We start from the raw sequence: 70,121 nt of genomic DNA on the forward strand, positions 1-70,121 counted from the left end.
CAATTTCTAAATTAATTTTCAGCAAAATATGTCCAATGAAAAACATGTTTTTTTCATATCATCATGATGATTTTTTTTATATCATCATGTTTTTTTTTCAACAACGCAACAGTATTTACATTATTTACAGAATATATACATCTAAAAAAAAACAAGCACGTAAGTAGGGGGGAGTCACATGTAAAAGGCCACAAGGTCATACATGGCTGCAATAAAAAAATCAAAGCAAGTATACAAACAACGTTTATGAAAAAAATTGTTTTGAGTGAACTTTGCCCACAACGTGACTCTCCAGTTTGAACAGATTATTTTGAGATTATTCGATTGAATAATAATACTCTCTAGACGGAAAATATGAATTTGTTTTTTAACCATGTTTTTATTGATTAATATGTGGATATTTGCATTTGTACAGCTATTTATATAAAAGAACAGGTAAATAAAAAAATTATATACAATATGTTTTTTTAATGAACTTTGGTCACAACGTGACTCTCCAGTTGTAGTTTATTTTGTTGTTTTTTATAATGCTTTTATGACAGCGGATTGTTTTTTGCTTCCGAATGGAAACTCTGTAATAGTCCAAATTGAACTTTGGGATATTTTTCATTTTATCGATCCAGTATGATCCAAAAATGCAGTTTTTAGACCTCATCCGTACGTGTGTCCACGTGTGCACGTATGTAATAAAGTTTTTCATCAATTGTTCGCTAATGAATGGATAGAATTTAATCTTTTTTTTCAAATATAGGTATTGTGGAGCCCTATCAATCGCCACCAATTAAAATTTAATTCATCGATTAATTTTTTTAATTTTTTAATTTTTTCGACAAACGGTTTTCCCACGATAACTAAAAAAAATGTTCTGGATTGATTGAATGATGGCTTAAAAAATTTATTTGGATGTCCTTTTGACCGATTTCGAAGATGAAGGCGATAGCTACAATCGTTATTTTGATTTATTTAAAAATTTACAAAAATTTTGTATTTTTTGAAAAATAAAATGGTTGTTTTAATGACATTAAATCGAAGTGAAAAGATGATTACGATAGCTATATTGGTTGATTTGATTTTTATGATGATTGTTGAAAATTTCGAATTTTTCATGAATTTCCCTGAAGGTGAGCTTTCTGATGATCTCTTCAAATGTGATGATTCGAATTCATTCAAGTATGTATAAATAAAATTTTTCTGTCAACATTTTATCGAAGCGTTGAGGGGGGATATAGAACTAAAAAAAACAATCGGTTGTACAGAAGAAAGGGATAATACGGATAATGATGATGACAACATTCAACTAAGTTGAACATATCTGACAAAATCAGTTGAAAAAAATCTTTTTCAATTTAATAAAATGTCATAAATAATTAATTATACATATAATGGGATTCGGTTATTTTTTTATGTCTGGGTACATGAAATAAAATTGGTCTATTCACTTCCTTTGGAATAGATCAATCTTACCAAAAGAGTGAAATATTGCGGTTTATGTTTCCACAAGGAGCTCTACCCAAAGCTAGAATGAAACATATTTGTTTTCGTTTAACCATGCTTTTATTCAAGAGTACAAAAATTATTTACATTTATTAACGGCTATTTACATAAAAAACGGGTATATAAAAAAATAACGATTTTATATCTGTGATTTTTAATAAACAATTGTCACTCAGTGACGCTTAAGATTTAAACTGTTCATCTTTATGTTCTAATGTTTCCACAACAATGTATTTTTTATTTCTGCTCTGTTTAAGGGCAATTTGTCACTTTTATTCTTACATTTTTAGGCGCTAAAAAAAAGAAAAGAGGGTTTGTTTTTTTATATCTATTTTGTGAGGGAAAAAACGCTCTAGTAATTACAATTGAAAAGAAGAAATGAATAGGTTTTTTCTATTTTTATGTCCAGAATTTTTATCTTTTAAATTTATATCAATTATAGATGTGGTGCTATGTATTATATGAGCATATTTTTTATTATTAATTTTGGATACTGAGTTATTTGTTCAGCTCTTTTTTTCAATTCCGTAGCGAAGCGGTAAACCGGTTTAAGTACAGTAGACTCCCGTTAGAATCACTCTCGTTATAGTCGCATTTCCCCTCATCGATTTTTCGGCCCGCGAGCGCTCCCCCCACTCCATTACCTACGAAAGCCTTTAAATGAATGCTCCTGTTTTTCCTGGAGGAGTCATTGTTCTTGAATTCTCGGAAATTCGCAAAATAAAATACTGAAAATATGAATTTACGATGGGTAGACATTTAGTCTGCTCCTGATCGTTACGGAGAGAGGTTACACTTTTATTGTGGTAAAATAAGTTAAAATTTGATTAGTTAGTTGATCGAGTGAAAATTTAAATGAATTGAAAAATGAATCCGCATGACAATAATTAATTATTATTAATAATTAATCAATTTTTATTTTTATTGGTCATTATAATATCATAATTGTTATGATAATTATTATTATATTTTCATTTTTTCATCAATAAAATAAAATAAAAATTCAGTATTTTTATTTTATCAATGTCGATTCTGAAAAATGACGCCCGGAGTGAGCGCGTGGTGGTGGAAGGTGAATACAGTCGCATTCCCCGAATTCACTTCCCCAACAGCCCCTTGAGTGTGACTCTAACGGGAGGTAGCTCTACCCTTCGGCCGAGCTACGCTGAACTTTTGGATATTTTCAGTTTTAAAATTTTCAACTTAATTTCATGGAAAAAATTTGAAAAAATTCATACCCAGTCAGTATTATCTAGATTAAATTTCGCAAAATATTGATATTTTTTCAAACATTTCCCTCTTATAAATAAATAATAAAACTTGTTTGCAAAACGGTGGATTATTTTTATGAGGTGTCAAAAAAATTCTTGATTTTTTCACATCTAATGAATAAAAATTCAGATTTCAATCTTTGATTACAAGGGAAATGTTGATTTTCACATAAGACACTTCTTCAAAACAAGACAAGATTCACAAAACAATAATTAAATTGAGAAAAACATTAGAATTCCGAATCTAATCGAGTTTTCTGCAATTTTTTTGCAGTTTTCAATAATCTTTGAATTATATGAACTTTTAGAATTGTATTTTCTCCTGCAATTATTATTTTTTCTTGATGAAACTATTTCATTGACTCAACAATTCAATGATTGAGTCGATAAAGTAGTTTCACAGTTAAAAATTAATAATTGAAGGAGAAAACAATTCTAAAAGTTGATATGGACACAAGAGTTCCGTTTCCCCTCCCCATTTAGACTATTGATTAATTTTTAATGAATATCTCTGAACCTAAGGGAGCTACCAAATTTTTCATCATAACCTTTTTTGTAGAGCGAACTGAGAGCTACAAAAAAGGTTATAATGAAAATTTCACTATTTCTCTTAGATTTAGAGATATTTCTCGAAAACTCGGGGAAGAGCTAATCGACTTCAACCGGTTTACCGCTTCGCTACTGAATTTATTGCTAATAAATTCAGAATATTATGCAGGGAGTTGATTATTGGTGAAAAATAATCTATTGAGTAAGGATTGGCGAATGCAGTTAGACAATGTGTGCACGATCACGTGGCCCAGAGTAACAATCAAAGAATTTACCTGAAGATGTCGACACTGAAATTTGCTGTGCTATGACACCAACACAATAGCCCGTCACGTGTGTACGCAAATAAATACATGGACACGGGTTGAAAATCGTCTTGACGATGATACTGTCATTGCCGAGTGAGCGAATGAGTGATTAATGTGAAAATTACCTCGCTTACTCGTTTTATTCCTTCGAAAAAAATGAAAAAGTTGATAGTCAATGTGAACTGAGTTGAAAAATTTCAAGTGGTTCGTGCGGATTACCTGGACTCGGAGTGATACTGCCAGGAAGTGATACAGGTGTTTTTCTCATGGATTTTCATGCATTCCACCGAGAAAAATATGATCGGAGCGAGTACACTTGGAGTCAGCGGCCTTGCACGTCGTAAAGATGATCCGAAAAACGTGAGTTTGGATTTTTTTCGTATCCTCTTTCATCGATTTCGGGTTTCTTTATTGGATTATTGATCACAAGTGATTCGAGGCAAATGAGATATGAAAATAGGTTAATCGATGGTGCAGGAAAATCTGGTGAAGGCAAATTTCACTTGCCTGAGATTTTTTTTTGGGATTCGGGGAATATTTTAGTTTTTTGTGATGAAATATTGTCATTGAGAACGCTCCACAGATTTATTTCAGATTTAATTTAATTTAATTTTATTTATTTATGTTTAATTTCAAAGCTATTCCTGTTATTTACCTGATATTATCGTTTTATTGTTGTGTTTACAAAATATTTTAGCTTTTCGTGATCAAATATTGTCATTGAGAACGCTCCACAGATTTATTGGAGATTTAATTTAATTTTATTTTATTTATTCATGTTTAATTTCAAAGCTATTTCTGTTATTTACCTGATATTATCGTTTTATTGTTGTGTTTACAAAATATTTTAGCTTTTCGTGATCAAATATTGTCATTGGGAACGCTGCACAGATTTATTTTAGATTTAACTTCATTTTATTTTATTTATTTATGTTTAATTTCAAAGTTATTTCTGTTATTTATCTGAGCTTATACTCTTATCGTTGTGTTTACAAAGTATTTCATCTTTTTGGTAAGATATATTGGCATTGGAAACATTCTACAGATTTATTTCAGATTTAATTTCATTTTATTTGCATTATTCATGTTTAACTCCGAAGTTGTTTCTGTTATTCATCTAAATTTATGGTTTCATCGTTGTGTTTCTAAAATATTTAATCTTTTTGGGATGAAATATTGTCATTGAAACCATTCCACAGATTTATTCTGGATTCAAGGCCCGGATGTACTATCTTTCGGACGTTATCTCGATGTTTTTTTAAATCTTTCGTCATCTGAGTTGTCATCTGTCAATTGAGTCCTGAGAGTTTTGAAAAATTATGAATGAATAACAAAAAAAAGTAGAAGAAATTCTTAATTTTTTCAAAGAGCATTTTTAATTTGTATTCAGAATAAGTTGAATAACAAGAAATTGAAAAATGTATCTGATTTTCGGTGACAAATGGCGGCCTGTCACCCAATATCATGCAGGGGGAAGAATGATTTCGTAAATCTTTTCCCACACTGCACCGAGACATTTATTACGGAAAAGGCTCTTTGAAAAAAGTTGCAATATTTTTGAGAATTTTATAATCACACTTTTATCACATAAAAATGGCAGATGACTACATACCACTGTTTTGAAAATTGAGATACCTAGCTGTCACTTCCCATGAGGAGTTAGTGTTTTGTTATCCACCATGGAAAATGACAGCTAATAGATAATTTACCACAGCGAATCAGATATTTGTAATTTCCACTTTTCTCAGCTCATTCTGAATCTCAATTAAAAACGCTCTTTGAAAAAGTTCAGAATTTTTTCTATTTTTTTAATCATTCTATCATAATTTTTGGGAATTTCTACATGATGTACCACTCAATTGACAATTTTGGATTACGAAAGATAAAAAAAATCCAGATAACATTCGAAAGATAGTACACCCGGGCCTTAATTCTGTTCTATTTTCTTTATCTATGTTTAATTTCAAATTAATTTCTATTATCTCCACGAATCAATAAAAATCCCACGTTTTTGTTACAAAATAAAAAAATTGAACAATAAATTCATAAAATGTCCATTGTATAACGATAATGGTTTTTATTCTTTCAGAGTCGCATTATTAACTCGTGAATGATTCCAAGGTCTACATGCTCCTAAAGTATAGATAATAAAGAGAATAAAACTGAAGATGCCGCACGTGACAAGAAAGTGGGAATTATTTCCCGGAAGAAATAGATTCTGCTGTGACGGAAGAATCATGATGGCACCACAAACTGGTGTATTCTACATAACTGTATGCCTGATTGCTGGAACGAGTGCATTATTTTTTGCATTTGAGTGAGAATTTATATTTGAATCACATCCATTAGTGGAACATTTGTCCTCAAAATCAATGGCAGCGTAACGAGTAGTTGTAGATGTATCTCATGTACTTTCTTCTATTTTCAGCTGTCCATATCTCTCGATACACATAACACCAGCTATACCAGTCATTGGTGGTTTGCTTTTTATATTTGTAATGTCAGCATTGCTCAGAACGAGTTTCAGTGATCCTGGAGTTATTCCCAGGGCTACGCCTGATGAGGCTGCCTACATAGAGAAACAAATAGGTACTTATTCCTCTATAAAAAATCCTCTGTAAAACAAGTACGAAATTGCTCTCATATTGCATATGAGGTGTTCCACGCTAAATGAGTCAACCGCTGACCCTTACCCTCTTGGAAATTAATGGCGATTTTTTCTACGATTGGGGGGGTTGAAAAACTATCTCTCAATTTTTTCCGATTTTTTTGGCAGTCCAGCTCAGAGATATGATTTTTTTTACATTTTTCCGTTTTTTTCCAATAACTCGAATTCTATTCGTCTGATTTTGATTTATTAAGCATCAAAATTTTCTATTTTTTACCGCCTATACGAGCATTTCCGGTAATTTTTTTTGTTCGATTCCCAGATGCTCATAATAACCAATTTTCGAAATAAAAAGTTGAAGAAGTTGAATTTTGCAAATTACGTCACTTTTGATTTGTTCCATTTTTTTCATTAATTCTTATAATCAAAACTAGTATTTTGAGCTGTCATTCAAGTTGGGCATCCTCCTGGATCTATTTTATTTTTAATTTTTTCTTTTGGAAATTTCGTAAATTTGGTCAAAACACCCCAAAACGATTTCGTGAGGGACAAAATATTTTTTGATAAACTCTCTTTTTTTAACTCTCCCCTGCATGAGATATTTTCATTCTGAAAAGGCACCGTCTCGTGTGAATCATCCATCTCTTGAGCCAAATATTTCATTTTGTCGAAGGTAGAGCAATTATTCATTAATTGACTATTTTTTCCATTTTTTTTTCAGAAGTGCCAAACAACGGCAATTCACCTACTTATAGACCGCCACCGAGAACAAAAGAGATCCTTGTCAAAGGACAATTAGTGAAATTGAAGTATTGCTTTACATGTAAGATATTTAGGCCACCGCGAGCGTCACATTGCAGCCTCTGCGACAATTGTGTTGGTATGTAGAATATATTTTGTTGATAAATTTTGAGATAGTCTTTCAGTCCCCGTCGTCAGCATTTTCTTGACGAAATTACCTATTACGCACGATGAAGTCCTTTCATTTTTTGACATTTGGTGTTTTTACATTCTAATTAGACAATTTACATTCTACAGTGTAAATTAAATTCTACTAAATTGTAATGTCATTCAAACTTGTAAATGTTCAATTTGTCGTGCGAAATGCGACATGTGTGACGCAAGTATGGGCAATTGATGAATTTGGTTTGATGATTTCCTTCAATTCCACATACTCAAATTATACCTGTTGACTCTTCGAATTTTGAAATAATCCATCCGGGCGTAAGGATATATAATAAATCTGTTACGATTCCGAACCAATGATTTTTATGATGGAAAATTGATTTTTTATCAATTATTTGTAGAAAATTCTTATAATTTTCGAAAATTGCTATTTTAAAATTATTTCATCTTCCCGCAAAAGAAAACTTTCTAATGTTTTGTTCGATGTTTAAAATGTTTTCTAACGATTCAACATCGAGATTCAAATGCAGACCCGCAAAGTTTAAATTAGCTATTTCTATGGTGGAAAATTCAGTAGCGAAGCCGTAAACCGGTTTAAGTCGATTTGGACTATTTGCCAGTTTTCAATAAATATCTCATAATCTAGGGCAGATGGCAAAACTTATGACATGACCTTTTCTATAACACTCAATTCGCTCGACAAAAAAGGTCATTACGAAAATTTCGTTATTTCCCTTAGATTCGGAGATATTCCTCAAAAACTCAGATGAAAGCCAAGTCGACTTGAACCGTGTTACCGCCTCGCTACTGAATTGATTGCTCATAAATTATTTATACAGAATACGTAATGTTCAAAAATTGTAATTTTTAAATTATTTCATCAATCTTCCACCAAAAGCAAATTTTCTTATTTTTTCCCGATTTTTAAAATGTTTTCTAACGATTCAACATCGAGATTCAAATGTAGACCTGCCAAGTTTAAATTAGCTAATTCTATGGTGGAAAATTCAGTAGCGAAGCCGTAAACCGGTTTAAGTCGATTTTGACTATTTGCCAGTTTTCAATAAATGTCTCATAATCTAGGGCAGATGGCAAAACTTTTGACATGACCTTTTCTATGATACTCAATTCGCTCAACAAAAAAGGTAATTACGAAAATTTTGTTATCTCCCTCAGATTCGGAGATATTCCTCAAAAACTCAGATGAGAGCCAAGTCGACTTGAACCGTGTTACCGCCTCGTTACTGAATTGATTGCTCATAAATTATTTATACAGAATACGTAATGTTCAAAAATTGCAATTTTTAAATTATTTCATCAATCTTCCACCAAAAACAAATTTTCTCATTTTTTCCCGATTTTAAAAATGTTTTCTAACGATTCAACATCGAGATTCAAATTCAGATCTGCAAGGTTAAATAATAAAACCATTGTAAAATGTCCGAAAAATTAGCGTCAAATGTGTCTCAAATGAAAGCTGTAATGTTCGACTACAAAAGTAGAGAAGCATTTCACTCGAGGAAAAATCGCCAAATTACTTGGATATCCTTAAGGGGAGACTACTGTGAGTTTTAAAAGTCGTGGGTTATTATTAGAGTAAGACTTTTCATACGTTGAAGATTGATTATATAGATCTGAAAACGAGTAATTAGTGCAAAAAAAATTTTTTTTATTGTTCGTTTGCCCGAAAACGTTTAAAATGCTAAAAACAGTCCAGGGCCTCCAATTTTTGAGCTACAAAAGATTTTTTTTTTTTCAAAATTTTCGGAAAAATGTGTGGAACAACAATTACAAGCCAGTTTTTTGGAATTCGACTCCTACACAGCTGATTTCGTTTTTTTTTCATATAAAAAAATTCACTATTTGTGTAAAAAAATACAAAAAAAGCAAATTTAGCCATGTAAGAGGAGAATTTAAAAAAACTAGCTCGTAACTGTTATTCCACATATTTTTCCGCAAATTTTGAAAAAAAAAAATCATTCGTAGCTCAAAAATTGGAGGCCCTGGACTGTTTTTGGCATTTTAAGCGTTTTCGGGCAAACGAACAATAAAAAACTTATTTTTGCACTAATTATTCGTTTTCAGATTTATATAATCAATCTTCAACGGTTGAAAAGTCTCGCTCCAATAACCCACGACTTTTAAAACTCACAGTAGTCTCCCCTCAACGCAAAACATGAAATGTGTCGAAAAATAGAGGCTCTCTGTATTGCGTAACAGGTCATTTCGTCGAGAAAATGCTATGAATTTTAATGCTAATAATGGAATGGTAATTCAGAGGGATTCGACCATCACTGCCCGTGGGTAGGCAACTGCGTGGGTCGGAGAAACTACAGGTATTTTTATGCATTTATCGTATCCCTGGCATTTCTCTGCGTCTTCATCTTTGCCTGTGCAATTACCCACCTCATTATGCGTGAGTAATTTAATCAACGAGTGTGAGAATTATTCTCTCGAGTTTCATCGTTAACTGATACTGTTTCGCTCTCTTTCCTCAGTTACTAGGGATGAGACTCCATTCTTGGAGGCTGTGAAGTTGTCTCCAGGGAGTGTAATCGTCGGGGTAGTCTGTTTCTTCTCAGTCTGGAGTATTCTAGGTCTAGCTGGGTTCCACACGTACCTCACAACGAGCAATCAAACGACCAATGAAGACGTAAATATCGTTGGATAAACAGTTGCTCAATAAACCTTTAAAACCTTTTGAACTTGTGACATTTATCTCTCTTTCTTTTTTCAGATAAAGGGGTCGTTTTCGAGCAAACGAGAACAGGAGAGTTTTAATCCTTACAGTCAAGGAAACATATGTGAAAACTGCTTCTATGTTCTCTGCGGGCCCGCTCCACCCAGTCTCATCGGTAATTTTGTTTTTTTTATCTCATTTTTTTTTTATTCTCATTTTTTTTTCTTTATCTCATTTTTTCCTATTCAAATATTCACATGCAATCACAATTTTAATTTGTATACTGAGGGGAAAACACGATCTACACCGAGAAGACGAGAGTTTTTTTCGAAGTACGTGTTTACTTGTATCAAAAAATTCGTGGCTCGAAAATTACAAAGCGCACAATATTTCACACCAAGAAAAAAAATCTTAAACCAAAGAATTTTATACTTGTCGGAACGATGAGGGCAATTGGTTTATATCGAGAAAACGAGCACTCGAATCAATTCAAGTGATTTTTGCATTAAAACATTTTAGAACAGGCTAAAAAACTATTGAATGAATTAATTCAGTAACGAAGTGGTAAAACGGTTCAAGTCGACTTATCTCTTAGTTCAGTTTGTGAAGAATATCTCCAAATCTAAAGGAGATAATGAAAATTTTGTAATAACCTTTTTTCTAGAGCAAATTGAGTGCTAAAAAAAAGTCTTGACAAAAATTCAGCCATCTCCCTTAGATTCCGAGATATTCACTAAAAACTTGCCAATTGCCAAAATCGACTTAAACCGCTTTACCACTTCGCTATTGAATTTAAATTTACTTGGTTTGAAAATTGGAGGATTATATCAAGTTTTCTAAAAAAAAATCTCTAAAAGAAATTCGTGAAGAAAATTGACGTTTTCTAGAAATTGCTAAAAAATTTGTTCTCTAAAAATTCGCAAAAAAAATCGGTTATTCTAAAAATTCTCAGCTTTCCGAGTAAAATCAATTCCTCGTTTTTATGTAGGGTAAACAAGTCAATTTCTAGACGGGGGTTCAACTTGCATTGAATATTCCGTAAAGAAAATGAAACTTGTACTGATTATTTCACGTTTCAATAATATTACTTTTGTATAATCACGTGATTAATTATTTTTTCTATTGACCAACATTTAATAGATAAAAAAAATATGGCCCAGCCGTCCGGAAATTAGGGGTTTCACCTGCATTCAACTATTTCTTAATTTAATTATTCTTCGTTTTGTTATTTTAATTTCAAATAATTTTTTTCTGCCAGCATATCCCCATTGAGGTGATTCATTTATTTTAAATCCTACCACGAACCTCGAATTTTCCTTAACCGCCCAACAATGGGCGTGTTCCCTCTATATAAATGTTTCAAAAAGCTGAAAATTTTTTTTATTGTTGGAATATCTCGGGGAAAGCTAGGGCGGACAGCTAATAAGTAATATATATCTGCGCAGAGAATCTGAAATGTAATTTAATAGATTATATTCAATCTTTGCGATGGTAAACTGTAATTAATCTTGAAATTTTGTTGAACCATTACGTTGTACTTTTTCACGTAACTCGTGATAATTATTCTGAAAGACTTCATAAATATTTTCCATCGATTACAGATCGAAGAGGCGTAGTAACACCTGGTTACAGAGCGGAACATGAAAGAGTCGGTGAAGACTACGTAATTGCTAATAATAAAGCCTATGGGACTGTGAAAATAATTCAACCACAGGTAAAATTTCCAAGTTAATTATTCAGAATAAGTGGATAATCGCATTGTTCATACCTGAGCATAGCCATTATTGCTGATAAATAAGCAATGTTATTCGGAATTAATTAAACTCGGATTCTAGTATATTTTCCCCTTCAATAATGGAAATTACTCTTAAGGATATTTCAGTATTTTGGCCATTTTTTCTCCAGTGAAATGCTTTTTTACTTTTGTAGTCGAGCATCACAGTTTTAATTTAAACCACATTTGACTCTAAATTTCCGGACATTTTACAAGGATTTTATTATTTTAATTTTGCAGGTCTGAATTTGACTTTCAGAAAAAAATAGAAAGTTTACTTTTGGAGAAATATTGATGAAATAATTAACAAATAGATCAAATAATTTTTGAAAATTACAAGTATTTTCTATAAGGAATTTATAAACAATCAATTTTCCATCATAAAAATAATTTGTTCGGAATTGTAAACAAATTTATTCACATTTAGAATTTTACCAAAAATCGATTTCATGCCTAAAAAATAAGGTTTTCGAAAGTTTAAACAATTTCAATTGTTTATTTATAAACAACGAATGTTTGAAAAATAGTAATTATGTGCAAAATGGAATTTGAATGACGCTGAATATTCATGATTTTTTGCAAAATTTTCAGAGGCAAATTAAATTGACAAATTTGATGATTGAAATTGTAAATGATCGGACATTTTACAATGATTTTATTATTTAACCTTTGCGAGTCTGAATTGGAATCTCGATATTGAACCGTTAGAAAATATTTTAAAAATCTGAAAAAAATAGAAAGTTTACTTTTGGAGAAAGATTGATGAAATAATTAACAAATAGTAATTTTTGAAAATTACAAGTATTACAATTTTTCACCATAAAAATAATTTGTTCAGAATTGTCAACAAATTTATTCACATTCAGAATTTTACCAGAAATCGATTTCATGCCTAAAAAATAAGGTTTCCGAAAATTTCAACAACTTCAATTGTTTATTTATAAACAGCGAATGTTTGAAAAATAGTAATTATGTGCAAAATGGAATTTGAATGACGCTGAATATTCATGATTTTTTGCAAAATTTTCTCAGGCGAATTAAATTGACAAATTTGATGATTGAAAATGGTTGAATCTGTAATGGGGGCTTTTACAAACTGTAAAAAACACTTGGATATCCTTAAGCCTTCTGAAAGTCTCAATCTGAGACTATGGAAGATCTGTTGTGAGACTTCGGAAAGTCTCAGTGTGAGACTTTCAAAAGTCTCAAAATAAAACTAGTTATTAATAAATCTGAAATAATAAATAAATTTCAGGTAAATGGAAACAGCATTCCACCGATGGACACCGAGCTGAGTGGTTCAATGAATAATCTCGTATCCGGACGTCGTTCTCCGCGAATAGAATCCCTGAACGGTGAGTTGATACTTGTAAGCCAGACGCAGCGTCTGCCCACGGAGATTCCCAATTATCACCAATACCCAAACAACGACACGTACATTCCAAAGTATCCGCGAAGAGTGACTCAGGATCGTGTGCCCTCAGTTCTCTACTACGAATCCCAAAGATTCAACACCACTTCCAGCGAAGGGCACAATTACAATTACCAAAAATATCCGCAAAGGTGTCGCGATGAGTTTCAACGCACCTCCGATAATAATTTGATCCACGATCAATACGCGATTGAACGTAAATACGGAGTTGATTTGAGGAAATATCCGCGTGGATATTCGGCGGATTTATTGAGGCACAAAGACGAGGAGTACAGAAATCATCCGGACCTGCAGAAATTTCCCCAGCGGTATTTCGATGACTCGAATAGGCCCTCGTATTCACCACAATCCATCAAGTACAATAATTTAAGGTGCAATCAGCATGGATTTAAATATCCCATTGCGAAGAACATTTTACCAAGTCGTATTCTTGGCTCGGGGGGCATTCCCATTATTGGGCAGGCAGCTATCGGGCTTGTTGTCAATAAATTTGGATCAGCACCGTTGAACCATGAAATGTCCTTCGCTGATAATTCTTTGTGTTCGGGGGAGGGTATTGAGGATGATATCAATCGAAGGTTTATCGTCGGTTCCATGAGTGATAACGATTGACAATGTTTTTTTATTTTTAATACTACGCGATTAGTCGATGACTCGAGTATTTATTGCGTTGCTTTTATATCGTTCAGTGTTTCAGATCAATCAAAATCGAATTATTAAGAAAAATCGTTTGAAGTTGCCACGAAAAAAAAAATGGAATGATTTTTCTTCAGTAATCAGATTTTGCAGATCGAAATTCTTGAAAGAAATAATTTAAACTCACCTGGGGAAAAAAGATTTTTCGTTTTTTGAGGAAAGATAGATAAAAAGTATTGTTTTTGGAACGTTTTTCCTTCAGTAATCAAAATTTTGTAAATTTGGGATTTAAAAAAATATTTTATCAAGTTTTTTATTCTTAATATTTCTCAATTGGTCGATGACTCGATTATTTGTTGCGTTGCCTTGATATCATTCACCGTTTCAGATAATTCAAAATCAAATACTTGAAAAGAAGTAATTTAAAATTACCTGGGCAAAAAAGATTCTTTGTTTTATGAGGAAAAATAGATAAAAAATCATTTAAACTCACTCTGAAAAAAAATTAATTCTTTGAGACAAAATAGACAAAAAGGATCGTTTTTGGAACGATTTTTTTTCAGGAATCAGATTTTGTAGATCGGAATTTTGTAAATTTTCCATTTCAAAATAATATTTTCCCAGGTCGTATTCTTGGTTCGGGGGGCATTCTCATTATTGGAAAAGCAGCTATCGGACTTGAAAAAAAATCAATTAAACTCGACTCGGTGAAAAATTTTTTTAGTTTTTCCAGGGAAAACAGATAAAAGTTTTGTTTTTGGACCAATTGTTCTTCAGGAATCAGATTTTTTAGAAGTGAATTGTGTAAATTTCTCATTTCAAAAAATATTCGGGCTAATTGTCAATAAATTTGGATCAGCACCGTTGAACCACGAAATGTCCTTCGCTGATAATTCCTCATGTCCAAGAGAGTGTATTGAGGATGATAATAATCGGGGGTTTCTTGTCGGATTGATTAGTCATAACGATTGACAATCTTTTTTTTATCCTCAATATTACGCAATTATTCGTTGACTCGATTATTTATATAATTGCTTTTATCCGATTCTCACGTTAGATAATTCAAAATGAAATTATTTTAAAAAATTATTTGAATTCATGCCGAAGTAGTTTTGTCATCATTATTTCATCTCACTCAGAATTTTTGTGTAATTACGAAAATCCATGCATTACTATTAAATAAGTTCAAATTTTCACACGTTAAATCTAAAACACCTCAAAATAGAAAATCCACAAGTTGATGGGTCATTAAAACGGCGTTTCTTTGTTTATAATTACGACCTATTGTCGAGGGCTCAAGCTCGCGCTATTCGGTAAGTCCATCATCACTTGCATTTTTCATGCACATTTTTTATTAAAAAATATAAACATAATTTTTATTGAATTTTTTTATTAAGTATATGAGGAAGATGGTGATTGTTTTGTTTCTGTGTGGGTGGTTCTTGTGACAACTGGATTTTTGCTCTAACCACCAAGCGTTTGAAATCAAATTTTAATCAAAATAATTAATCAATATTTTTTATCCAATGGATCCGGTGTTGATTGGCAATTGATCCATTCCAGCACGACTCCAAGGGCTTTGTCATGAGCTTCTTGATTTTTGTAACTAATCCACAGGAGTTTGGTTTGCCATTCTTTCACTACCGACATTTATTACCTTTTTATGTGAATTTTAAATATTAATTTTGGGAATACTGGCAGTAATTGAGAAAAAGAAAAGGAACTATGAATACAGCTGGAACAAAAAACCTTCGAAATTCTCAATGAATCATTTCAGAAAATTTAATTGCTTTTTCGGACATATTCCAATACAGATACAGCATTCTCGTGGCGAAATTATGACACACTATTTTTTGACCTACGTCATGTTTTGAATTGCAACTTTGTCTGCAGAAATTTTGATCCTCACCCTTTAATTCCGTAGTGCAGCGGTAAAACGGTTCAAGTCAATTTTGACTGTTGGTTAATTTTCAATGAATATCTCGGAATTTTTATGGGAGGTAGCAATGTTTTTGTTAATTTTTGATTATAGAACGATTACAAAAATTTCGCTACAGAAACAAAAAGAGAGGACCCAGCAGAGGTACCAACTGCACATCCCTTCCTCCGACAATCCTTGAAGCCAATAGTATGAGGAATAATTCAGTAGCGAGGCGGTAAACCGGGTCAAGTCGACTTAGCTCTTCGCTGAGTTTTCGAGGAATATCTCCGAATCTAAGAGAAATAGCGAAATTTTCATTACAACATTTTTTCTAGAGCGAATTGAGAGCTACAAGAAAGGTTATTACAAAAAAATTGCTATCTCTCTTAGATTCCGAGATATTCATCAAAAAATGGCCAAGTCAAAATCGACGTAACCCGGTTTACCGCTTCGCTACTGATTTAGTGTCATTAAGTTTTCAAAGTGTAAATATTTTTGATATTAACTTTTGTAAAATTGTATATTTCGATATACGAGTGAGACGGAATTTTCAGCTCACGAAAACGCACTTTTCGACACGAGGTGAAAGCCGCAGTGTCAAAATAGTATATTTCGATACGAGTGCGGAAAAGTGTTTTTTTGACTCGCCGGAGGTTTATAGCACGAGCCGAAGGGAGTGATACAATCTTTCGAGCCAAAAAACACTTTTTTCATTGTTCGTTTGCCCGAAAACGCTTAAAATGCTAAAAATAGTCCAGGGCCTCCAATTTTTGAGCTACAAAAGATTGTTTTTTTTTCAAAATTTTCGGAAAAATGTGTGGAACAACAATTACGAGCTATTGTTTTGGAATTCGACTCCTACACAGCTGATTTCGGTTTTTTTTCATACAAAAAAATTCACTATTTGTGTAAAAAAATCCAAAAAAAGCAAATTTAGCCATGTAAGAGGTGAATTGAAAAAAAATAGCTCGTAATTGTTATTCCACATATTTTTCTGAAAATTTTGAAAAAACAAAATCATTCGTGGCTCAAAAATTGGAGGTCCTGGACTGTTTTTGCCATTTTAAGCGTTTTCGAGCAAACGAACAATAAAAAAATTTTTTTTGCACTAATTATTCGTTTTTAGATCTATATAATCGATCTTCAACGTATGAAAAGTCTCACTCCAATAACCCACGACTTTTCTGTAGATAAAGAAATCCTAATGCAGAACATGAAATGAAGGGACTCCATAATTTGTCGTAAATCATTTTGTCGAGAGAATGCAGTGTCGGTGCTGAGGTATAGCTAATTTTTTCAACTCTATAGCACTGATTTTTCTTCTAGGCAGTACGACAAATAGCGTGAGCCACCTCGTAACCAACGAAGTTCCACTGGCCTCATTCAAAATACCCCCAATTGACATTGATGAGATAGCCCCATTGCCTTCAAGGCAATCTGGGATCATGTCCTCAGCGAGCGCCAACACTGTATCACCAATGACAGCAGTAACACCACTGTCTGCCTCTCGACTGAGGCTACTTCAAGACACAACTATGATTGAATCTGCCCTGGATCTAGATTCACTCGAGGACTCTAGTGTCGGTCGCGGTAGTCAAATGGGCCTCATAAAAATGGGAGTTGTTTAGAACAAATGAATATTGATTAAGGAGAGACATTTTTTCTAGATAGAGCGAAATTTTTTGAGTTCATGGATGGTAATTCAATAATAGGAGCAGATCCACGTCAAATTAGCAGGACAAGAAAGTTGGTGCTGGGGATTTTCGTCTCAAGTTTTTTCTGAAAAGATGGGGATTAGATAAAAATTTTGAAAAATGAACCATTGAAAAATATGGATAATTGAGGGAGTTATGATTTTTTTTTATTGCTAGTTTAGGTACAAAAAAAATTGTTTTCCAAATTGGCCCCAATTTCTCGGTGGGGTTTCAAGCTATCAAATCGCCCTTTCGCAAACTCAGAGAACGTGAAAAACACTTCATAATGAGAGGTCATACATAACATTATCTTCAGTTTGACGGGGTTTATACGAAAGAAGGTTTTTTTATCGTTAATTACTCAAAGTTCGGCGGTTATTAATTTTTTCATTGAGACAAGTATTGGAAATAACCGAAAATCGCTATTATTCATGCAATTATCGCCCAAATAAGTGAATATTCAATTAAATATTAGCAAATGGTGGAGGTTAGACTCATTATATCTTCTATTATTCATCTTCAGGATGATTTTTTGAGCGAAAAATTATTATTTCTCTAATTATACAATGGAAATACATTTTTCAAAGAGCTTTCATTTGTTGGTAATCGAGAATTTAATTTAATTGACTCATTCTTAATTATTCAATTGAGTATTCACTCATTTGGGGAATAGTTGCATGAATAATAGCGATTTTCGGTCATTTTCAATACTTGTCCCACTGAAAAAAATTATAACCGCCGAACTACGGCGGAAGATAAACTCTAATTGGCGACAAAGTTCCTCTCATTTTATTGACAATTTTTGGTGAAAATTTCAGATGAAAAAAAATTAGCTTTTTTTGTAATTAACGATTAAAAAACGTCAAACTGAAGATAATGCTATGTACAATGTCTCATTTTGAAGGGTTTTCCGCATTCTTTAAGTGTGCCAAAGGGCGATTTGATGGCTTGAAACCCCGCAGAAATATTGAGGCCAATTTGGAAAACAATTTTTTTTTTAAAAAAACTAGCCATTTTCAAAAAAATCATAACTCCCTCAATTATCAATATTTTTCAATTTTTTCTCTTTCAAAATTTTTGTCTAATCGCCATCTTTTCCGCAAAAAATGAGACAAAAATTCCCAGGCGTGGATCTGCTTGTAATTCAGTTGCGAAGTGGTAAAACAGGTCAAGTCGATTTTAACTATTGGTTAGTTTTCAGTGAATATCTCGGGATCCAAAACAGATAGCAAAATTTTTGTAATAACCTTTCTTGTAGAGCGTATTAAGATCTCCAAAAAAGGTTTCTGTGAAATTATCGCCATCTCCCTCAGCTAAGAACTAAGTCGAGTTGAATCGTTTTTCCGCTTTGCTCCTGACTTCACTAATGGGAAAACTCAAATGCGCGGAGAATGGAATGCAATGAATAGGTACAAGTTAGATAATTGTATTATTTTTTTATGGAAAACTTGTTGAATGATGTTATCGAACAATTAGGCACAATTGTAAAGACATTATTGTGATTACGTTCCTTGTGCCTTGCCATTAATTTTAATTTCACGCTGTCGCAAATTTTTACATTGATGGTCTGCGGTATTAATGAGCCATTGGAGCAATTTAATTTTCTTCTTTTTGAGGGGAGGGAACACATAGGAAAAAAATTTATAGAAAAATTTTCATGAAAATTTCAAGAATTCGATAGAAAATTCTGTTGAATTTCTATTAGTTTTTCACCGATTGTATTCAAATATTTCGCAGCTCATACTTTTTTTTTCTTCAATAGAAACGATAGATGGAAAATATTCTATTTAAAAAATCAGTAGAATTTGATTTTTGTATCCAAGTTATTCACATGTTTTCCATAGAAACTCCTTTGATTTAAGTTGATAAATTGTTCTGTTCAATGTTTTCATGGAAAGAAGAGAAATGAAGTGCAAAAACTGGGAAAATTCATGTCGAGGAATTCCTACAGAAAATGTCTCAATAGAACAAGTTGTACGGAAAGATAAAATTCTACAGATTTTTTTTCTATTAAATAATTCCTGGTAATCATTTTCTGCGGAATTCTTCAGAAGAATTGACCAGACACTAGTCGAATTTTTAATAGATCGAGGAAACCCTATAGACAATGTCTCAATAGAAAAAGTTGTATAGAAAGATCTATGAAATAATTCCTGTTAATAATTTTCTGCGGAATTCTTCAGGAGAATTGACCAAACACTAGTAGACTAGTATTTTTAATAGAAATTAAATGGAATTTTCTACAGAATTCGCTAGATTTTGGGGGGAATTTTTGGCACGTGAAATGTTGAAATTACGTGCCACTTTATGGATTTGGGCAGCGTGGATAATTTACGGGTGAGTGAATGGAGATTGAGGGGTAAATGACTTTATTGCAATCACGTACACGCATTACTGTAATAATTGCGCACAATTGAATTGATTTAGTTTGTTATGCTTTAATTGCTTGAGTCCTTTGGTGTGGAAAAAATCGGTTAAATTTTTTCGACAGAACGATCAATATTGGCATTCATTCTTTGAGACTTGTCGTATTTTGCATTAAGAGCTTGTCTATAGAATTGGAAATTCCGACATTCTAATGGCACGTTGAAATGAAAATGTTGCGTTGAATGGAGAAATTGGTAAAAAAATGTGAATAATTTACAGAATGAAATTACAGAGATTTTTTCCGAGAATAATCATTTGGGGAAGTTTAGTGTACAGTGTTATTAGAAGGAGAGAAGATATTTATGTAAATAATCACCGAGATTGTAAATTCGTTGTAAAACTTCCAGAATGGTTTGTGAAGGGTCTAACTAAAAAGACTAGATGAGGAGTGAGATTTTTTGAAAATGCGGGCGGAGAGCATTTCAATGTTTTACATATATATAAGTGAAGAATTATATAGAGATATACGAGAATATGAAACTGACAAATACAATTAAAACCACTGCCTGATAATTCTTATAAAGTAATTTTTTTTTGTATTTCTTGCAATTTCATGCAAACTGCTAATTCTCCATTTTTTCGAGGCATAACTGAATGTGTAAATCTGATTTGTAATACTTTCTGAGTGAACATTCGAGAAACAGTCATTTACTTTGATACCCTTCATCGATACAAGGAGTTGATGTTGATAATTGTTGGAACAGAATGATTGATCGAGATTTTAATTCGCCTTTTGTACATAAATTGTGAAATGACTCTACGTGTATATACTACTACTACATTATACAAATATTATTAGAAAGACTATTATAATATAAATGCAAGTTGAAGAATGGATTTATTCTCTTTTTTTTTTTATTTAAGGCCCGGGTGTACTATCTTTCGAACGTTATCTCCATGTTTTTTTTCATCTTTCGTCATCTGAAATTGTCAATTGAGTGATTGAGTCCTGCATCATGCAGAAGTTTTGAAAAATTATGAATGGATAATCAAAAGAAAGTAGAAGAAATTCTTAATTTTTTCAAAGAGCATTTTTAATTTATATTCAGAATAAGTTGAATAACAAGAAATTGAAAAATGTATCTGATTTACGGTAACAAATGGCGGCCTATCACCCGAGAAGTTTTGACGGGCGGAGATTTTTTCAACAGATTAATTGCCCGTCAAAACTTCTCAATAATTTTCCATTTTACTGAATGGAAAATTATTATTCTTATCAGTACTCCCAAGAATAAAAAAAAGTTGACAAAAAATTTTTTTTAAATGCAATTAAATGAAAAAATAATTTTTTGTCAACTTTTTTTAATTCTTGGGAGTATTAATGAGAATAATACGAATGAATATCTCTTTCTATTAGGGGGGAGTGGGGCAAAATGAAACAGTCAAAAAAACAACTGTTTGACGCAATGCAAGCAAAAAAAATTTGCTTAAATGCAATTGAATAAAAATGTTTTTTTATTCAATTGCATTCAACAAATTTTTTTTTTGCTTGAATTGCGTCAAACATTAGGTTTTTCGGCTGTTTCATTTTGCCCCACTCCCCCCTAATATAGAGAAATGTTCATTCGTTGTTTCTCTCAATGCTTCACCAATGAGAATCTCAAAACGTGGAATGCACTTCACGACATGTGACAAGAATGTTTTCCTCCAGAAGTGGTTTTATTTTTCATTAATAATATCGTATTATAAAAAAATCCATTAATAACGGATAAACATGGTCTCGTGGGCCTTGAGAAATCTAAATTAGTAAAGATAATGGATGATAATGGCAGCTATGAGGAACAGTACTGTAGCTGCTAGGCCAGAGGCGTACATCATAAACTGATTGTTGTCAACAAATTTTCCATGTTCAGTCGGTTCGGTCTTCATCTCGTTCTGACAGTAGAATTCGGAAGGATCTGTGGGTAATCGAGTTTGAGAAATAATTTTCGGGGATTGGAGACAATAAAACTCACCAACTTGCAACTCTAGCTCTTTTTGGACACTGCTCTCTTGGACTTCGAGGTCCAGGAGCTCTTGGAGGGATATGAGAGCCTCTTGGGGACCTTCGCCAGGGAACAAGTAGTCTGATAATGTTATGCGACTCTGGGGTAGGGCGACAAGAACTCTTCTAGGAGGTTCATGGAGAGTGAGGTTATCTGGAATCATTCAAATCAATTTTTCAAGAAAAAATATGAATTTAGTAGCGAAGCTGTAAAACGGTACAAGTCGATTTTGATTTTTGCTTAGTTTTCAATGAATATCTCGCAATATGAGGCAGATAGCAAAATTTTTGTCATAACCTTTTTTGTAGAGCGATTTGAGAGCTACCAAAAAAGTTGTTACGAAAATTTCGATATCTCCCTTAGATTCGGAGATATTACTCGAAGACTCAGCTTCTACCCACGAATTTTCATAAAATTCAGAGAAAAACAAGTGGATAATTGCATTTTTCATGTCTGAGCATAACGATGGTTGCGAATAAATTAGCAGTTTGCTCCAGAAGGAGTGAGATTCTGATTCTAATATATTGAAATTATTTTTTGAGCCATTTGTTTTTCTGTGCAGTGCGGGAAAAAATTTAGGAAATCAGTCTTCATGATATTGGGTGAGAGGCCGCCATTTGTCACTGTAAATCAGATACATTTTTTAATTTCTTGTTATTCAACTTATTCTGAACATAAATTAACAATGCTCTTTGAAAAAATTAAGAATTTCTTCTACTTTTTTTTGATTATTCATTCATAATTTTTCAAAACTTCTGCATGATGCAGGACTCAATTGACAATTTTAGATGACGAAAGATGAAGAGAAAACATCGAGATAACGTTCGAATTTTACCTTCAGGCAATTGATTTTCCTCTTCCAACAAACTATCCCAATGCATTTCCAATCGACTCGCCAAGGACCGCATGATATCTTGTTTAATCGCATCCGTTGCCTCAGCAACAGTTGACTTTTGGTGGACAAAAGTTCTGCTGCCAATCTGCCCCACCAATCTTATCGAGGCAACGCAGTTCACTTCCCTGATTTCCTTCTCCGATTTCTTCGACTGACATCAGGATAATTATAGTACAATAAAAATAACACCTTTGCTCAAATTACCATTTGAATTTGAATTGAAATTCTTTCAGAAATTTCTTTCACTTACGCATGGAACGTAAATAGCAGCTTGGAGTGATTTATCACTGGTATCTGATTCGTTGCTCTTCGATTCCTTCCTCTCCTTCTTCTGATTCCCAATAGTTTCGATTAATTCATCGGACAGTCTCCTGTCACCTTCGATTATAACGAGGGAAGAATTCACTACATCAGCCACGTCCTTGAGGATTTTCTGCAGCTGCTGTTTCAAGGTCTCCGATTCCTGTCCATCGACAATGGGGAACGTCTGGTCGAAGTCCAATCTGGTCTCCAGCTGATACCATTTTGTGATTTTCGCTTGGAATTTCCAATCCGCATTTTTCATTGAGTTATTCGGTTTAACATCGAAGGACTTGCAAACAAATCTGGAAGAGGCAATTCTGTAGGTAGACATTGAGATGATGATTGATTAGTGGAGTGGTAAAACGGGATACTTTGAATTGATGACGTTGTTTAAATTTTTTCGACGAAATGACCTATTACTCACAACGCCCCTTCAGTTTTTGCCACATTTGATGTTTTGTATTAATAATATCCAAGTTTACGGAGTTTTCTTTACGGTTACGAAGGTTATTTTACAATGACTGCATTTTATGATTTCAAATCTGTTGGTCTGAACTTGAATCTCGATATTGAAGCGTTAGAAAACATTTTAAAAATAAAAAAAAATAAAAAGTTTACTTTTCGAGGAAGATTGATGAAGTAATTTAAAACTTGCAATTTTATAAAATTAGGAGCATTTTCCATAAATTATTTTTACCAATTTATCCATATTCAGAATTTTACCGGAAATCGATTTTATGCCTAAAAAATGAGGTTCCCGAAAGTTTAAACAATTTCAATTATTTATTCATAAACAACGAATGTAAAAAAGAATGATAATTCATGAATGTTAAAAAATAATAAATGTGTAAAATGTAATTTGAATGACGCTGAATATTCATGATTTTTTAAAACAATTTTCTCATACAATTTAATCGACAAATTTGATGATTTAAAATGGTTGAATGTATAGTGTGGTCTATCCCAAACTGTAAAAGATACTTTGGCTTTTCTACTTTTGTAGTCGATCAACAGAGCTTTCTCAATTGATTGATTGAGACAGAAGACATCGAAACGAATATTTTGAAAAAAAATTAAATTTGTAGTAGTTTTTGAGATATTTGCGAAAAACGATTTAGAAACAAATGGCGATTTCTCAACAACGGCTGGATCGATTGGGGTGAAATTGAGCACAGAGTTAGTTCTCATTAATACCTACAATCTGACAAAATTTCCGATTTTTTGGAATTATGTTAGTCCTTCAATTCTTCAATTTTCTAAAAGTTGACCACCAGGCGGGCACACGAGATGGTTAAACTTCCTATTTTTACGTTTCAGAAAATTCTACATCATTTCCAAGCACAATTAGACTATCTAAAAACATAACAATTTCAATTTTTCCACTTGGAAGCAAAATAAGTTAGATATTTTGTTTTACCACTTCACTATCTAAGTAAAAAATTCACGCAAATCATGAAAAAGAGTAATATACTTCTTCGTTAAACTGTTGAATGCGAGAATGAGGCTCTCCCGCGGATTATCCCCGTATAAATACGAATTAGATTCAAAATGTTTGTGAAGGGAAGAAATAATGGACTTCAATCGTTGCGTGGAATCATTGTCACTGAAACAGTCACTGGGTCCAACCACAAATATTCCCAGGACCCACATCCCTCCTGGCAACATTCTCGTAACCTAATGAGAATACACAATTAATGTCCCATTTCTTTTCACTAATTAATTTAACTAACGAGGGAAATTTTGTCTCACGTGTATGGCATGGTCTGCAACCCAACTGCTCGGTACATCCTTCACTGATTTTATGGACTTCACTGGGGACTCTTGCTGAACATTAGTCGTCGAACCGATGAGGGTCTCTTCGATGACGTCCTTAGGAGCCGGTGGTGGAGTTCTCGCCAAGTGAACAACATAATCGCGTTGATCCGTGCTCTTTATGAAGTACAAAGACACGAAATTAAAGGATGAAATAATAGGCGTACGAAAAATTTAACAGAAAGATTGCCTAGCGAATTCGCAAGACAATTCGATTAGATTTCTATTCAAGGCCCGGGAGGATTATTTATCGAACGTTATCTCGATGGTTTTTCCATCTTCACAATGTAAAATATAATATAAAATTTACATCAGATTTTCGATCATGCAGGAGTCCCTAAAAATTATGATTGTACAATCAAAAAAAGTAGAAAAAAAATGAACATTTTCAAGCGTTTTTAATGAAGATTAAGAAATAATTCCGATAGAGAGGAAATAGTGAATGGATCATTTATCATGGTAACTAACGATCTGACAGCCATTGACTACTGTGACAAATGACTATCTAACAGCCATTAGACATATCAAATCATTAATTTGCAATTTCCTCCCTATTGGGTTTATTTCCCAATATTATTCTTTTATTTATTTATTATTCAGGGGCTTTGACATTTTTTCAAATGTTAATGAGGGGTTGAAATGTTGATGAAATTAATTTTTTTTTTCAATACAAAGAACAATTCTTTCCCTTTGTGACGAGCCTAAACTGAGCTCAATTGATAAATTTGTTTCTGAGTTATGAATAATTTAAAAAAGGTCCAAGTGTCCATTTTACCCCACCCTCCCCTACGTCTCCTAGACCCCCAATTTTCCAAAATTCAACACCTTGGCTCTGAAAACTAGAAACTTCCTTGCACCGGGTTACTCCTTCATCCGTCAATTACGGTAGAAATCATTCAGAGTTTGTCAACATCTGGTGACACTAACCTCAGCAATTAAACAACTTTAACAAAACAATCCAAACCTGTCCGAGGATGAGGCCGACAGTGTAAGTGTCCAGATCCGACAGGCTGATCAGATAATTGAGGAGGCATTCCTCGGCATAAATCGATCGTCCCATTACTCCAGTATTTGTGGTCCTTCTTGGCTCCTCAAACACGTTTCATCAAATAATCTGTTGAACACATCAGCTGATCACGACTGCATCTGCGTAACCCGCATGTGGCTCCTTTGAGGAGACGTTAATATTTATTCATGAGCAGCTGGAAAACTGATTGACTGATGGAGAATTCATTTTTCGGGAGTCGGTCGGGGTGGGAAATTGATCATTTGCACCCCCAAATTGGAGAAAATAATAAGTCAAGTTCTCGCGGGGAGATATTTTGGAGATGAGCCCATTATCGTCCGGTGGAGGGCACCACCAGTGGATTTCTTAGACAATGAGGTCTCACATAAATGAAGTAAAGATGCTGTGCCATAAACAAACTATATTTATTCAGTCAAACACTTATTAATTAAGTTTTACCATCATATGATGGGTCATGTGACGCATTTGCATCTCTAATAGACCTTTTCATTCTGAGAGTCACTAGATTTGCGGACACTTTTTTCCCATGTTAATTCCCCTAGGATTTGCGGACACTTTATCGAATTTACATATAAATCATGGTTTTTGAGCGCTCAAGTGTATATCATTGTAAAGTTCAATATTTATCAGAATTTTCCATGATTTTTTCGGAGATTTTTTCGTTGAATGAACGAAATAAATATTTCCCTTAGATTTCCAGAATGAAAAGGTCTATTGCGATGTTTGACCCTTGTGAGGCTTGACCCTTGCAACCCTGTCAACGGGGTTGTTCTCGCGCCAGAACAACTGTGTTGTTCTCAATCGCGCCCACTAGCGGTCAAAAAGGTCTAAAACTTCCTTGGTAAATTACTGTTTTTTTTCGTGTAGGAAACTTGGTAAAATACCGGTGGTAAGTAAAATACCCTTGCCGACCAACCCCTGCTTAGAGATGCAAAATGACCGTAATTTTTTAGATCGCGTCATATGACCAAAAAATGACGGTCATGTTACGCACAAATTTTCCAACTACAAATGATTGTCACAAATCATTTGTAGTTGGAAAATTTGGAAAATTGGAAAAGTTGGAAAATTTGTGCATGACGATAATAACTAATTTCCAATTTGTGACGGTCATGAATAAAATAAAATAGTTTCATCTATATGGATGGAAAAAAAACGTGATTTTCATTTCAAAATGCGGATTAGGCCAATACAAAAGGAATTCAACTGAAAATTGACCGAGAAAAAAAAAAGTTTCGTCTATACAGAGGAAAAATGACTGTCATTTTTTCTTGACAAGTTGCGTCGGTCACAGAAGGGGAGGGGGAGTCGTGACAGCCGTCATGAAAGCCTCGTCATGTGACCGTGAATGACGGTCACATGACCGTCATATGACGGGTCATGTGACGCATTTGCATCTCTACCCCTGCTTGCGCTGTTGGCGAGATCCGTCGGTAACGATGAGATCAGACTTGGGCGCAGCCGCCATATTCCAACCGACGCTTTCCCTCCACTTTTCATTCCCGTGGTGCGATGTCAGTTGATGTCAGTGGAAATAACTGTTCGTCTGAGTTTGAAAGTTGCTGATAGTTTACAGTGATTTGCAGGCGCATTTTGTCGGATATTCAGCCTCATTTAGATAATCAAAGGAACTCATTTTTCCTCGATCGAAATTACGAGGATGAGGCCAACATCGGTGGGACGTAAATCGTCTCTGAACCCGGTGCGTGTGTCAACACTGGCTGACAAGGGTTCAGCTCGGGGGGATTCACGAAAGACGTTGAAGCAGAGAGGGTCGTCTGTGGGTGATAGTTCGCAGATACCTAGACCCCGGATTCGAAATGACTCCACCGAGAGGTCCAGCATCAGGCCGTCGACGTCAAGAGCGACAGGTGATTATAATTATCGAGGTGACATGGGGGGGCTCATGTCAAAGGACGATATCCTCTTGCGGATGTCTTCCTTCAAGATCCTTGATTATTATGGTCTTCTTGACAAAATTGACTAGTACACACACTCAGGTGTCATTATTCGTGTTCAATACGCATAAGAGGGGATGGGGCAAAATGGATATTTTTGACGTTCTTTGTTTCTAATGTTTCGTTCGTAAGTTAGGAATCAATTGATCAAGTACTTTGGCTATTTTTAATTAGTGAAATGCTTTTCTACTTTTGTAGTTGAACATCAGAGCTTCCAATTGAGCCCCATTTGACTTTGGGCTTCCGCACATTTTACAATGATTTTATTATTTAAACTTTACAGGTCTGAATTTGAATTAAGATATTGAACCGTTAGAAAGCATTTTAAAAATCTGATAAAATTAGAAAGTTTACTTTTGGGGGAATTTTGATGAAATAATTTGAAAATTGCAATTTTTGAAAATTACGAGCATCTTTGACAAATAATTTATAAACAATCAATTTTCCAACATAAGTCATTTAAAGAAAAAAAGGTTTTCAAAAGTTTAAACAATTTCAATTATTTATTTATAAACAAAGAAGGTTTGAAAAAATAATAATTGTGTGCAGAATGTATTTTCAGTGACACGGAATATTCATGATTTTTTTTTCAAATTTTTTGCACAATTTAATTGACGAATTTGATGATGGAAAATCATTGAATCTATAGACTTGGCCCTTAGCTGAGTTTTCGAGGAATATCTCCGTATCTTAGGCAGATAATAAAATTTTTGTAATGACCTTTTTTGTAGCCCTTGATTCCCTCTACAAAAAAGGGCATGACGAAAAGTTGGCTATCTCCCTTAGATTCCGAGATATTCATTGAAAATTGACCAATAGTCGAAATCTACTTGATCTATTTCGCTACTCAATCTTTCAATGAATTAGTAACATTGAAAAAAAGTCAAGTGTCCACATTACCCCATTCTCCCATACCATGTGATTAACATCCCCTATCCATTTTCCAAAAATTGAATTTTTTCATGTTCGAGCAAAAACCTCAATTTCTGATGATTTTGAAAAAAAAAATGCAGTGATTAAAAGCGCAATTAAACTACTATCACTCAAAATGAAAATTTTTTGAGTGCTTGATACTTCATAGACATCTTTAAAGCGCGAGGATTGTAATTTTCGTGGCCAAGGTCATAAACTAAAACATTTAATTCTCCAAAAATAAAGGGACTCAATTCTATTTAATGGTTCATTCCGTCAAGAAAATACTGCGTCGACATTACCCCTTCATAAAGAAACTGCTAATATTTAAAAAAAATGTAAACTCCACTGACGATAAATTATTATTTCCCCAACAGCCACTCCAGTGACGAATCTGCGCCCCCCCAGTGAGATAGGAAGTCTAGCCAGAGGTCGTTCTCCCTCAGCGGAGCGTGCCAGTGTTCTAGGCACCACAAAGGGTACAAAAAAGGACACGAGACCGTTGAACGACAAGAGCTACCAAAACCTAATGCTGAGTAGGATCGACAACTTCTTCAGCGACACCCAGAAATCCTCGATGCTCAACACTACAGGAAGTTTGAAGCCAGTGTCCCTGAAAATATTCGTCAATGCCTCGGATTTTCTCCTGAAGCTCCTCGAGTACAAGCAGGAATTAAACCTCACCAACTACATGGAGGAGCTTCCAAAAATAGCCAAGAAGCTGCATTACCCTGGAGTAATGGCGAAATCCTGGCTGAAGACAGCCAACACGATGCACTCGTTTCCCCACGTCCTTGCCTGGCTGTCCTGGCTAGTGGAAATTTGCGAGGTCAAGGACTTTGCCAATCAGACGTTCCAGCTCAATGCTCTGCCCTTCAACGACTGTGCCGATGGTGAAGTGATAAATCGCAGTCTTTTCCTGTCACTCCTGGAGCTGTATCAGGTGTGGAATTCTATTTTACAAGATCTATGCGCGCGCTGATCTATTCATTTGTTGAAATGAAGAAGTGGAATTCATTGAATTTCATTTTCTCATGAATACGTTATAAATATTGATAATGAATCAAAGAGAATTCGACTAATGATTGAAGTCAATAGCGAAGTAGAGTAAAAGAATCTTACATTTTCAATTAATTGTCTTCAATTTTTCAAAATAATCGGTCTCCATAGATGGACAGAATTTATTAATTTCACCGATGATATATATACACATGTGAAATATATACATAGCTATATATATAGTATTTTTCCAGCCTGTTGTGATGGGGTTTTTTACTCGTGTGGTTGGCCAGTCCTCGCCTTCGGCTCGGAAGCCAACGCCACACGAGTAAAAAAACCCCATCGCAACAGCCCAGGAACAATATTTTTCTGTAGTGATTTTCAAGTTTTAGAGTTAGGGAAGTATGTAATACCAATTCCCAGACGAGAAATCGTGAGAAGCAGTACAGAAAAAAAAATTTACAACTGAAGAATTTGAAATTATGTCACTGAAGAATTTGAAAATGCCACGTATTTTTTTTTTTTAATAACTTCGTGTCATATATTGACAAATCAGAATTAAGGATTAGCGGTCAGGCAGTTTCGAGATATTTCGATATAAAACAACTTCCGTTTCTTTCATCTTTAGTAAACAGGAGAAAATAGGATTCCTCTGACTGGCTATATCCCCCTCTTGTTGAAGTAGAGTGAATATTAATTCTTTACATCCCTTTGATCTCATTTCAATGGAACTAAAGAAGGAAATTGCAAAGAGAGATCGATCGTCGTCAATCAGTATCAATAAAATGAAAAAATTTATTTTTCTGGCTTTTCGAAATTTTTCAAATTGTTTTCATCTTCTTAAAAAATGAAGGGAGCTTAACATTTTTTAATTTCTGTGATTGTATTCCGTTCACACAAACAGGAACTGCAGAAAATGTAAGGAAGAAAAATCAGAAATAAATTTTAAGAATCGATTTCACAATCTTGAAAATATCAAAACTTTTTTTTTAATAATGAAGAAAAACCAATGTATTTTCTTTCTATTATCTACTTCTGTTGAAAGAAAGTGAAAAGAAATTTTAATTTTTCAATGTCTCGGGAGAATTTTAAAATTGATATATTTTTTCAAATGAACCAATACCCAACAATTCAATTCCTATCCTCACATTTTCACAGAATACATAAAAAAAATAGCAAAGAATTCATTTCGGGAAAGAAAAATTTTATCTAATTTCAACTAATTTAAATTTAACAATAATAATATATTATTCCTTTTCAATCAGGTGTGGAATGACGGTAAAGAGGATGAGGAGAAGGCGCTGGAGGACAAGTACATCGACGGAATGGCTAACCAGTGTGGCTTCACAGACGAGGACGTTGAGCAGGCGCAGGCTGAGCTGGAAGAAACCCTGAGAAAAGAGCAGGCACTCCTCCAGGACGATCAGGTTGTCACTGATCAATTGAACGAACTCACCGAGAAATTGAAGATGCTGACTGAGGATGAGAGCAAACAGACAGCCCATTCGTCAGCTCAGGCGAAATATTTGACTACTATTGAGGCTGAAATGCAGCAGTTGGACGCTGAATCTCAGTTGTACGACAGGGAGAAACGAAAGTACGAGGATAAACACGATGAACTTAACGCAATTATTCAACAACAGGCGATGAACATTGAGGAGAGGGACGAGATTGTCCACCAGTGTTCACAGATTCAGGGGTATATGAACAGTTTTGATGACCATCTTGAGGAGATACAGAAAGAGGCCTGGGCGTTGGATATGAAAGCGTCGAAAGCTCGTGATCAGTTCGATAAAGCTATATTGGCATTCAACAGGGACATTGTTATCAATGTAACCAACGATATTGCTGGGGATTTGGATGAATTGAAGATGCCCGAGACCTTCCCCACGAGGGACATTGTGGAGGCCCTCAAGCAAAAGGCTGAGACAATCAACAATGTGAAAAATACTATTAAAAGGGAGTTGAACAGTTGTCAAACATTTATCGATAAGCAATCCACTAAATTGGAGACACTGCTTGATAAAATCAAAATTCAGGATCAGGAGAAGAATGAAATGGTGTTGAAGAGTAGTGAGACGAGGCAGTATATCAAGAAATTGAAGGAGAATGCTAAGGAAGAGGTGAACAAGTGGCAGGATGTCATTCAGAAGGCGCAGGCTGAGATCAAAGAGCTGCAGCAGTCGTGTTCGGATGATCAGGTGATGGAGAGTGAATTGGCAGAGGCCCAGGAGAAATTAGATGCTGTTATGAGGAGGAAAGTTCATCTGGAGCAATCGGCTCAACGATTTTTTGCAAAGTTTTTTGAAATCCTGGCATCTCACAGGAATGAGCTCCACAAGCAGCTGACAAAATGTCAAACTAATTCTTCGTAAATTTTCGGGGGAATTACTATAATGGGTTCATTGTCTTTTTGCATTCCTCATTTTTACTTTTTTAAGAATTGTAAATACATTGAGGAAACTTATAGACGACATAAATTAGTTACTTTTTAAAAATTCCTCGGGGCTTTGGCCTCTTCTAGGCATGAGATCCAAACAGCTGACTAAATGTCAAGCTAATTCATTGTAAATTTTTGGAACAATTGGCATTATGGATGGATTGTCTTCTTGCATTTTACAATTTTATCTTTTAAGGACTGTAAATATGTCGAGGAAATTTATAGTCGTCATGAATTAATACTCTTCTTAGGAATGAGATTCATACGCAGCATCTATTATTTTTGTGAATAACTGTAAATACATTGCAGAAAACTATAGTTGTCATAAGTTATCAGCATATAGAATAAAGAAAATAAATAGCATTTGATGAGTTCAATTAAATTGAATGAAATGCAGTATTACATTTTTATACGAATTCAAAGAACAATTTGATTGATAATTGAGACTTATTTTAAAAATATTTTCTTGATTCTTTCAGAAACATTTTTGGCGCTATTTTACATAAATATTGCAATTTTTTAGTTAAAAAAAAAGAAATTAGTTGTGTAGGAGTTAAATTTCAAAAAAGTAATTCGTAATTGAAAATTAGAAAAAATTAGAAAATATGAAAATCGGTCAATTACAATAATTTCATCGAGAAGCAAAAATTCTGGTAATGTCATAGAATAACAGGTGCAAAAATTATATATTACCCTATTATTACCGAAAAAATAGTTTATTCAATATATCATCTCTACATTATTCTTCATCTTTTATACATTTATCATCACTCAATTATTCGTCATACAAACTTTGTAAATAATATGATTTCATAATACTTATTGAACTATCCATGAAAAAATATAGTAAGTTCTGACATGCACAATTTGCGCTTGAAAAATTATTAGTCAGATTATGGTAGAAAAAATGCTTATGAATTGTTGGGATGATTTTGTTCTCATCGTGCGCCATGAGTCTTTTTCTTCATGATGTTCTCGATGTACTTGGCTGCCTCCTTTTGCTCCAAGTCCACAAGCAAATCGAGTAAGGTGCTCATTGTGAATCCCTGAACCTGAAAGAACGAGTCAAGTGACATTGTTTAATCTGAGCGTAGCTATTGCTGCTAATGAGTTAGCAATATGCTTCCGAATGGATTGATCTGTGATTCTAGCAGACAATTTTTCTCTTTAATGATCGACATTTGTCTTAAGGCCCGGGTGCACTATCTTTCGAATGTTACCTGGATTTCTTTTATCTTTCGTAATCCAAAATTGTCGATTGAGTGGTACATCATGTAGAAATTCCCAAAAATTATGATAGAATGTTAAAAAAAAATAGAAAAAATTCTGAACTTTTTCAAAGAGCGTTTTTAATTGAGATTCAGAATGAGTTGAAAAAAGTGGAAATTACAAATATCTGATTCGCTGTGGCAAATTATCTATTAGCTGTCATTTTCCATGGTGGATAACAAAACACTAACTCCTCATGGGAAGTGACAGCTAGGTATCTCAATCTTCAAAACAGTGGTATGTAGTCATCTGCCATTTTTATGTGATAAAAGTGTGATTCAAAAATTTTCCAAAATATTACAACTTTTTCAAAGAGCCTTTTCCGTAATAAATATCTCTGAGCAGTGTGGGAAAAGATTTACGAAATCAGTCTTCCCCCTGCAAGACATTGTGTGACAGGCCGCCATTTGTTACCGTAAATCAGATACATTTTTAAATTTCTTGTTCAACTTATTCTGAATATAAATTAAAAATGCCCGTTGAAAAACTTGAGAATTTTTTCTACTTTTTTTTTATTATTCATTCACAATTTTTCAAAACTTCTGCATGATGCAGGGCTTAATTGACAATTTCAGACGACGAAAGATGAAAAAGAAACATCGAGATAACGTTCGAAAGATGGTACACCCGGGCCTTAAAAGAGAAATTTTCAAATGTCTTAACAAGAGTGTACGTTAAGATAAAAATAAAAAGGGTTCAAACAAGTCTTGAGGGAAATCTGACTAGATAGTCGTCTCTTTCGAGACTCCTAAGTACCCGAAATTATGTGAAATTGAACATTACATTAAATTAGAGAAAAGCCGAAAAAAGGAAATATCTCGGCAACTTCGTACGGACAGGTATGCATATTTTAATTAATTAAGATAGAAGACATCAAGACGAATATTTTGAAAAAAAGAAAATTGAAATCGGTTGAGTAATTTTTGAGATTTTTACGAAAAACTATTTAGAAACAAATGGCGATTTCTCAAAAACGGTAGGATCGATCGGGCTGAAATTGAGCACAGAGTTAGTCCTCATTAATACCTATAATCTCACAGAATTTCACATTTTTTTGAATTATCATAGTCCTTTTATTCTTCAATTTCTAAAAATTGACCATCAGATGGACACCACAGTCAAACTACGTATTTTTACGTTTGAGACCATTCCACATAATTTCCAAGCAAAATCAGAGAATCTAAAAATAGAACGATTTCACTGCATCCATTCTGAGGCAATACATGAAAATACCAAAACCGTCAAACCCCAGTAACACAAGATCCTCAAACCTAAGTAGACACTGAGACATAACATACCTGCGCAAAAGTGAGAATAGTCAACGCAGGACTAGCCCCCGACTTCTCCAACGAATTCGACAGAAACGAATGGCAGCCAAGCCGTTGAGCAAGCGGCTTCCACCCATTGTTGCTCTCCAGAATATTCCCCAAATCCGTAATTTCATCCAACTCCAGCCAGTCCAGCTCCCCCTCATTATCCGTGTCCATGATCTCCTCCTTGATCTTGAGTTCAATCTCCTCACCCGCCTCAACCCCCGCCGAAAAAATGTCAACGACATCCTTATTCTTCGACGCAAGATCAAAAGACGACTGTCCCTCGACATCATCCTCATCATTGGAATCCGTCTCCTGCTTGATATCCTCCGCCTCCTCAGCCCCATCAGCTTCCTCCTCATTAGCATGACTGCTCGAGCCCCTCTGGTTATTCCTGATGGATGGATCAGCCCCATGTTTAGTGAGCAGCTTGCAGAGTTCCCGAGCCCGAATTCCAGTATCCACAACAGCCGCATGCAGCGCAGTATTCCCCCCAAAATTCTGTTTATTAACATTCACATCTGTCTTCTCCAGAAAATACCTGACAACCTCGATGTGCCTCCCCTCGACAGCAATGTGCAGTGCAGTACGCCCATACGAGCGCTCTGATTTATTGACATCAGCCCCAGCCTTGACAAGCAGCTCAACAGCCCGTACCGAGCCCGCCTGAGCAGCCAAATGGAGTGCAGTCCGGCCAGCATCATCATGCCGTTCAATATCAACTTTACCTTTAATCAAGGCATCCACACACTCCCAATTCTCTGGCATCTTCACAGCCTCGTGAAGAGCGTACGACCCATGACTGTCGCAGGCATTGGGATCACTCCCCAGAAGCAGAAGAGCTCGAACAATGTCAGCCTGATTGAGTAAAACAGCGTGATGCAGTGGAGTCTTTCCCGAGGCGTTCTCGATGCTAACGAGACCGTTGAGCTCTGGATATCCAGCTATCAGCGTCAGAATGTACTTGGCAACGTCCCTCTGGCCATAGCGAATGGCTGCATGCAGTGGAGTATCACCATGAGAAGTTCTCTCCCTCAGCATCTTCATCACACTCTGATCCAGCTTGAAGTTCTTCTTCAGGCATTCGACAACCTGTTTCAGAATACTAATTGCGAAGTTGGGACCCTCTGGGGCAAGCCGACGAGGTCGTGGCCCGTCCGAAGAGTACTCAGACACAAAGTCTGATTGCGGCTCGGCCAACGACATGTACTCTTCCAGATTGATGTTGTCTAGGCAATCTCGAAACTCAGCAGAGTCGCATTTTTCGTCCAGTAGCTTTCGCAATTCTGCTGATCGTTCGCTCGCTGTCAGGGGCGTCACGAAGGGCTTCCACGTGGCGAGCACGTGATTCGACATTGTTGTGGTTGAGTCGATGCCACTGGACAAATCAGCGCTGTCTGAGTACGACATTCGGGGGCGTTTTCTCTGGAGAAGATTGTTCATTGGTTTGTAAGTGAATTGCATGGGCTCTGAGGAATCGCCGTCTGTTGGCCTCTCCAGCTGAATGTAGACTGTCTTTGGCTCGGTGATGTCTCTGTCCTTGTAAGGGGGTGTGCGGAAGACTATTGCGTACTGGTGGTGCACATCGAGCTCTGAGAATTTTCCGTAGTCCGTCCATATTTCGTTGTCTTTCTCGTCCAGCTCGAAGAATTTGATCTTTATGTTCTTCTTGCCGACCTTTTCCACGAGGAGAAACACCTCCTCGTTGCCAGCACAGCTACTCGCGTATTTGTCGATTCTGCAGATTTTTAGTTCTCCGGTTAAGGCGCTCTTCAGGTTGTTTATTGTGTTCGAGTAGACTGGCTGGCTCTTCGGCTCCATGACGCCGTGCTCGTTGCGGACGAAGGCCTGGAAGCACAGGGCCACGCTGTTCAGGTCCATCCACTTCTGCGCGGATTCCGCTTCCATTCGGATCGCGGTGTCTTCGCGAACGCTCAGGGATTTTCTGGTGGGATCCTTTCTGCGGATCTCCTCGAGCTTCTCGGCTTTCATTTTCTTCATTAACTCGTCTTTTATGTGCTTCTTCGCTGTGTGGATTATTCCCATGCCCACGAAGGAGGCGATGTAGTCGTTCTCCTCGGACACTTCGAGCTCGTAGGGGGTGTCGCTCTCACTGTTGCCCTCGCGCTTCACCAGGTGGTGGGCGTGCGGTATTCGGCGCTCCTCGTTCTTCGTCACGATTGTGCAACGGATTATCATGGTGCCTATCCCGTTTAGCAGCTGGAAGATTGAGGATATACGAGGATATTTTACAGTTTAGAGGCCGGTATGAGTACACTGAGAGACAATCAAACACGGCAAACAAGTCTTGATTGGGCAAGCAAAGGCGCTAGTTGAAAATTGCCGAAAAGCAATTTGTTTGGGTCGAATTTGAAAGCCTCAAACGTGAATAATTTTTCTGCTTTCGACAGCAACGAAAGGTTTGGCTCAAGAGGCGGATAATTCACACCAGACGGGGCCTTTTCAGGATGAAAATATCTCATTAGAGGAAAATTTATCAACAAATATTTTATCCCCAAGTTACAAGATTACTGTATATCATTATTATTGTTTCATTTAAGGGTTCATTTGTTGTCTGTGATTATTAGATAGCCGAAACGATAAACGAAACGAGTAGTGCTACAAATGAACTTTCTTGAATGTACAGAGAATGCATTTTTTTTTGAACTACTAAATCTATTTTTGCGACAAAAATTTTTCATTCCGACGCACTCTCTGCATGTTTGGCACTAAAAATCCTTTTTTGATAATTTTCAAAAAAATATTTTTTGGCACAAGTGAGACTTGTTCGAGAACTTTGTCGTTTTTCTGTCAGTGTAGACCCAGGCCAGATCAGCAGGACTAAAAAGCGAATGCTGGGAATTATTCGTCTCAATTTTTTTCGGAAAAGATGGCGATTGGTCGACAATTTTGAAAAAAATGGGAAATAGGGATAATTGAGGGAGCTATGATTTTTTGAAAATTACTAGTTTTTGTCCGATTTTTTTTCCACATTGGCCCCATCTCTGCGGGGTTTCAAGATATCAAAAACGTCCTTTGGCACACTCAAAGAACGTGAAAATCCCTTCAAAATGAGACGTCATACATAACATTATCTTCAGTTTGACGAGGTTTATACGAAAGACTGTTTTTTTATCGTTAATTACTCAAAGAGCTAATTTTTGAAAAATCTGAAATTTTCACCAAAAATTGTCAATGAAATGTCAAGAATTTTGGCGCCAATTAGAGTTTGCCTTTCGCAGTAGTTCGGCGGATATTAATTTTTTCATTAAGACAACTATTAAAAATGATCGAAAATCGCTATTATTCATGCAATCATCGCCCAAATAAGTGAATATTCAATTAAATATTAGCAAATGATGAATATTAGGCTCCTTAAATCTTCTATTTTCAAAAAATCACAACTCCCTCAATTATCCACATTTCTCAATTTTTCTTTGTTCAAAATTTTTGTCTAATCTCCATTATTTCAGAAAAAAATTGAGATGAAAATCCCCTGCATTCACTTCGTTGTCCTGCTGATTTGACGTGGATCAGCTCCTATATCCAACCATTTTCAATCATCAAATTTTGTCAATTGCATTGCGTGAGAAAAATTTGAAAAAAATCTTGAATATCCAGCGGTTTTTAAATTAAATTTTACACAAAATTATTATTTTTTAAACATTTGTTGTTTATAAATAAATAATTGAAATTGTTTAGACTTCCAGAAACCTTATTTTTTAAGCATGAAATCAATTTCTAGTAAAATTGTGAATATCGATAAATTTGTTACGATTCCAAGCAAATGATTTTTAAGATGGGAAATTGAATGTTTATCAATTATTTATAGAAAATACTCGTAATGGTCAGTAGAAAAGCATTTCACTGGAGAAAAAGTAGTCAAAGTACTTGGATATCGTTAAGATGAGGCTATTTCAGCTCTCAGCTGAGTTTTCGAGGAATATCTCAGAATGTAAGGGAGATGGCGAGATTTTTGTAATAACCTTTTTTGCTGCTCTGAATTCATTCTACAAAAAAGGTGATGACACCAATTTTCCTATCTCCCTCAGGTCCCGAGATATTCATTAAAAACTGGCCAATAGTCAAAGTCGACTTGAATCATTTTACCGCTTTGCTACTGAAATCAGTAGATTTTTCTATTGTTTGCAATATATATTCTACCAACCTTGACAGTCGGCACTTGTCGCTTCCTCCTCGACGTCGAGCTGACACTGGACAAGCTCCCATGTGTCCCCATCATCTCTGATTTGTACCTGAATCGAAATTTCTCGACTGGCTGATCCAGGATTTCGATCTCCGGCGCATCCATGGGCTCAGCAGTGATACCTTGAACAAAAACATCAATTATGTTAAGGGTGCCAAGTGAATTTGAAAAAAGATTCAAAAAAAATTTTTTCTTTCCCTCCATCATTGGAGAAATATGTATTCATCCATCCGACGAAATTTCAAGCCCGCAACCGGAACTAGACATCGAGAAAATAAATGCGGACAATCCTCTATTTCGCGTGACGAACCTCGAGAAAGCATGGGATCAAATGGGTACGGCGGGTTGAAATATCTCTCTTATTCACCCCGGTACCCCATTGTTTTTTGTCGCCATCACATTGAACACATCATTCCCCATATCTTCAAATTTTTTCAAATTTTTCTTGAGTTCCTAGGGGGTTGAAACGTTCAATTTAATCAAAACTCCACAAGAGGCCGTGTATAAGACTGATTTTGTTTATTCAATTTCTCGATATCCATAAGTTCTAAAATTTTAAAATTGTCACCGATGTTCACCATCTGTCTAATACTATTAATTAAAAAAATTATAACTGTTGGTAAATGTCAATTTTCAAGGTCATCGCCAAATTCACTTGGCACCCTTAAATTGTTTTTTTGATCGTCTATACTGACGTCAGTTTTCATTCTATCGGGTTGATTTTGGGCTCAAAATGTGAGAAATCTGATCAAGATTATCGGAACATACATAACTCCAATACCGTCAAAGTGGGCCCTGTTCATGTGGACGCCCACAAATTATCAAGTAGTCAATTCGTTAATATCACTATTAAATTTTAATTGTTGAAGTAGTCACTCGAATAATAGGTACCTCCAGGCTCTCCCAGCCTCAGCAGAGTGCTCTCAGAGCACGACCCCAGGAAGTCCAAGTCCTCAGGTGACGACACCGCCATTGGGGACGCCATGCTGGATGACTCCGGGGAGCTCATGTACGGCGTTGTCACAGGCATGTGAGCTGACGCAAATGAAATATCTGCAGCAAGAGACATCGCATTACACTCGTTATCGTGACAATTGCAATGAGAGAAAAATATAATTCTCCTGACGATATTCCATCACCATCGAATTATAGTCAAAAAGTCCTCAACAATTTTCCATGGGTTACGGTAACTATGGCCGAAGGAGCAATTACTACAATGGAATGTAGTCATTGCAACTATTTTATAGTTCTCCTCACGATAGATTTGTCATGGTTAGGGAAGGGTAGGGTAAAACCGACACTTTTGCCTTTTTTTAAAATATTCATGACGTGTTGAATTGTTCATGAAATGGAATAATTTTATTTTCCAATTGAAAAACAATGATTCCTCTTTGTGATGAGCTTAGACTGAGCTCAATTGATAAATCTGTTTCTGAGTTATGAATATTTTTAAAAAAGTCACAAGTGTCCATTTTACCCTACCCTCCCCTACTTTTGAACTTTGGTTAGTTTAACTGCATTTTGATTTGCAAAAATTACGCTTGTCAAGTTACTATAGGGAAGGTGGGGGTAAAATGGACACTTTTGACTTTTCTAAAAATGTTGATGACAGGTTGAAATGGTGATGAAATTTAATAATTTTTTTTCAATGCAAAGAACAATCCTTGCCCTTTGTGATGGGCCTAAAGTGAGCTCCATTGATAAATTTGTTTCTGAGTTATGAGTAATTTAAAAAAAGTCTAAAGTGTCCATTTTACCCCACCCTCCCCTAATGTTGTGTGCCGCATACAAAAAAAATCGTATCGTTCACCAAAATGCCTCAACTATNCCTTGCCCTTTGTGATGGGCCTAAAGTGAGCTCCATTGATAAATTTGTTTCTGAGTTATGAGTAATTTAAAAAAAGTCTAAAGTGTCCATTTTACCCCACCCTCCCCTAATGTTGTGTGCCGCATACAAAAAAAATCGTATCGTTCACCAAAATGCCTCAACTATTTTCTTGTTGTAGGGTAAACTGCCCAGTAGATGGACGTTTGTTTTTTAGCAAATGAAAAAAAAAATTGATCGAAAAAAAATCGTCACTCAGTGGTGAAGAATCACGACAGTTGGTGAAAATTCAAAGCAACAATTCACATTTCAGTGTTTTTTTGCGTAATTTCTTATCCAAGAGTAGCTCGTCCATCTACAGGGCAGTGTCCATCTACTGGGTAGCTTACCCTGAATCGAATTTCAGATTTTTGTCTCAGTGTATTCACCTGAAAAGGAGAATCCTGGTCTGTTGATGTGGACGATCATCGAACAAAAATTACGCTTGTGAAGTTACTATATGTTATGTGCCGCATACAAAATAAATCGTATCGTTCACCAAAATGCCTCAACTATTTTCTTGTTGTAGGGTAAACTGCCCAGTAGATGGACGTTTGTTTTTTAGCAAATGAAAAAAAAAATTGATCGAAAAAAAATCGTCACTCAGTGGTGAAGAATCACGACAGTTGGTGAAAATTCAAAGCAACAATTCACATTTCAGTGTTTTTTGCGTAATTTCCTATCCAAAAGTAGCTCGTCCATCTACAGAGCAGTGAGCCTATTCACACCGGGGAGTTGGACACGAGTAGAGTTGAAGTAACTCGTCAGTGGAAACACAACGATGAGTTAGTCTCAGTGGAAACGAGACAGAAGTTGGCTATTATTTCCCATGTAAAAGGAAACCCATCGAACTCCTTTGAGTTTATGTCAACGCTAACAACACATCAAGTTCGTACGGTGTAAATAGACTCAGTGATTCACCTGAAAGGGGGAATCCTGGGCTGTTGATGTGGACGACAATCGAACGTCATTCTGCGCATGTCCCCAACTCAGGCTAGAGCAGGCAGAGTTCCAACGTTCGTCCACATCTCGCAAATATAATTACATTAAACTCAAATAAATTACCGTAATTGTAGAAACTCTGGGGGTCGGCGAGTGCATTGTGCAGTAAATTTATGTTGTCGTACTTTTCAGGCATAATTGAACATTGATTTTCAACTCGAGTCGAGGGGACGAGACCGGTGGAAATGGTTTGGTTATAGACACTCGGCGGAATGGGGTTGGGGTTTCAGTAAAAAATTGCAAAAACTGATGAATAAGGGAACATGCGATCGGTTGGAGGAGCACGCACAATCTGACTCGCAGTTGTTGGACTCACCTAGTCGATTGGTGTCTTGCAATTCTTGTTTATCTGGAATACGTCATCCAAGGCCTTGATTAAAAACGCTCGGTTCTTCCCCGAATGGAGCGTGCCGACAGCAGCCAATCACGTGGCAGCGTATCGATGAACTTCGTTGTGTTGGTTCGTCACGCATTCTTAGGTTGAATGTGGGAGGACCGGCGGGAGAGGGAGTTGGAAAACCCGGACAAAGGGAAACCCCCTAGGAATTATGTTTCTTTGTTTCGTTTTTGAAGAATTGTTGGTGGTGAATGCAGAGCTCTGCATTATCGCGCCGCAATGACTACTTTTTTTTATCACAAGATCTGTGCGCGCTTATCTTTTTCTACCTAATTTTTCCTATTTCTACCTAATCTGCCTAATTTTTCCTATTTCTTACTGCCATAAAACAAGTAGGACAAAACAAACACTTTTTTTTATATGCATACGATTTTATGAGATTTATTCAGAAATTGATAATTCGTCCACTGAAAGACTCCAGTAATGAAGCTAAAAACAGGGGGGAATGTAAATGTAAATTCATTCACCTGCGATACGCATGATTCATACAAAATTATCAGGAAACTGAGAGAATATTGTTCATTGTTTACTCCAAGTCAACCCTTCATTTCTTTCCACAGATAACTTTATTAAATCGTTAGAAGTCGTAAAAAATCCTGATTCTACGCGATCGTGATGAAAAATCCCAGATTGAGATAATTTTTCCTATTTCTTACTGCCATAAAACAAGTAGGACAAAATAAACACTTATTTTCTTATAGAAATTGATAATTCGCCCACCGAAAGACTCCAGTAATGAAGCTAAAAACAGGGGGGAATGTAAATGTAAATTCATTCACCTGCGATACACATGATTCATACGAAATTATCAGGAAACTGAGAGAATATTGTTCATTGTTTACTCCAAGTCAACCCTTCATTTCTTTCCACAGATAACTTTATTAAATCGTTAGAAGTCGTAAAAAATCCTGATTCTACGCGATCGTGATGAAAAATCCAAGATTGAGATAATTTTTCCTATTTCTTACTGCCATAAAACAAGTAGGACGAAATAAACGCTTATTTTCTTATACAAATTGATAATTCGCCCACTGAAAGACTCCAATAATGAAGCTAAAAACAGAGGGAAATGTAAATGTAAATTCATTCACCTGCGATACACATGATTCATACGAAATTATCAGGAAACTGAGAGAATATTGTTCATTGTTTACTCCAAGTCTGTAAAACCCTTCATTTCCTTCCACAGATAACTTTATTAAATTGTTAGAAGTCGTAAAAAATCCTGATTATACGCGATCGTGATGAAAAATCCAAGATTGAGATAATTTTTCCTATTTCTTACTGCCATAAAACAAGTAGGACAAAATAAACACTTATTTTCTTATACAAATTGATAATTCGCCCACTGAAAGACTCCAGTAATGAAGCTAAAAACAGGGGGAAATGTAAATGTAAATTCATTCACCTGCGATACACATGATTCATACGAAATTATCAGGAAACTGAGAGAATATTGTTCATTGTTTACTCCAAGTCTGTAAAACCCTTCATTTCCTTCCACAGATAACTTTATTAAATCGTTAGAAATCGTAAAAAATCCTGATTATACGCGATCGTGATGAAAAATCCAAGATTGAGATAATTTTTCCTATTTCTTACTGCCATAAAACAAGTAGGACACTCAACGATGTAATCTGACGAATAAGTGTCATGTCTATTCAATGTAACATCTAGAACCCATGCGACTCCACCGTCAGACCTCAATCATCAATATCATTTCTTCACACCCAATGGTCAGCAATAGCTGAAATGCGATTACAGACGAAGCTGTCTTCGATAACGCACTCGTCGAAAAGTCTGGAGGGGATTGAGTAAACCGATAGGAGGATATATATAGGAGTAGAGCGAGGCAAGCACAGTTTCTTCCTGTCACTCGTCATTCAAGTATTACTGGTATTCAAATAATTTACTCGTAAAAATCCTTCCTCTTCTAAAAAAATGGCTAAGAACGAGAAAATTGGAATCATCGGCAGGTGAGGGCTTGAAATAAAAGGGACCGAAAAGAAATTTTCTCCCCACGAAGTCATGTAATTTTTAATTTTCTTCTTTCGCAGTGGTCTCATTGGCAGAAGTTGGTCTATGCTGTTCGCCAGTGTCGGTTACAATGTCATGATATACGACATTGTTCAGGAACAAATCGACAATGCTCTCAAAGACATTCACCAGCAGCTGAAGAGATTGGAAGCTAACAAACTCCTTCGAGGGTCACTCACTGCTGATCAGCAATTTGCATTCATCAAAGGTAATTTTCCACTGGAAATTAAAACGCTAATTAATTGTTGATGTTGATTTTCCAGGTACGTCCAGCCTTGCGGATGTCGCGAAGAACGCCAAACTCGTTCAGGAGTGCGTTCCTGAGAATCTGGACCTGAAAAAGAAGCTCTACGCCGAGCTTGACAGAGTCGTTGACGACAAGACAATCCTCTCTTCGTCAACATCGACGTTCAGGCCTTCTATGTTCTCTGAGGCCCTCAAACATCGAGCCCAAGTCATTGTTTCCCACCCTGTAAGAATGTCATCCGACATTTTTTGCTATTTAGTTTTTCCTGGTTTACAAGGAAAAATGAGATAGTCGTGTGATTTTTATTACTAGTCCTGAGAGAACTCATTATGTGGGGAAGATTGTTACGCAATCGTGAGATTTGATAAGAGTGAGATAACAGGCTTGTTGGATTTCATTGATTTTAAAAAGTTGAAATGATTTCAGTGATAGAGTGGTAAATAGGACGGAGTTACAGTTTCTTGATGAAATGAGCCTCTTCATTTTTTTATGCATTTTACGTTTTGCATTATGACTTCGTCTGCGGAATTTTAATCTTCACATGCTGATGAAACGATATAGATATTCAATTGTAATAAATTGTAATGTACCATCCTAAGTACATATTGTGCAATTTGAATTTAGTAGCGAAGTGGTCAAACTGTTTAAGGGGAGACTACTATGAGTTTTAAAAGTCGTGAGTTATTGGAGTGAGACTTTTCATGCGTTGAAGATCGATTATATAGATCTGAAAACGAATAATTAGTAAAAAAAAATTTTTTTATTGTTCGTTTGCACGAAAACGCTGAAAATTCCAAAAACAGTCCAGTGCCTCCAATTTTTGAGCTACGAAGGATTTTTTTTTTCAAAATTTTCGGAAAAATATGTGGAATAACAATTACGAGCTATTTTTTTCATTCGCCTCTTATATGGCTAAATTTGCTTTTTTTTTGTATTTTTTTACACAAATAGTGAATTTTTTTATATGAAAAAACCCGAAATCAGCCGTATAGGAGTCGAATTCAAAAAAACTGGCTTGTAATTGGTGTTCCACACATTTTTCCGAAAATTTTGAAAAAGAAAATCTTTTGTAGCTCAAAAATTGGAGGCCCTGGACTGTTTTTAGCATTTTAAGCGTTTTCGGGCAAACGAACAATAAAATTTTTTTTTTGCACTAATTATTCGTTTTCAGATCTATATAATCGATCTTCAACGTATGAACAATCTCACTCCAATAACCCACGACTTTAAAAACTCATAGTAGTCTCCCCTTAAGTCAATTTAGTCTTTAGTTGAGTTTTCCAGAAATATTTCCGAATTCAAGGGAGATTGCGAAATTTTCATAATAACCTTTTTTGTAGAGCGAATTGAGTCCTATTAAAAAGGTTATGAGAAAAATTTTGCTATCTCGTCTAGATTTAGAGATATTCATTGAAAACTGGCCAATAATTAAAATCGACTTGAACCGTTTGACCACTTCCCTACTGAATTTTATATTGTAGAATTCAAACTTGTAAATGTTTAATTTATTGTGTGCTATTCGGAATGTATAATTCAAATATATGCAACTCAAGGAAAACATAAAATCCATAAAACTCGGGCCCCGACTGGTGAATTTTGTTTTCCTTAAATTCCACGTCATATCGCACACAACAGATTAAACTTTTATAAGTTTCAATTGTATAATGTGTAATTGGGTTGGTGCATTTCAATTTAGTAAAATTCAAGATGTATACCGGGTAATCAGAATGTGAGAATTACAATTTCCATAGACAAGGTCTCAACGCAAAACATTAAAGTAGCTCTACCCTTACAGTAAATTCAAAGATTATTGAAAACTGCAAAAAACTGCAGAAAACTCGATTAGATTCCGAATTCTAATTTTTTTCTCAATTTAATTATCGTTTTGGTTTTTCAAAGAAGAAATGTTTAAAAATCATGATTTGGACACTATGTGAAAATCAACATTTCCATCGTAATCAAATATTAAAATCTGATTTTTTTTCATTAGATGTGAAAAAATCAAGAATTTTTTGACACCTCATAAAAAATAATCCACCGTTTTGCAAACAAGTTTCATTATTTATTTATAAAAGGGACATGTTTGAGAAAATATCAATATTTTGCGAAATTTAATTTAGATAATACTGACTGGGTATGAATTTTTTCAAATTTTTTCCATGAAATTTAGTTGAAAAATTTAAAAACTGAAAATATCCAAAAGTACAGCGTAGCTCGGCCGAAGGGTAGAGCTACTTTAAATGTCATCAATTGGGAAAAACGAATGGTTACGTTTCTCCACTCCACTATCGATTTGTTTGCAATAAATGAGAACTGAAAAGTGTTGAATGAGTGATTATTTTTCAGGTGAATCCACCGTACTATGTACCACTGGTGGAGATTGTACCCAGCCCATGGACAAAACCTGAGATTCCTGAGCAGGTGAAGGCCATTATGAAGGAGATAGGGCAGGCGCCAGTGGTTTTCAGCAGGGAAATCGATGGCTTTGCTCTCAACAGAATTCAGTATGCAAATTGTTCAACTGTTTTTCAGAGTGAGTCAGAGTAATATGAATTTACTTGCAGATATGCCATTCTCAATGAAGCCTGGAGACTGGTGAACGATGGCGTTCTAAGTGTCAAGGACGTTGACATTGTCATGAGTGAAGGTCTGGGAATGCGGTATGCATTCTTGGGTGCATTCGAAGCTGCACATCTCAATGCTGAAGGTAAATCCTACTTTACTCACACACCTTCAAAATTTTCATTTCAAAAATTTCAGACGAGAAATAAAAACTTTGTGGCACGTGAGACTGTCAACAAAGAATTTCTCACTTTTTTTCCCATCATAATTTTATATTCAAGTTCCAATGTCAATAGGATAAATTACGTTATGACATTGCATTACGAGGAAACTATTATGAGCTGGAAAATTGCTGGCTGTAAACACTAGAAGAATGAGTGGAAAAAAATAATCCTTATTGGTTTAAACCGCAAAAGCTATAAATGTTGATGATAGTCCTGTGTTGAAAATTGCTAGCAATGGGCAGAATAACAATTACTAATTGTTTTTTTTATTTCGATTTTTTTAGTAGTTAATTCCGTATTTGTTGGAATAATCGTTTGAGTTTTGTTTATTCTTATTGTTTTTTTGTCATCTGAAACATGAAGAATATAAATAATTTGAGAATACATTCGACCCCGAAATTGCCCATTTCGGGGTCGAATTGAGAAAAACAATTCAGCATTACTATTCTACAGATTTTTGTTTAAGGCCCGGGTGTACTATCTTTCGAACGTTATCTCGATGTTTTTTTTCATTTTTTGTCATCTGAAATTGTTAATTGAGTCGTGCATCATGCAGAAGTTTTGAAAAATTATGAATGAATAATAAAAAGAGAAGTAGAAGAAATTCTTAATTTTTTCAAAGAGCATTTTTAATTTATATTCAGAATAAGTTGAACAACAAGAAATTGAAAAATGTATTTGATTTACGGTGACAAATGGCGGCCTGTCACGCAATATCATGCAGGGGGAAGACTGATTTCGTAAATCTTTTCCCACACTGCACAGAGACATTTATTACGGAAAAGGCTCTTTGAAAAAAGTTGTAATATTTTGGAGAATTTTTTAATCACACTTTTATCACATAAAAATGGCAGATGACTACATACCACTGTTTTGAAAATTGAGATACCTAATCGTCACTTCCCATGAGGAGTTAGTGTTTTGTTATCCACCATGGAAAATGACAGCTAATAGAAAATTTGCCGCAGCGAATCAGATATTTGTAATTTCCACTTTTTTCAACTCATTCTGAATCCCAATTAAAAACGCTCTTTGAAAAAGTTCAGAATTTTTTCTATTTTTTTATTATTCTATCATAATTTTTGGGACTTTCTACATGATGTACCACACAATTGACAATTTTGGATGACAAAAGATAAAAAAAATTCCAGATAAGATTGGAAAGAAGGTACACCCGGGCCTTAATTTTGAAAAAATGTCTGTAGTGTAAAAAATTATTTCCATCACAATGTCATATTTCAACTTCAACCCCAACAGGATAAATCACGTTATGAAATTTCACTCGTTTTCCTGCACAAAAATATTTCAGGTATGAAAAAGTACTGCGAAGCCTACAACAAATCAATCTACGATGTGAGTCAGACATTCGGTCCCACTCCCAGATTCATTGGAAAAGAAGCGGAAAATGTTTCTAAACAGCTCGAGGAAATATGTCCCCTGGATAAACTCCAAGAGAGACGAGCATGGAGAGACCTGGCCCTCACTAAATTATCCATCTTGAAGAAAGAGTTGGATCAGGAAAGCAACAAGTAGAATTACTCGAATGATGTGTTCCATCACAGCTTGTAAATACTCGTGTGTAAAGAACCGTTGGAAATAAAATTGGTAACATACCTATGTGGTTTTGTGACTACAGAGGCAAAAAGTTCTTCACGTGTGTAGTGTCATTTTTACACTTTATTTTTTTTTATTTTTTTATTGTTAAAACAGAAAAATTTATCGCTTTCCTCCCACCCTCGGTGCGGCCTTCTGCGTAACCTTGGCGGCTTTGTCCTTCTTGGCTGTGGCCTTTGTCTTGGGAGGAGCTGCAGCCTTCTTCACGGCTTTAGCGGCTTTCTTCTGTTCCTTGGCGACCCTGGATAATGAGACAAAGTGTTTAGCATTCGGACAATCGACAAATACGTGAATTGAATTTGAGCATTTTCTTTTTCTCATGGAATTTTATGAAAGAAAGAAAAAAACATACTTTAATACCTATAGAGCATTTTTTGGCAAAATGATTCATTGCATACAGTGGAGTCCCTTCATTTTGTTAAACATTTAATGTTTTCGATTAAGACTTTGTCTACAGAAATTGTTATCTCCATTTTAATGATATTTTAATGACATCGAATTCTGCAAAATTGTAATAGATCAACTCAATTAACCATTGTGCAAATTTAAGGCTCGGGTGTACTATCTTTCGAATGTTATCGGGATTTTTTTAATGTTTCGTAATCCAAAATTGTCAATTGAGTCGAACATCATGTAGAAATTCCCAAAAATTATGATAGAATGATAAAAAAAAATAGAAAAAATTCTAAACTTTTTCAAAGAGCGTTTTAAATTGAGAAAAGCATTTCACTGGAGAAAAAATAGCCGAAGTACTTGAATGTTGAATGTTTGAGCCCGCAAAGCCAGACAGTGTTACCGAGGTATACAATTCTGGGTGAAGCAGCCCTGAAGTATTTGCTCTAAGACTAACTGAAATCTGACACAAATTAATTGATCGTGCCAGAGGAACAGATGTCTATCTATGAGGCCACAAAAGTATTCTCATGTTCGGTATTTCATACTAACTTGATTGCCTGTTCTCTCTGGGCTTTCCTGATCTCAGGCTTCATGTTTCGCTTAGCCAAGATGTCAGTGAGGGATGCACCCACGATAGCACGGTTGAACTTCTGGGTACGGCGTGTCCTCCTCTTGGCCTGCTCCTCCTCCTGACCCTTCTTGTGTTTACGCCTGGAAAAATACAAACATAAGAGAATTAATAAATTAATCATTCAAGATTTATAAACGAAAACATTAATTATTGAGTTTAAGGGGGGATAGCACTGAAATTTACTTCAGTTTTAATGCAAAAAAATTTAAAAAAATAGCCTTTGAGTGTTTTTATTGATCAGACAGAGGCTTTTGAGGAATAAAATGTTCAAATGTGGTCTCAGGATAGAATTTTTAGCCAATTGACTCATTTTTTGGTTCAGACATACATTATATGTACACAAACATAACTTGATGTTTCAAGAATTTCTATTTTTTGAGTTTTCAATTTTTTTTCTCAAAATTGAATGAGGTAAAAAAATTGGAAAAGTCAGAACTATTCAACTAAATCGAAAAATCGTTGGAGTAGTGATTTATTCAAGATAGGGGAGGGTAGGGTAAAACGGACACTTTTGACTTTTTTTGAAATATTCATGACGTGTTGAATTGTTCATGAAATGTAATACTTGTATTTTTCAATTGAAAAACAATGATTCCTCTTTGTGATGAGCTTAGACTGAAATCAATTGATAAATCTGTTTCTGAGTTATGAGTATTTTTAAAAAAGTCAAAAGTGTCCATTTCATCCTACCCTCCCCTATAATGAGAAAAATAATGAAAAAAATCTCAAACACTTCATACTTCAATAGTTCACTATGTACCCCAATTTGAACAATTTCTCAGATTTTTCACGTGTAGGGGAGGTTGGGGTAAAATGGACACTTTTGACTTTTTTTCAAATGTTAATGACGGCTTGAAATGTTGATAAAATGTCATAATTTTTTTTTTTCATTGCAAAGAACAATTCTTTTCCTTCGTGATGAGCCTAAACTGAGGTCAATTGATAAATTTGTTTCTGAGTTATGAGTAATTAAAACAAGTTTAGAGTGTCCATTTTACCCCACTCGCCCCTAGCAATTTAAAGAAAAACCTTCAAAAGCCCAAAAAAAATGGAGATTCTCAAAAAGTCTCATTTAGTTATATTATTGCGTCTAACCCAAAATTCAAGTCAATCGATTGACTTGACCCCACTTACTCATTTTCCTTTTTCTATTAATATTCATAAAAAATATTCCAAAAATATTTTTAGAACATTTTAAAATCTTTTTAAAACATTTATCATTTCCAAAATTAAAAAATTATAAAATTCACCATTATAAAATTATAAAATTGTTTCCATTCAAAACTAAAAAATACGAAATTCAACAGAAATGTTCTGATAACAATTCATAAAATTAAATAATGAATACCTGTAGAGGACGGTCCATGTGACCTTCCTGGGGTTACGCTTCATCAAATGCGCGGCTTCACACTTGGAGTTGAGGAAAGTGAAGGTCTGCAAAAGCACAACAATTGAATCAGGTTATGTCAGAGTTGTTGTCACGTTAAACCCCCATTCCCATGCATAAAATTCGATCATGAAAAACCAACAACCCACTATCTCACTCAAGACCAAAAATCCCTCCACTCTTTCAACGTAAGTAATAAAAAAACAATAGTGAACTCACTTTTCCATCAACTTTGACCATGGTTTTGCCATGGCCGGGGTAGATTTTGTATCCACTGTAGGCACAGAGACCGATCCTGAAAAGATAATCACAGAATTATGGTCGAACATCTTACTTATCCCAATATCAAAATATTTTCGAAAAATCATGGACGATGGCACATCAACAATCCGATTACTTTTTCCACTCAAAACCGTCAAACTTACTTCATTTTGCTTTACAAGGGGCTCACAGCCACGTTATTCCCGTAAAGCAAACACCAAAATGGCCGATTATCTGGTTTCTTTTTGGCAGCAGACCAGTCCGACAAAATTCCCCAAACAAAATTAAAAATTCCTTGGAAAAAAACAGGGAAAAACATCTTCAGCAATTGGTAATGTCGCGCAGGGTTGGGCAAGTAAAAAATACCAACGGTATTTTACCAAGTTTTCGACATGTAAAAAAACCAATAATTTAATTTGAAGAGGTTTTAGACCTTGTGACCGCGTGTGCGCGTGATTGAGAACAACTCAGTTGTTCTGGCGCGAGAAAAACCCCATTGATAGAGTTGCAAGGGTCATGCCTCACAAGGGTCAAACATCGCAATGGTCAAACCTCGCGAGGATCAAACATCGCAAGGGTTATACCTCGCGAGGGTTAAACGTTATAACGGTTAAACAACAGAGGTAGGCAGAGGACAATCTCAAAGGTCAAACGACAACAAGCGGCAACCGAGGAGGCAGGAAAGACAATCACAAGGGTCTAACGGTTATGAGGGTCAAACAAAAGGAGCAGGAACGAAAATCATCAAGGGTCTAATGGGAGACATGATCCTTGTGAGGTATAACCCTTGCGACCTCTGAACCTTGCAACGTTGACCCCTTGTGAGGTATGACCGTTGTGACGTTTGACCCTCACGAGGCAGAATCCTTGCGAGATTATGACCTGTGCCACATTTGACCCTCGTGACGTTTGACCCTCGCAAGGTACAACCCTTGTGAAATTCAGTCACGAGGGTTACTGCACTGATAGTCGGGTGAAGGGGTTTTCTACCAGTTATTTACCTTTTTCCCCTAGAGGTAAATTACCAATATTCTACTAAGTACCCTAGACAACTCCGATTTTCAGTGAACGACCGACCCTGCGTAGCTAGAGATGCGAAATGACCGTTATTTTGTGATTGTGTCATATGACTAAAAAATGACGGTCTTGTGACGGTCATGTGACGTCCCGAAATTTCTAATGGCAAATGACGGTCACATGTGACCGTCACAAAGAATTTTTGACCGTCAAATGAGTAAAATAGTAATTTCCGTTACCAAACCATCTATATAGATGCAAAATGACCGTCATAAATATATTGCTTTTGTGACGGTCATATAATTTCTACATAATTGGCATCGTTTATTCGTTCAATTTATTATTGATTATCAATTATTGTTTATTATAAGGTTCTTATGGAAGGCTCGAAATGTATGTGTACAACTGTACAACAGCTTTTTTTAATTATAAAATTATGAAACATGTGCTTACATATATTTTTGCATACTCATGAGAGAATGATTACACTTTTCATCTTTGGAACAAAATAAACGAAGTCAAGAGTTCTAGATGCTAAAGTAAGTAAACAAAGTCAAGAGTTCTAGTAAATTAAAAAAAAAATAGATGAACAAAAAAGTGTTTCATCTATACAAAATGACCGTCACAGTTTTTCGGCCCATGTGACCGTCATGGAAAAATTTTTGTGACCGGACCGGCGGTCATTGGGGCCTCGTCATGTGACCGTCAATGACGGTCACTGACGCCTTCGCATCTCTATTCGGAACGTCAAAGTGGCGCCCCCTGCCGTCGATTTCCCCTCGATCTGATTGGCTAAAACTGCAGTGACGTCAATGAGAACGGAAATAACCCCCATTGATTCCCCTCTGTCACACCCGTGGTTTTGTGCTCAGCTGGTTTCTCCTTACGTTCATAGTCGTTTTGGCAGGAGTCTTGCTGGTGTGCGGCAAAGGCAAGAAGCAAAATTTCGTCGTCGTGTGAATGTGTATGCGTGTAGTGTCCTCACTCACCCAGAGTTCGCTCGTGGAACGTCATAATACGCATTCTCAGTTGGTGTTACGGGTGTGGGAGTCAAGAACAAAGATATCAAAGTTGAAATATCAATACACCAACGGCAAAAATCAAATTGATAAACCTAGTTTCGGTTAATTTGTATCCTTCCCCATTAATCACGGAAGCTGATAAAGTTGGGAGTACGCGTAACGGTATTGTGCAAAGAGGGCGGCCTTCGGTGCTGACAAAAGGCCCCGTGGAGGTGAGATTTTTCATACGCAGCTAGCGGAGTTGAGGAAACAGTTTCAGATCCACCGAGTGCTGGACACCCACATCCACAGTGGATTGAGTGATCATTGTAATTGTTTCAATATTCGCAATTGACTCGAGTAAAGTTTGTTATTTTTTTTTTGTGATATCGAGTACTGATTTGGAGCACGGAACAAGGGAGTGAGAGAGATAAAGAGGATAGGCTCAAGTGCAGACGTGTGCGAGTTGTTGCCTTGGAGGTCATCGGGAATAAATTTTTATTTTTTATTCGAGTGACGGTTCGGCACATCACAAGGAACAACTGAGATGTCTACACCAGCGAGACGAAGACTCATGAGGGACTTCAAGAGGTATTTACACTTTTTGAGTGACACTTTAAATTGTTGATGGGCTGGGAGGGGAGAGTGCATGAACGAGGTTCATGGATTCGCATTGTTACTCGGAGAAAGTGAACACACACAGTTGATTATTCATTCGCATATGTTTGGGGTTTCTCTGGGCAACTCTCGAACGTCATCCTCAGCATCATCATCGTCATGCCAGGGGTTATTATTAGATTTCAAGTATAACGCCATCTCAACACTTTATTTATATTTATCTGGTTGGTGTTGCTGCTGCTTGGGTGCCTTCTGTTTGACTCGGGGAATATTAAATGAGGGCTTGAATGAAACGATCGATTATCGTGGTGACATTGGCGGTGGGCAAAAAATAATGGAATGGCTAAAATGGTGCACAACGCTGGCACTACGGTTTCATGAGATTATTGCATGAGTCATGTGCTCATGTTTCTCTGAGTTACAGCGAATGACTTGGGGGGGATCACTTGGGGAAAATTGGACGAGGGATTTCAAGGTTTCAGGGGTTCAAGGATTCTGATGTTTTTGGAGGTTTCGTGACATCTTCGGGAAGCTATTGGGGAGGGCAGGGTAAAATGGACACTTTAGACTTTTTAAAAATTATTCATAACTCAGACACAAATGTATCAATAGAGCTCAGTTTAGGCTCATCACAAAGGGAAAGGATTGTTCTTTGTATTAAAAAAAAAAAAACATTGAATTTCATCAACATTTCAACCCGTCACTAATATTTTTAAAAAAGTCAAAAGTGTCTATTTTACCCCAACCTCCCCTAGTGTTTTGAAGAACTTCGAAGAATTTTATGGAATTCCACAGGATTCGGAACTTTTTTTTGGGATTTCAAGGAATTTCTGGGGGTGTAAGCGATTTCATGAAATCTTTTTAAATTCTTTGATATTTCAAAGGTTTTCAGAGGATTCCGTCGTATTTTAAGGAATTTCAAAGGATTTTGGACCATTCTATAGAATTTCAAAGGATTTCGAAAAATTGTAAGCGATTCCATGAAATCTTAATAAATTCTTTAATATTTCAAAGGTTTTCAAAGGATTTCGTAGTATTTTAAAGAATTTCAAAGGATTTTGGACCATTCTATAGAATTCCAAAGGATTTCGAAAAATTGTTGTAAGCGATTTCATGAAATCTTTATAAATTCCCTAATATTTCAAAGGATTTCGTAGTATTTCAAAGAATTTCAAAGGATTTTGGACCATTCTGTAGAATTTCAAAGGATTTCGAAAAATTGTTGTAAGCGATTCCATGAAATCTCTATAAATTCTTTAATATTTCAAAGGTTTTCAAAGGATTTCGTAGTATTTCAAAGAATTTCAAAAAGGATTCTGGACCATTCTATAGAATTTCAAAGGATTTCGAAAAATTGTTGTAAGCGATTTCATGAAATCTTTATAAATTCCCTAATATTTCAAAGGATTTCGTAGTATTTCAAAGAATTTCAAAGGATTTTGGACCATTCTATAGAATTTCAAAGGATTTCGAAAAATTGTTGTAAGCGATTCCATGAAATCTTTATAAATTCTTTAATATTTCAAAGGTTTTCAAAGGATTTCGTAGTATTTCAAAGAATTTCAAAAAGCATTTAGGACCATTCTATAGAATTTCAAAGGATTTCGAAAAATTGTAAGCGATTCCATGAAATCTTTATAAATTCTTTAATATTTCAAAGGTTTTCAAAGGATTTCGTAGTATTTTAAAGAATTTCAAAGGATTTAGGACCATTCTATAGAATTTCAAAGGATTTCGAAAAATTGTTGTAAGCGATTTCATGAAATCTTTATAAATTCCCTAATATTTCAAAGGATTTCGTAGTATTTCAAAGAATTTCAAAGGATTTTGGACCATTCTATAGAATTTCAAAGGATTTCGAAAAATTGTTGTAAGCGATTCCATGAAATCTCTATAAATTCTTTAATATTTCAAAGGTTTTCAAAGGATTTCGTAGTATTTCAAAGAATTTCAAAAAGGATTCTGGACCATTCTATAGAATTTCAAGGGATGTAGAACAATTGTTGTAAGCGATTTCATGAAATCTTTATAAATTCCCTAATATTTCAAAGGATTTCGTAGTATTTCATAGAATTTCAAAGGATTTTGGACCATTCTATAGAATTTCGAAGGATGTAGAAAAATTGTTGTAAGCGATTTCATGAAATCTTTATATATTCCCTAATATTTCAAAGGATTTCGTAGTATTTCATAGAATTTCAAAGGATTTTGGACCATTCTATAGAATTTCAGAGGATTTCGAAAAATTGTTGTAAGCGATTCCATGAAATCTTTATAAATTCTTTAATATTTCAAAGGTTTTCAAAGGATTTCGTAGTATTTCAAAGAATTTCAAAAAGGATTTTGGACCATTCTATAGAATTTCGAAGGATGTAGAAAAATTGTTGTAAGCGATTTCATGAAATCTTTATAAATTCCTTAATATTTCAATGGTTCTCAGAGGATTTTATATTTTTAAAAAACTTCAAAAGATTTGAAGCGTTCACAGGAGCATTCACAGGATTCTGAAATATTTGTTGGGGTTGCAAGGGGTTTCATGAAATCTTCATAAATTCTCTAATATTTCAAAGGTTTTCAGAGAATTCTATAGTATTTTAAAGAATTTCGCAGGATTTTAAGCGTTACCTGACCGTCCTCGTGACGTCATGACCGAAAAATTGGCCTCGAAAGCTGAACCTCGACTGATTTTCAATCAATTAGCATAAGACATCTAGACAATATTTCTCCATAATTTTCGTCGTTTAGCTATCCACATGTTACGAGAAATGTGTGAATAGGGGAATTAAGAAGAACTGAGCTTCATTCAAGTTCTCTATTGTTTGATAATATATCTATCTCGTACTTAATTACAGTTATATCCATGTACATTCGTATTTAATTGCTGTATAGATTACAAGAGGACCCACCAACTGGTGTCTCCGGTGCTCCCACTGACAATAATATCATGATATGGAATGCCGTTATTTTCGGGTGAGTGCAACTCTTTTCTAGACATTTAACGGCTGAAATTTCGACCAAAGAAAAGTCTTTCTTGGTTTACACCTCTACGTGGAAAAAAAATCACACGAGAAATTACCGTACAATCTAGGTAATGGGAGAGTGAAATTGTACTCGAGGAATTTTTATTTGTAATCAAAGAGAAATGTGAGGCGAAGGCAGGAATCGACAAAGATAGCCTATTAGATTGATAGTAATTTAGAACGTTCTTAATGAATATCGAAGCGAGTAATATTATTCACCTCTTTGTGCGTTGAAAATATTCTTTAGAGCTATTTTTAACATTAATTAATATAGTAATAATTTTCAGAACATTCTTAATTTCTTTAGAATTGTCATTTTTTATTTACCTCAGCCTTTCGGTAATTCAGTAAAATTTAGTGCAAACCAATCAAATTTAGTAGTTTTTGCTTCCGAATGGAAGCCTTGTTTTTGAGCGATTCTTCGATTTTCTAATTTCGAGTGCAACTGGTCTAGAATGTTATGAAACGTGAAGAAATGGTGTTTTTAGGGTCATGTCTGGATGTATGTATCCGACAATTTGGGTTTTGGTGATTAATTTTTCGAAAATTCAACAGAAATACGGTGAAATTTGTAGATGAAAATCTGGAATTTTGGCGCATTGTAGCTATTATTGAGCTCAACTTTGACGCGCAGTTTCAGCCCGATCGGTCCAGTAGTTCCTGAGATATAACAACTTCTTTAAATTTCGTTTTTCCTCAATGTCACATGCCTTCTGTCGGATAGGCTCGAACCCCTGCTTTTTATTTTTGAAAAGATCATCTTCAGTGATCGTTGTCAATCCTTCTCAGAATATGTATGAACGTTATACATAAAAAAAATTATGTACGGAATAAATTATCTTCATAAATTTATTTTCGACGAATATTACAAGAAATGTTATTGTCGACCTCTAGGGAATGTAGAAATTTTGGCCTTGGTAATATAATTTCTCTTAAACAAACAGGAAAAACTTTGGGCTGTGTCGTTTAAAAGTACAAGATAGGCCAATAAATATTGCCGCATTTTCAGCGTTTCAATTTTTATGACACACCGTTCAGTAATTTCTACTAAATTTCTCTTGGAATTTTTGTGATTTTTTTTCTCCACGTGAAATTATAAATTATGTATAACGTTTCATTGGTTGTGTATGCTTTTACAGACCTCACGACACACCCTTCGAGGACGGTACCTTCAAGCTTACTATAGAGTTCACAGAAGAGTATCCAAATAAACCACCCACAGTTCGATTTGTTAGTAAAATGTTCCACCCGAATGTTTACGCAGACGGTGGCATCTGCCTTGATATCTTGCAGAATCGTTGGAGTCCAACTTACGACGTCTCTGCTATACTCACATCAATCCAGGTAATATATATTCTATATGGGTAGTTCATGTTGAATCAGTCGACCCCTGACCCTCATCCCCGAATAATAAAGGGGATTTTTGTAATAAAGGGACCGAAGTATTATCTTTTGGACATTATCTAGATTTTTTTTTCCATCTTCATAATCTGAATATCACAACTTCCATTAGAGTTTACATCATGCAGGAGTCCCATAAAATTATGATTGTACAATCAAAAAAGTAGAAGGAAAAATTGAACATTTTCAATGAGCTTTTTGAATAAAGATTGGGAAATAACTCCGATAGCCACTGGCTATTGTGACAAATGATGACTTATCAGCCATTTGATACAGTAAATTATCAATTTGCAATTTACTCTCTAATATTGGGTTTATTTCCCAACATTATTGGAAAATAATCTTTGAAAATCTTGAGAAGTTTTCAACGTTTTTTTGATTGTATGAACATAATTTTTGGAGACTCCAGGGCTATGCAAATCTTGATGGCAACTGGAGAACATTTCACATTATCGAAATAAGCCGAAACAACCGAGATCACGTTCGAAAGATCACGCACGTGAGCCTTAAAACAATATCTCCTGATTTTTTTTTAGAATTCATCTTTAGCCGGGGTTGGAGATATGATTTTCCGTGTTTTTCGAGACTTTTCCTTAGCATAATTCGCGTTCCAATAACTATTTTATGTTTTCAAACACCAGAAAGTTTCATTTTTCTGCCGCTTTGAAGATTTTTTCGGATGAAATTCTTGTTTTGAGGCCTGAAACGGTGAATTTTCAACAGAAAAAAAGTAGAGAAAATATGATTTTTCCAATTACGTCACATTTTTTTCATTCATTTTCTTCTCATGCATTCTTACATCTGAAACAAGTATTTTGAGCTGTACCAGAAGTTGAGCAAAGTCCTAAATCCATTTTATTTTAACATTGGTTTTTGGAATTTCCCATTTTTCGTTGAGAATCCTTACAAAGTCTCTAAATAATGTTGATTGTTACAGTCACCTTGTAAATGCCACAACGAAGTGTTATATTTTTATCATATTCTCTGCTGAACAGATTTATGCCCGTAAGATTGGAATTTGCGCTGTTCAATTCTACGAAAGATTCATTCAAACACTAAGAGAGAAATGTTGAAAATTTGGAAAAAATCTATTTCTATAAAGCCTCGTAGTTTTTTTTCCGTTCAAGTTTTTATTAGAAAAAATGAAATGGTGTTTTCAAGTGCTGACCTCATACTCCACCAGGAGAACAAATATAATAAAAAAACGTGTGTGTTTATATTTTACTGTATATTATATATTATATATTATATATTATATATTATATATTATATATTATATATTATATATTATATATTATATATTATATATTTTACGAATGAAAAATGTTGATTTCTTAATGGAATGAAGTAACGTGAGTGCAAAGACACTAACAACTGATATGAAAATCTTTCCCCTAATCTACACCAAACGCAGAACTGAGATTTCTACTCGGCCAATAGTACCCAGAAGCCTCTGAACATAATTACTGTGTTGGATAAACACCACGGGGTGCACTTATGTAGGTATGATAATTAAGAGATGAGTAACCCCGGTGTAGCCGCAAACCGTTAAATAATTAGTGTTTGAAAGTATAATCACCATTATCGAAAGACAATAAATATTCCCAACTCATTTTCAGGGATGGCCATCAATGATACGATTCTTCAATATTAAAAGAATTTCCGACTTATACTGATTAAGGTTTAAATCACTAGCGAAGCGATAAACTGGTTTGAGTCGACTTAACTCTTCACAGAGTTTTTGAGGAATATCTTCGAAACTAAGAGAAATAGTGAATTTTTCATTACCACCATTTTTATAGCCCTCAATTCGCTCTACAAAAAATGTTTGCAATCTCTCTTAGGTTATGAGATATTCATTAAGAACTGATTAATAGTCTAAATTCGCTCGACCCGGTGTACCGCTTCGCTACTGAAATATACTCATCGAAATTAAAAAATAGTAAAATAATTGATAATATAAATTTCCAATTGATGATAAATTAAATATTTGACAGCATGGAGCTGTAAATTTCCTATTAAGTAAATAATACTAAATTTTTTAAAAAGGATTTTCGATTAAACTCAATAATTGATTAATAAAATAATTCGGAATTGAAATATTTAAATTCATGATTAATTCAATAATTAAAAATTCGGAAGTGATTTTAGCGAATTGACTACTTCAAAATTTAACGGTAATTATAATTTATGAATATGGCTATCCCTGCTCAATTTAACAACTCGACAAACAAAAAAAATGACAATAAAATAGATTCAGAACGTTGTCCAACTCCTAGTATGGCTTAAAACACTTGTTTCGAATATGTAAATGGATGAAAACGAAATGAAAGACAAAACGTGACGTAATTGGATAAATCCATATTTTCCAACTTTTTTTTCGAAATTTTGTGTTCTAATAAATGTGAGAAAAACGCAAACGCCCGAAAGGAGAACATATCTCTATGACGAGCTGTAGAAAAATTCGACATACAATTTTTTAACCCTTTCAACCCTGTAAAAAAATCTCGGTTAAGGGTCGACCGATTTAACATGAAATACCTCATGTCTCTCTCTCTAACTAACATTTCTTTTATTCATAAATATTCAGTTGAAAACCTTGACTGAACTTTAATTATAATATATAACAGGCATTTGTATTAATCATCATTTCTGAGATTGATTAAAACGAATAACTCTTGAAATAACTCGATGAATGAAAAGTCTGTCATCAATTACTGACGAATCATCAGTCGTCGCCTTAACAGCGGTTGCAATTCAGTAAAGTCTCTGATCAAGTCAGTATTCATATTTTTTATATTTTATTTATCATTTTGTGGTTAATTTTTGTCACTTATTGGACTGAAATAAATGAAAAATACCATCAAGCTGTGCAAACATCTGTTCATGATTGATCTAATCATAACCCAGAATTAAGGGGAGACTACTATGAGTTTTTAAAGTTGGAGTGAGATGTCTCATACGTTAAAGATGGATTACATATGTATAAAAACGAAAAATTGGTGCAAAAAAAATTTCCATTGTTCTTTTACCCCGGCGATTTTTAGTTATAGAGGTTTTTCAAATTGAAAAAACTGGGCAGAATCACATACGAAAATTTCATAGAAAAACCTGGCGAATTAACTAGAGAATTCTATCAGATTTCTATCGAATTTTCTATTAATTTTTGGCCGATTTCATTGAACAATTCTGTGGCTTATCCGCTCTTTTTTCAGTAGAATATTCAATGGAATATTTTCTGTAGAAAAAATTAATAGAATTCGATTTTTCTATGCAATTTATTCTTAAATCTTCCAATTTTTTTTCTTTGATGTTTTTAATGAGAAGAGAAGAAAAGTAGAGTGGAAGAAGCGTAGAAAATTCATGTTGAGGAGTTCCCATAGAAAAAATCTAGAAAGATGAAATTCTACTAATTTTTTTTATAGTGTAGTTTTTATTAGAAATTTTATGGAAAAAACGCAGTAGAACTTAAAAAATTCTTCGATAGAATCGGCCGAAAATTAATAGAAGTTCAATAGAAATTCCATTTTCGATCGAATTCCGTAGGTTTTCCTATGAAATTATTTGCGAATTACTTTTTACAAAACAATTTTTTTCTGAAAAATTGGCGATTAGACAAAAATTTGGAAAGAAGAAAAATTAAAAAATATCAATAATTGAGAGGATTATGATTTTTTTTAAATGGCTAGTTTTTGTTCAAAATTTTTTTTTCGAAATTAGCCTCAATTTACAAAAAAAAATCACAACTTTCTCAATTGTCCATATTTTTCAATTGTTCTTGTTTCAAAATTTTTGTCTAATCGCCATCTGTTCAGATAAAAAATCAGACAAAAATCCCCAGCATCGACTTTTTGTCCTGCTGATTTCTCGTGGATATGCCCATATCCAAATAGGCAATTTCGTTTTGGATTAAATGCTGACATTTTTTTATTTCCCGATTTTTTTTCGATTTAAAACCAATTCAAAGTATTATAAATATTTGTTTTGCACTGATTTCTCGTTTTCACTCATATTACTCATATATAATCGATCTGTAACGCCTGAGACGCCTCACCCCGACAGCCCGAAACTTTGAAAACTCATAAAAGTCTCCCCGTGACTTCATCAAAACCCAGAATGATAAATAAATTGGTAATTGGTATTGTTGACTTGTGTGATTGCAGTCGCTGTTAAGTGATCCGAACCCGAATTCACCTGCCAACTCAATGGCAGCACAACTGTATAAAGAGAATCGACGCGAGTACGAGAAACGAGTGAAGGCTTGTGTCGAGCAAAGTTTTGTGGATTAGTCGCTGATTAATTTGGCATCATCGCGTCAACATCCACCATCAACGTACTACATCATTTGTGAAAGCGATTGTCCAGCCTTACTGAGGAGTTAACGCTAACCGCTTAGCACGTCACTCCCTAAATCAATTAATGAGAATGAAAAATTGAAAAAAAAAAACGATAAAACATTAAACGCATTGGAATAATCAGGCACCAAAGCTCTATGAACTATCATCAGTTGGAAAATTAGGAACAAAATTTTTACCACTCTGTACGATGAATTGTGATGGAAAATTGTGTATTTATTTATTTGATTTTCAACGGATAATGCGGTACGAGGGAGTTTAATGAGAAGGACAGATACGAGGGAAAACCAATAACACGAGACAATTAGTAATTATTAAATTCTAGGGTATAATAAAATAATAATTGTGTAGTTATATTGTGTTATTATTATTCTGTTCTTTTTCAAAACAAATGATTCGTTTGATAGAGGCGAATGTTCTGTACGAGCACAGAGTTGTTATATCTTGAATTCAATTCTGGCACTTGGTATCATACCTAAATTCACCTATACATATATAAATATATATACACATAAAATAATGAGAAAGGAAAAAAAGGAATAAAACGCATGTGATGCGAAAATCATTTTCTTTATTCGTGTTTAATCCTGATTTGAGAATTTTTTCACGTGGATACGTCTATGGGGTCATTTTGGAAAAAAGTCTTTATGCAGTATCGAAAATAGGGGATATCCATAAATTAGTAGCGAAGCGGCGAACGGTTTGAGGCGATTTTGACTAATGGCCAATTTTCAATGAATATCTGGAAATCTGAGGGAGATGGCAAAATTTTGGTATGACCTTTTTTGTAGATCGAATCATAATTGTCCGAAGCATTTAGGTCAGAGGAAAATAGAATAATTCTACTTTCTTAATGTTGCGTTTACTAGGGTTTTCTTCGAACAAAGTTGAGTAGAATTAACAGCTAGAATTATGAGATTGTCTCACATTTTGGACGTTGAGGATAGGAGAATCTGAATGCAAATAGTGAAAATGATGATCGAGTTTTTCACTTTGAACGAATAATATTCATATCCAAATACAAAATTTCTGATATGAATGAAAAGAAGCTGTGAACTCATTATTCCAAATGAAGTTTTAATTTTTAATTTGGTGATGAAAACACGAGATGACAATATTCTAAGCACAGAATTAGACTGATGAGATGAATATCTGGAAATCTGAGGGAGATGGCAAAATTTTTGCATGACCTTTTTTGTAGATCGAATCATAATTGTCCAAAGCATTTAGGTCAGAGGAAAATAGAATAATTCTACTTTCTTAATGTTGCGTTTACTAGGGTTTTCTTCGAACAAAGTTGAGTAGAATTAACAGCTAGAATTATGAGATTGTCTCACATTTTGGACGTTGAGGATAGGAGAATCTGAATGCAAATAGTGAAAATGATGATCGAGTTTTTCACTTTGAACGAATAATATTCATATCCAAATACAAAATTTCTGATATGAATGAAAAGAAGCTGTGACTCATTATTCCAAATGAAGTTTTAATTTTTAATTTGGTGATGAAAACACGAGATGACAATATTCTAAGCACGGAATTATATTGATGAGATGAACAACAGATTAATTGAATTACCGTGTGAACTAACTAAAAATTGATAACAGTGCGGGCACGCACTTTTACCAGAGTTTCAACAAACATCGAATTCCAGAAATTCACACTCTAAAGTGTGTTCTAGAAGGAATTGAATTGNGGACGTTGAGGATAGGAGAATCTGAATGCAAATAGTGAAAATGATGATCGAGTTTTTCACTTTGAACGAATAATATTCATATCCAAATACAAAATTTCTGATATGAATGAAAAGAAGCTGTGAACTCATTATTCCAAATGAAGTTTTAATTTTTAATTTGGTGATGAAAACACGAGATGACAATATTCTAAGCACAGAATTAGACTGATGAGATGAATATCTGGAAATCTGAGGGAGATGGCAAAATTTTTGCATGACCTTTTTTGTAGATCGAATCATAATTGTCCAAAGCATTTAGGTCAGAGGAAAATAGAATAATTCTACTTTCTTAATGTTGCGTTTACTAGGGTTTTCTTCGAACAAAGTTGAGTAGAATTAACAGCTAGAATTATGAGATTGTCTCACATTTTTGACGTTGAGGATAGGAGAATCTGAATGCAATATAGTGAAAATGATGATCGAGTTTTTCACTTTGAACGAATAATATTCATATCCAAATACAAAATTTCTGATATGAATGAAAAGAAGCTGTGACTCATTATTCCAAATGAAGTTTTAATTTTTAATTTGGTGATGAAAACACGAGATGACAATATTCTAAGCACGGAATTATATTGATGAGATGAACAACAGATTAATTGAATTACCGTGTGAACTAACTAAAAATTGATAACAGTGCGGGCACGCACTTTTACCAGAGTTTCAACAAACATCGAATTCCAGAAATTCACACTCTAAAGTGTGTTCTAGAAGGAATTGAATTGTAATTATGATTAAAATCTTATTCAGTGAGCAAATCATTTATTGTAATATGAAAATTTAACAGCTGATAAATTGGGACATTGTGATTCTTATCAGTCGTTTTGCTTTTTGCAATGAGAATGATTATAAACAATTAATTGGAGAAAGGAATATCGAATCTGACAGGAGAAAGGCCATAATGAAAGGGTATCTGTGTAATAATTCGGAGAAACACAGTTGTTTTCTAAAAAAATTCGGAAAAAATTTAAGAAAATTCGGGACGTTTCCAAAAAAATTGAGAAAAATTGATAAAACCAAAGATGAAAGAAACGTGAAGTTGTTTTAAATCGAAATATCTCGAAACTGCCTGACCGCTAATCCTGAATTCTGATTGGTCAATCAGTCACTTGAAGCAGCCGCTGAAACAAATCCCCAGTATTTTCAAATTCTTCAAATGCCAACATTTTTTTCTGCGTCATATTTGTCATTTTTTCGTGTGTGAAGTTTATCTTTATATCAAAACACATATCTAAATTGCGTAGTTGTTGATCATGAGAAAAAAAACATAGTATTTCTGAATTTTTTCAACTCACAAATTATTCTTCACTTCCCAAATTTTAATTTTTTTATATTTATCATACCCAAAAATGATCAATTCTCGCTTCTCAGATTTTCATACATAAATTCTAAACTCTACAAAATTCATGAAAATTCTTCGGTTTCCCAAATAATTTGAGAAAAATCCTTGAAGGTCTACGTTTATCTAGAAAACTGAAATTTCCCGAAGAATTCAAGAAATTTTTTCAGCTTCCTCGGAAATTAATTCATAACCCTCCCCTCATTTTTCAATAATTACAAATTTTAATCAGATTATTTTAAAAAGTAAAAAAAAAAAGAATTAATCGAAGATTAAAAATTATTCATTGATGTTTCACTCTTCGTTCTCTTAACTCTTCAAGTCACTATCAATATTTATAAAACATCTACGACTATATGAAGTTCAATAAATTCGATTTCTTAATTTTGACAACGAATAGATAAGCGTGCACAGGTCTAGTTGATAAAAAAAGAAATGAGGTTTTCAACAGAATTTGGAAAAAATCGGCGATTTTTCGAAATAGAGAAGGAAAAACCGTAGACGTATCCTCGTAATTTACAGCTGTACGGAAAATACAGCGCCCTGCAATTTTTTGATGTTTCTTTTTCTACTTCACTTGATATGTTTCAGTCGTTATTGGACGAGCCAAATCCGAATTCACCGGCGAATTCACTGGCAGCGCAGTTGTACCAGGAGAACAAGAGAGAGTACGAGAAGCGTGTTGCCACTGTTGTCGAGCAGTCCTGGCTAAATTTTCAGGAGAGTCACGTAGACGATGCCCGTTGACATTAGTCCACAATGGCAAAACCTCCAGACGCCATCACTGGAGACATCCAGACGCTTTCAATCTCATTATCACATACGCATGATCCATCCCCATGATCGAAAAATACGTTATCAGAAATGAGGAGATGAAATAAACCAGTCAAATCTGTTCTAGCTGCTCGCCGACGCGTACTAGTTATAGTCCGGATGGCCGTGGTGATCCTGTATCAGTGGCGGTGGTCATGAGACTTTATGAGGGATTTTCATGGTTTTTGGGTTGTTACTTCCGAAAAATCAGACGTTGTGATTGTTGTTAACAAGGCGGAGATGAAACGTTTATAGTTTTCAGTCAAAATCTCTGAACTTCAGGACCACAGAATGACATACAGATTTTTTAAGCAGTTTTTCGAGCTGTACGTCTTCAATTCAGTAGTGAAGTGGTAAACGGAGATGAGTCAACTCATCTCCCAGTTGAGTTTTTGAGGAATATTTCCGAATCTAAGGAGGATAGCGAAATTTTCGTAATTACAATTTTTGTAGCACTCAATCAGCTCCACAAAAAAGGTTATAACAAAAATTTTGCTATCTCCCTTAGATTCCGAGATAGTTAAAATTGACTTATCTCTTTTTACCACTTCGCTACTGAATTATATCGAGAAACTCGTGGCTCGTGGCTTGAAAATTTTCAAGAGCAAAATGTCTTGCACTGAGCGATCGTGAAAGTTTATAATGTGTTCTAGATGAAAAAGTGGAAAAAATCGAAGATTCGAGATTTTTGGAAGATTCTAAAAGCTCAAAATCTACAAAAACGTCTAAATACCTCAATTTTCGACCGATTATGTTTAATTTTCACTGAAATTTCAGGAAATATTGCCACTGAAAAATAAAATATTCCACTGATTTTCGATCCGAATGATCTGAAAATCAATAAAATACTTGATTTTTCAGTTAAATTATTCCGTAAAAATTCAGGGAAAAATTGAAAATTTGTCATATTGTTGCAAAATATTCATGTTCCATTGAAATCTTAATCAAGTTGTGAAATTTCATTTTCACTCCCACTGAAAACTCATTAATTTTCTTGAATTCTACCTAAAACTTGAAATTTCATAACCATTTTTCCCCTAAATCCGATTCAATGTCACTCTGCAGAGAATTACTATCGTATTTTCCATGAAATTTAACAAAATTTCTAAGAATGTACAACAAAGTTGAAGCGGAAATTTTGACTCCAAATTCCTCACCCTCAAAACTGCGCAAAAAATGTCTGTAATTTCTCTTAGAATATTGTATGAGTCAAAAAGGGGCGGAAGGGAATTATGACAGCCATAATAAATATCTCATCATGTGCATTTCTGCTTGTGCTATCTTGAAATCAAAAGGAGATACGTCGAATTCACAAAAGCCACAAAATTCCTTTACTAGATTGTGTAGAGTTCATGATGATAATTGTCTCTTCAATCTCTCCTAGTTTCATTGCAAGACCAATTAAAACAATTGAATCGTTAATAACAATTGCAACGACATTTACGAGGGATTTGCGACGCAAAAAATATGGAAACCTTACACGAAATTTCCTGAACACTGACACCGATGCAGAATCACCATAGGCGCAAGGCCTAGTAAGAAAACAATGAAACGAACACAGTTCCAAAATTAGCTTCTGATTCAGAGCAGAATCAACATTAATCCTCTGCCCTGTCATTAAAACTCATGTGATGATTACTTATAAGTATATTATGATATTAATTTTGTGTATTCACTTATTTCGTTGCGCGTAGAATTGAGGTATAACTTGCGAATTATAAAATAGAGAGTGTGAGGTGACTTAATAAAATGATTATACACAATAATAATAAAATTCAATGGATTTAGGCAAAAGTTGGAAATAATGTTACGGAGTATGACCGATTTGGATTTATTCTACTTGTAAAGAAGAAATAAATAGGAATATTGCAATCCCGCGATACTATTTCTCTCATTTTCCATAATTTTCTTTTCTAAAGCTTAAGGTCTAGAATTATGTACGATAACGAAATAAATCTCAAATTACGTTTCATTAGGAAATTAAACCAACATCTTTATTGAATTAATTAAAAAAAACTAGTATGTTAATCAAGTTATGAATCTGTTAAAATACATGTAATGCTTATTTACAATCGGGATATTTTAAATGTCACATGACATCCTCCTCCTTGAACTCTCCATATGTTCAATTGAAAATGTAAAATAATACTGCCACTGTGAGGCTGTGAGACAACTAGGTTGTCAGAATTTTTTTAAATCATTCACTGGGAGAAAAAATGAGCTAATATCACAGAAGGAATTTCTTGAGCTATGAAAATCGCATAAATACCATAAATAATTCTTTTACTATTTTCATTCATTTCCTTGTCTCCTGACACGATAAGACACCATCTGTTGAGTCAAGAAATTCTCATTTCATCGTGAAGTGGTCGTGCTAAAGTCATGAACACTCCACAGAACTCGTAGATGGCCTGTCTTATTTTACAGAATTCTAGGCCCAAAACGTTTATCATCAAAAGATGATATTGTTGGCTCCAGAAATTTGCTTTGTGATTTTAGTCCATTCATCTCTCAGTGTATAAATTATTATTATTTTCGAGTGGGTAATCACTCCGAAGCAATTTGTACAGGATTTCAAGATTCAATATTTCAAGGATTTTGAAATAATCTTTGAGATTTCATGAAATCCTGAGAAATCCTCAAAAATTCAAAGGATTTTAAAGACACTCTGAGAAACTCCATATACTTTCAAGAAATTGGGCAATTCCATGATCTAAACCGATTAAATTTTGCTGAGAATTTCAAAGATGTCGCGAAATTCAGTAGTGAAGCGGTAAAATGGTTCAATTAGATTTTGATCATTAGTCTTTTTAATAAGTATCTCGGAATCTAAGCCAGATAGCGAAATTTTTGTTATAACCTTTTTTGTAGGACAGATTAAGATCTATAAAAAAGGTTTCTACGAAAGTTTCGCTATCTCGCTTAGATTCGGAGATATTTTTCGAAAACTCAGGTGAAAGTGAAATTCGAAAGTTGCAGGGAGAATTATTAGGGGGAATTATTTTTTATACTTAAAAAATCTTTAAAATAAGCCCCTTACCAGGATTTTCAATGGATTGTCTTGAATTTTGGTTTCTAAACACATAATATAATGACGAAAAAACAATGACATTTAAAAAAAATGTCAATTTTCCATTTTTTCGATTTTTTTTCTCAGAATTGGGGGAGATAATCACATTCTAATATGGTGCAAATTGAAGGCTATGACGCACCAATGAACCACAATTAAAAAAAATATTAATATGGCAGTTTTGCAAAAGAAAGGATCAAAATTTTTTAAAGAATTATAATTTATTGGTGTATCACGGGCTTCAGTTTGTATAATACTAAAATCTGATTGTCTCTACCATTTCTGAGCAAAAAATGGAAATAATCAAAAA

The 70,121-nt window shown here is 34.7% G+C and overlaps 8 protein-coding genes across 11 annotated transcripts in view; 4 read left to right on the forward strand and 4 right to left on the reverse strand.

The window, feature by feature from the left end:
* Positions 1-3,708: 3,708 nt before the first annotated feature.
* LOC107045946 (palmitoyltransferase app) lies at positions 3,709-17,641 on the forward strand. 2 transcript variants are annotated; one of them, XM_015268370.1, is made up of 10 exons: positions 3,709-3,982; positions 5,712-5,939; positions 6,051-6,211; positions 6,952-7,110; positions 9,415-9,552; positions 9,635-9,789; positions 9,874-9,991; positions 11,418-11,530; positions 12,846-12,945; positions 16,906-17,641. In XM_015268370.1, exons 2-10 carry the CDS (start codon positions 5,791-5,793, stop codon positions 17,205-17,207), a joined length of 1,395 nt encoding a protein of 464 aa, XP_015123856.1. In that variant the 5' UTR covers positions 3,709-3,982; positions 5,712-5,790; the 3' UTR covers positions 17,208-17,641. The 2 variants fall into 2 exon arrangements, with proteins under 2 accessions (XP_015123856.1, XP_015123858.1); XM_015268372.1 differs by having other exon boundaries at positions 16,910-17,025.
* Positions 17,642-21,340: 3,699 nt separating this feature from the next.
* On the reverse strand, positions 21,341-26,020 carry LOC107045929 (protein odr-4 homolog). The gene is made up of 7 exons (XM_015268342.2): positions 25,660-26,020; positions 24,633-24,812; positions 24,355-24,557; positions 22,831-23,185; positions 22,521-22,731; positions 21,656-21,838; positions 21,341-21,598 (listed from the first exon to the last, which is right to left on the reverse strand). The coding sequence occupies exons 1-7, from the start codon at positions 25,753-25,755 to the stop codon at positions 21,444-21,446; spliced, it is 1,383 nt and encodes a 460-aa protein (XP_015123828.1). The 5' UTR covers positions 25,756-26,020; the 3' UTR covers positions 21,341-21,443.
* Positions 26,021-27,228: 1,208 nt separating this feature from the next.
* Positions 27,229-32,543, forward strand: LOC107045942 (kinetochore protein NDC80 homolog). The gene is made up of 3 exons (XM_015268365.2): positions 27,229-27,593; positions 28,970-29,535; positions 30,857-32,543. The coding sequence occupies exons 1-3, from the start codon at positions 27,383-27,385 to the stop codon at positions 31,964-31,966; spliced, it is 1,887 nt and encodes a 628-aa protein (XP_015123851.1). The 5' UTR covers positions 27,229-27,382; the 3' UTR covers positions 31,967-32,543.
* A 185-nt stretch (positions 32,544-32,728) lies between these two features.
* LOC107045941 (nuclear factor NF-kappa-B p100 subunit) lies at positions 32,729-42,098 on the reverse strand. Of its 2 annotated transcripts, none has more exons than XM_015268364.1 (5): positions 42,003-42,098; positions 39,712-39,873; positions 38,782-38,942; positions 34,599-36,833; positions 32,729-33,083 (listed from the first exon to the last, which is right to left on the reverse strand). In XM_015268364.1, exons 2-5 carry the CDS (start codon positions 39,848-39,850, stop codon positions 32,970-32,972), a joined length of 2,649 nt encoding a protein of 882 aa, XP_015123850.1. In that variant the 5' UTR covers positions 39,851-39,873; positions 42,003-42,098; the 3' UTR covers positions 32,729-32,969. The 2 variants fall into 2 exon arrangements, with proteins under 2 accessions (XP_015123850.1, XP_015123849.1); XM_015268363.2 differs by having other exon boundaries at positions 41,750-42,098.
* A 1,830-nt stretch (positions 42,099-43,928) lies between these two features.
* Positions 43,929-48,801, forward strand: LOC107045947 (lambda-crystallin homolog). Its single transcript, XM_015268373.2, has 6 exons — positions 43,929-44,059; positions 44,141-44,328; positions 44,384-44,592; positions 46,714-46,871; positions 46,932-47,074; positions 48,463-48,801. The coding sequence occupies exons 1-6, from the start codon at positions 44,025-44,027 to the stop codon at positions 48,684-48,686; spliced, it is 957 nt and encodes a 318-aa protein (XP_015123859.1). The 5' UTR covers positions 43,929-44,024; the 3' UTR covers positions 48,687-48,801.
* An 11-nt stretch (positions 48,802-48,812) lies between these two features.
* On the reverse strand, positions 48,813-51,704 carry LOC107045948 (60S ribosomal protein L24). Its single transcript, XM_015268374.1, has 5 exons — positions 51,607-51,704; positions 51,401-51,476; positions 51,143-51,228; positions 49,713-49,874; positions 48,813-49,008 (listed from the first exon to the last, which is right to left on the reverse strand). The coding sequence occupies exons 1-5, from the start codon at positions 51,609-51,611 to the stop codon at positions 48,870-48,872; spliced, it is 468 nt and encodes a 155-aa protein (XP_015123860.1). The 5' UTR covers positions 51,612-51,704; the 3' UTR covers positions 48,813-48,869.
* A 1,643-nt stretch (positions 51,705-53,347) lies between these two features.
* LOC107045943 (ubiquitin-conjugating enzyme E2-17 kDa) lies at positions 53,348-67,148 on the forward strand. 2 transcript variants are annotated; one of them, XM_015268367.1, is made up of 4 exons: positions 53,348-54,051; positions 56,968-57,048; positions 58,238-58,442; positions 66,520-67,148. In XM_015268367.1, the coding sequence occupies exons 1-4, from the start codon at positions 54,008-54,010 to the stop codon at positions 66,673-66,675; spliced, it is 486 nt and encodes a 161-aa protein (XP_015123853.1). In that variant the 5' UTR covers positions 53,348-54,007; the 3' UTR covers positions 66,676-67,148. The 2 variants fall into 2 exon arrangements, with proteins under 2 accessions (XP_015123853.1, XP_015123854.1); XM_015268368.1 differs by lacking the exon at positions 66,520-67,148 and adding an exon at positions 62,663-63,208.
* Positions 67,149-68,703: 1,555 nt separating this feature from the next.
* LOC107045945 (inhibitor of growth protein 1) overlaps positions 68,704-70,121 on the reverse strand; it is a 4,974-nt gene continuing 3,556 nt past the window's right edge. Inside the window, exon 3 of the mRNA XM_015268369.1 lies at positions 68,704-70,121. This exon is cut by the window's right edge and continues 1,106 nt beyond it. The gene's annotated coding sequence lies outside the window, so the exon portion shown is untranslated.

This window comes from Diachasma alloeum, unplaced genomic scaffold (genome assembly GCF_001412515.2).
Source record: "Diachasma alloeum isolate Michigan unplaced genomic scaffold, Dall2.0 Dall_scaffold_01136, whole genome shotgun sequence".
In the NCBI taxonomy this organism is placed as follows: domain Eukaryota; kingdom Metazoa; phylum Arthropoda; class Insecta; order Hymenoptera; family Braconidae; genus Diachasma; species Diachasma alloeum.

Coding starts and splice junctions, on each gene's coding strand:
- LOC107045946 (XM_015268370.1), top strand. CDS start 5,791: ATGCCGCACGTGACAAGAAAGTGGGAATTATTTCCCGGAAGAAATAGA. Junction 9,790..9,873: donor ATCAAACGACCAATGAAGAC/GTAAATATCGTT, acceptor TTCTTTTTTCAG/ATAAAGGGGTCGTTTTCGAG. Junction 11,531..12,845: donor TGAAAATAATTCAACCACAG/GTAAAATTTCCA, acceptor AATAAATTTCAG/GTAAATGGAAACAGCATTCC.
- LOC107045929 (XM_015268342.2), bottom strand. CDS start 25,755: ATGGGACGATCGATTTATGCCGAGGAATGCCTCCTCAATTATCTGATC. Junction 24,813..25,659: donor TCGGCCTCATCCTCGGACAG/GTTTGGATTGTT, acceptor TACTTCATAAAG/AGCACGGATCAACGCGATTA. Junction 22,732..22,830: donor CTGCTATTTACGTTCCATGC/GTAAGTGAAAGA, acceptor TCCTGATGTCAG/TCGAAGAAATCGGAGAAGGA.
- LOC107045942 (XM_015268365.2), top strand. CDS start 27,383: ATGAGGCCAACATCGGTGGGACGTAAATCGTCTCTGAACCCGGTGCGT. Junction 27,594..28,969: donor GTCGACGTCAAGAGCGACAG/GTGATTATAATT, acceptor TTTCCCCAACAG/CCACTCCAGTGACGAATCTG. Junction 29,536..30,856: donor CACTCCTGGAGCTGTATCAG/GTGTGGAATTCT, acceptor CTTTTCAATCAG/GTGTGGAATGACGGTAAAGA.
- LOC107045941 (XM_015268363.2), bottom strand. CDS start 41,822: ATGCCTGAAAAGTACGACAACATAAATTTACTGCACAATGCACTCGCC. Junction 38,943..39,711: donor GAGGCTGGGAGAGCCTGGAG/GTACCTATTATT, acceptor TTTTTGTTCAAG/GTATCACTGCTGAGCCCATG. Junction 33,084..34,598: donor CTATTCTCACTTTTGCGCAG/GTATGTTATGTC, acceptor TCGTTCTTTCAG/GTTCAGGGATTCACAATGAG.
- LOC107045947 (XM_015268373.2), top strand. CDS start 44,025: ATGGCTAAGAACGAGAAAATTGGAATCATCGGCAG. Junction 46,872..46,931: donor TTTGCTCTCAACAGAATTCA/GTATGCAAATTG, acceptor ATTTACTTGCAG/ATATGCCATTCTCAATGAAG. Junction 47,075..48,462: donor TGCACATCTCAATGCTGAAG/GTAAATCCTACT, acceptor AAAATATTTCAG/GTATGAAAAAGTACTGCGAA.
- LOC107045948 (XM_015268374.1), bottom strand. Junction 51,229..51,400: donor TGGTCAAAGTTGATGGAAAA/GTGAGTTCACTA, acceptor GTGCTTTTGCAG/ACCTTCACTTTCCTCAACTC. Junction 49,875..51,142: donor ACATGGACCGTCCTCTACAG/GTATTCATTATT, acceptor GTATTTTTCCAG/GCGTAAACACAAGAAGGGTC.
- LOC107045943 (XM_015268367.1), top strand. CDS start 54,008: ATGTCTACACCAGCGAGACGAAGACTCATGAGGGACTTCAAGAG. Junction 54,052..56,967: donor CTCATGAGGGACTTCAAGAG/GTATTTACACTT, acceptor ATTGCTGTATAG/ATTACAAGAGGACCCACCAA. Junction 57,049..58,237: donor TGGAATGCCGTTATTTTCGG/GTGAGTGCAACT, acceptor ATGCTTTTACAG/ACCTCACGACACACCCTTCG.